We start from the raw sequence: 70,135 nt of genomic DNA on the forward strand, positions 1-70,135 counted from the left end.
AACTCACCTGCCTCACAGGGTTTGTGGGAGGATAAAATGGAGGCGATAACGTTGTGAGCCACTTGGGATCCCCGCTGGGGAGAAAAGTGGGACACACATGAAGTGAATAAATGATACAGAACGCAAAGCTCCAAGTGCCCCGGGCTGGATAGTCCAGGCTAGCCTGGTCTTTAGATCTTGGAAACTGAACAAAGTCAGCAGGAGCTCACAGGAGAGCAGCTCCTGAACCTTTCTGAGGGTTCCCCCTCTTCCTCCCCACCTACCTTTGTGAGTTTCCTGCATTGTGCAGGGGGTTGGGCTAGATATTTGTATGTAGACCTCCAGGACGAGGCGGCAGTCTTGGCATCTGCCCGGAAGCCTCCCGTCAGGAAGAGATGGGAAGCGGACGCCCTAGGCGGCCACCTACCTGGCCTACTCCTACCCACCGGCCATGCCATGGTTGGGTCGTTTTGTAGAAAAATAGGTGGCGGAGCTCATTAGCATATGCTGCCCCCCCCCCCGCAGCCAAAAGGAACCTGATGCAAGAAAGGAGAGCCCTGGGCAAGTGAGACCTGCTTGGGCTGGCTAGAGATCCAGCCAGTCCAAGCAGGCCTCACTCATCTGGGGCTCCCCTGGGCTGTCCACCCCTCCCCCCCTGTCAAAAGGCCTGCAAATCACCCACCACGCAAAATATCATAAGAATTGGAGAAAGGGTGGTGCGGGTTTCCCCAGGGGTTAATGAGGGCTGCTGGGGGTGTGGCAAAGCCGGCTGGCTGGCTGGCTGCCCGCTCTCCTCATCCAGGGATTAGGAGGGGCCTACTATTTAATGGGCTGCTTCCTCCTCCCCTCTCTTGCGTCCTGCATCACAGCTTGCTTTGCCAGGCTTGCTCAATGGCACATTTGCTTGGGAGTTGCCCTTCAATTACTTGGCAGTTCTTTGGTAATGTGTCGTTTCCTGCCAGAAGTGAAGGCCAAAGAGAAGCAATGCCTGCTGCGGTTGGCTGTTGTGGCTGATGGGCAGACTCACCCGGGTGCTTCCAGGCTTGCCACTTTTGGAGGAAAGAGCAGGGAAAGTGGAGGAGCTCTGCCATTTCCCCACATCTGTTGAGATTGGAATGAAAATGGCTTCCAGCCCTGGGTTTTGTTCTACATCCTCTGCCCGCCCCCCGCATAGGGTTGCCAAGTCCAATTCAAAAAATATCCGGGGACTTTGGGGGTGGAGCCAGGAGACTTTGGGGCTGGAGCCAGGAGACATGGGGTGGAGCCAGGAGAAAGGTTGTGACAAGCATAATTGAACTCCAAAGGGAGTTCTGGCCAAAGGGAACACACACCAAATGCCTTCCTTCCTTCCTTTGGACGACTCATTAGCATATTAGGCCACACCCCCTGATACCAAGCCAGCCAGAACTGCGTTCCTGCTCCAAAAAAAGCCCTGGTGTTGTGTTATATTACTTGTATGATTTTTGTTGGGACCTGCGTTGTGAACAACTACATTTTTGTATAGAGCAATATGTAGTTTGGATGTAGTTTGCTTGATGTTTTGCAAGGTTTCTTAATGTTGTAAGCTGCCCAGAGCCTGCTTGTGGGATAGGGTGGGGTATGAATTGAAACATTAAAGTAAATTAAATCAATAATATTGGAGAAAAATAACAAAAGAGAAAAACATAGAATATATATATATTGGGGTGCCGTCCATTTGCTTGAATTGCATGGGCTCTGGCCTTATATATAGTGGAGGGGTAGGGACTAATGACTAACACACAGCCAGAGCCCATACAATATATATGGAATCAAAATGAATTTATTTCATATTTTATTATACATAAGTGCACACGGAAAGTGTATGCTGTATCTTCCCTGACATCAATTCTTGCACAGAAGCCTTTGTATTTGCACTCTTGGGGCAGCCCTCTGTTGACAGGGCTCTGCTTGACCCCCCCCCTCCCCCTGCCTGGATGGGGAGTCTGCAGCACCTGACAGCGGCCTTGCTGGGCTGGGGATGTTCCACGAATGCACTGGGTTCTGCTGCTGGGCAGCACCATTGGCAGTCCAGTGGGTTTAGCTGCTGTAGGGCCCTAGTAGCAAGGCGGACATCCCCCTCACTCCCCAGAGAGAGCTCCTGCCTCAACCACTGCCTCCTTCTGTTGCAGACCTCATCTCAGCAGGCCTTGACAGGCAGGCAGGCCATACACGCTGCTCCATCCAACCTGGGCGACCTTGAGACCCTCCCTCCCCTGGTGAGTGCAAGGACATTAGAAGCAGGAAAGGAGCTAGGGAGGCACTGGGGCCTTTTGATGACCAAGGGGTAAAAAGGTTACTGAAGGACAATAGGGAAATGGCTGAGAATCTGAATGCATTCTTTGCCTCCGTCTTCACTGTGGAAGATGAGAAGTGTTTGCCCACTCCAGAACCACTGGTTTTGGGAAGGATGTTGAAAGACCTGAGTGAGATTGAGGTGACGAGAGAGAAGGTCCTGTGACTGATAGACAATTTAAAAACTGATAAGTCACCAGGCCCAGATGGCAGACATCCAAGAGTTCTGAAAGAACACAAAGGTGAACTTGTGGGGAAAGGAAAGGTTCCCTGTGCAAGCACAGGTCGTTTCCGACTCTGGGGTGACGTCGCATCACAACGTTTTCATGGAAGACTTTTTACGGGGTGGTTTTCCATTGCTTTCCCTAGTCATCTGGACTCCCCCCGCCCCCCCCCCCAGCAAGCTGGGTACTCATTTTACCGACATCGGAAGGCTGGAAGGCTGATCCTGACAAAAATATGTAATCTTTCATTGAAATCTGTTACTTTTCTCAGCTGTCTCTGAGATCCTAAAATATTGTGGTCTTAGGTGGGTTTGTTCCTCACATTCCTCCCTTTCCTTGTGATCTAGTTTCCAGGGAAAGCATAAACTTTGCTCAGTGGTAGAGACCTCATGGGGATTGTTATCGAACGGGGTGTCGCACTCATTTGTTATGGGGGCCGGATCTGACACGAAAGAGAGCTTGTTGGGCCAGGCCATGTCTGGTTGGGCCAAGCTATGTCAGGCTGGGCCACGTGTGGACCTATTTAAGATTAGGTAGCAGAGATATAGATTTTATAAAGAACACAGACAAACACAAATAGATTTTTAAAAAAACTTAACACACGCTTAAAACATTAGCACTCATTGGTCTTAAAGGTGCTTTCTTTGTATTTCTCCCATGGGATCCAGGGAACTGGGCAAAGGAAGCTCTGGGTATTTCCTTCCTTCCCCAGGGGACTGGGTGGGGAAGTCAATAGGAAGAGACGTTTGGCTCAGTAGCTCTGCTGTGCAGTTGAGAGAGCCTGGCAAAACAAGCCATTCCTCCACAAGGGAGGAGCCTCAGCCAATGGAGAAAATAGAGGCTTCGCGCTGTAGCTCCTGTGCAATTGAGGGAGCCTGACAAAGCAAGCTGTAATGCAGAAGGAAGCAAGAGAGAGGGAGAAGGAAGTAGATGACAGCCAGTTGCTCGGGGGCCTGATAGGATTTGGCCCTCAAACTGCATGTTTGACACCCCTGTTTTACAACAACCAGAAGGCTATATTGCTGCTGCTGCTGTACTTTTTTCAGGACTCCTAGCCAATAAGTAGATGGAAACAAAACCTCTCCCACCCCCATCTCCCTGACATTTCAGATAGTGTCACACAGTTTATATTCATAGTATATTATTATTTGCAGGTGCAGAAGAAGCCATGGCATGTCCGGCTGTGGAACACAGTCAAAAAGATCTGCGGCAGAAGAAGATCTAAAGTGGCGCCACTTAAGTGAAGCGAGGGGGATTTTCCCTACCCATGAAATCCCTATATCCTCCCTCCCTCCCACTCTCCCACCACTTCTTCCACCCCACCCCTTCTTCCATCCCACCCTCCTCCCCAGGCTCCCACTCCCCACTCACTTCCTACCGATGAGGGTGAAAAGGAAGATGGAGGTAGGATAGGATGGAGATTGGGAGGGAGAGAGGCAAATAAGGTAGGAGGAGTGAGTTTGCGTGGATAGGACGGGTTGGAGATGAGGAGGGAGGTGGGAAGGAAGAAGGGAGTACAAGGGGAGGTTGGTTGGGAGGGAAGGTTGGGAGGAGACACAGCGCTGGAGCCTCGGTGAACCCCCCGCTGGCAACGGCATGCCACCCCCTGTCCGCCAAGCCCCACACCGCTGGAGGAGGACCGGCGCAGCGGCGTGAAGGGACAGCTGGGGGGCCTCTGGACCAGGCGGGCCTCTGCAGGTGGAGGCCTCCGCTGAGCCATGCTGATGCCCCTGCTGGCTGCTCTCCCCTTGAAGGAGAGAGCAGTTGACGGGGGGCCCTTCTTGTCCTTGGGTCGGAAGCCGGGATCAGAGAAGCCTCCCCCCAACGCCACACCCAATTGTCCTCGCTTCGAAGGGGAGAGCACCAGAGTGGGGCCTCCTCTTCTTGTCGCGAGGGACGCCCAGCTCGGACTAGGCACCCCAGAGACCCGTGTGGTTGCTCTCGCATGGCGAAAGCTGCTGGGCAGGCTGCCAGGGCACCTCATCCAAGCTCGGCTTTCCTCACGACAAGAAGCGGGGGCCCCGCTCGGGCCTCTCCCCTTTGAAGAGAGAGCAGCCGGGTGGGGCATCGGGGCAGCTTCTCCTAGTTCGGCTTCCCTTGTGTGGAAACCGGGCTCGGAGAAGAGGGCACCCCACCCATCTGCTCGCTCGTCCGAGGCGAGAGCAGCTGGGTGGGGCATCAGGCTGGCTTTTCCAAGCCAAGCTTCCCATATGGGAAGGTGGGCTAGGAGAAGCAACACTGATGCCCCGCCTGGCGCCTCTAGCCTCAAAAAGGAGAGAAGATGGGCAGGGCACTCTCTCCTCCCGCTGGCCCCGTTTGCACGGAGAGCTCCTCTTGAAGAACCCTCTGTGCAAACTCCACTCCCTCATGGAAGTCTCCTTTTGAGGAAACCTCCGTGCAATCTCCACTCAAGCATGGAGGGCTCCTTTTGAGGAAACCTTCTTGCAAACTCCACTGCCTCATGGAGGTCTCCTTTTGAGGAAACCTCCGTGCAATCTCCACTCCCTCATGGAGGTCTCCTTTTGAGGAAACCTCCGTGCAATCTCCACTCAAGCATGGAGGGCTCCTGTTGAGGAAACCTTCTTGCAAACTCCACTGCCTCATGGAGGTCTCCTTTTGAGGAAACCTCCGTGCAATCTCCACTCAAGCATGGAGCGCTCCTCTTGAGGAAACCTCTGTGCAAACTCCACTCCCCCATGCAGGGCTCCTCTTGAGGAAACCTCTTTGCAAACTCCACTCCCTCATGGAAGTCTCCTTTTGAGGAAACCTCCATGCAAACTCCACTCAAGGATGGAGGGCTCCTTTTGAGGGAAACTTCTTGCTAACTCCACTCTCTCATGGAGGTCTCCTTTTGAGGAAACCTCCGTGCAATTTCCACTCAAGCATGGAGGGCTCCTTTTGAGGAAACCTCCATGCAAACTCCACTCAAGGATGGAGGGCTCCTTTTGAGGAAACCTTCTTGCTAACTCCACTCCCTCATGGAGGTCTCCTTTTGAGGAAACCTCCGTGCAATTTCCACTCAAGCATGGAGGGCTCCTTTTGAGGAAACCTCCATGCAAACTCCACTCAAGGATGGAGGGCTCCTTTTGAGGAAACCTTCTTGCAAACTCCACTCCCTCATGGAGTTCTCCTTTTGAGGAAACCTCCGTGCAATCTCCACTCCCTCATGGAGGTCTCCTTTTGAGGAAACCTCCGTGCAATCTCCACTCAAGCATGGAGGGCTCCTGTTGAGGAAACCTTCTTGCAAACTCCACTGCCTCATGGAGGTCTCCTTTTGAGGAAACCTCCGTGCAATCTCCACTCAAGCATGGAGCGCTCCTCTTGAGGAAACCTCTGTGCAAACTCCACTCCCCCATGCAGGGCTCCTCTTGAGGAAACCTCTTTGCAAACTCCACTCCCTCATGGAAGTCTCCTTTTGAGGAAACCTCCATGCAAACTCCACTCAAGGATGGAGGGCTCCTTTTGAGGGAAACTTCTTGCTAACTCCACTCCCTCATGGAGTTCTCCTTTTGAGGAAACCTCCGTGCAATCTCCACTCAAGCTTGGAGGGCTCCTTTTGAGGAAACCTCCGTGCAAACTCCACTCACGCATGGAGGGCTTCTCCTGAGGAAACCTCCATGCAAAGCCACCTCCGCTGAGCAGGAGCAGCTCTGGTGGCCCTCCAATGGCTGGGCCGTACAGAGGGAAGGGGGGGGTTGATAGATTGGCCGTGCCCTCCCCCAGGGCCCCCCCCCCGTAGCTACAGGCCTGGATGCCCTGGCTGGCTTCTCTCACCAGAGTGGTGTCCCTTCTTCACCACATGAGGAAGCCCCGCTCGGACAAGGCCCCTGGTCTTGAAGGACCTCGCTCGGGTACTCTGATATTTGAAGCAAGAGTAGGCCTGGCATGTGGGGTTCTGCTGCGCGAGGCAGAATCCCAATGTGCACCCCCCCCAGAAGAAAAGATTTTGTGTGCACCCGTCGTGACGCTGTCACTCAGAGGTGACGTCATTGCGCTGGCACTTGGAGCTTCGCTTCCCCAGCGTCCTCGGAGGATGCTGGGGAAGGGAAGCTCCGCTGTTTCTGGGCTCTGAGGGATTGGGGGAGTTCCTCTGAGCCAAGAAAACATTAACCTGAGGGACAATGCGAGTGGAGAGGGGGCGTTCAAAGCGAGAGCAATCAGGCAGGGCGTTGGGAGGAGGCTTCTCTGATGCAGGCTTCCCACACAAGGAAAAGAAGGCACCCCGTTCGAGTGCTCTCACCTTAACGGCAAGGGCAGCCGAGCAGGGCCTCAGCACTGCTCAGGGAGAACGCCTCTACACTGCGTTGGTGCCGCTCGGCCAGAGCCTGCTCAGCACTCTCTTCCGTCGGCTGCGCGGTTCCTCCTTTCAGCGGTGATGGGGCTGGCAGGACAGGGAATGTGTGGCATGCCGCTGCCAGCGGGGGGTGCCGAGGCCCCAGTGCTGGGTTTTCTCCCAACCTTCCACCGCTTGTACCCCCTTCTTTCATCCTACCCTCCCTCCTCAGCTCTAACCTTGTTCCATCTGCCCAAGCTCACCCCTCCTGCCTTATTCGCCACCCTCCCTTCCAATCTTCCTCCGTCCTGCCTCCATCTTCCCCTCCCTGCGGTAGGAAATGAATCGGGGGTGGGAACTACCCACCCAATCTCACCTCAATTGCTCACCTCCCTCCCAGTCTCCATCCCCTGCTTCCTCCATTTCTACCCCCCAGCCCCTGCCCTCCCCCCCCCCTCGCTCACGGAATTTTTAACAACAATGCAACACAACAACTTTGCGCCCAGCTAGGCCCAAAATTATGCGGGGACCAGGCTGACTTTATCAACAGCTGGTGGAAATAAGACACTTCGGAGTGGAGGGCGGGATATAAATCCAATATCATCTTCTTCTTCTTCAAATACATTGCAAACTTCTGGCAACAGATAAAGCTCCAGATCAAAAAAATTACATCGTAGAGTTACCGGTAGAACCAGACGTCCGCCTCTGTAGCCACTGCTCCTTCTGAGTTCTCAGCCTCACCATGTTGTCGTCGTTCCCTGAGCTCTATTTCAACGTCGACAGTGGCTACCTGGAGGGCCTGGTGCGGGGTTTCAAGGCAGGGGTGCTGAGCCAGTCCGATTACGTCAACCTGATGCAGTGCGAGAGCCTGGAAGATTTGAAGCTCCATCTCCAGAGCACAGACTATGGGAACGTCGTGGGAAACGAAGCCTCCCCTCTCCCCGTGTCCCTCATTGATGACAAGCTGAAGGAGAAGATGGTGGTAGAGTTCCGCCATATGAGAAATCATGCCTATGAACCCCTGGCCAGCTTTTTGGACTTCATCACGTACAGCTACATGATTGACAACGTGATCCTGCTCATCACCAGGACTCTGCACCAGCGCTCCATTGCCCAGTTGGTGCCCAAATGCCACCCCCTGGGAAGCTTCGAGCAGATGGAGGCAGTGAACATTGCCCAGACTCCGGCAGAGCTGTACAATGCCATCCTGGTAGACACACCCCTGGCTGCCTTTTTCCAGGATTGCATCTCAGAGCAAGACCTTGATGAGATGAACATCGAAATTATTCGTAATGCGCTGTACAAGGCCTACCTTGAGTCCTTCTACAAGTTTTGCAAGATCCTGGGAGGCACGACCGCTGATGCCATGTGCCCCATCCTGGAGTTTGAAGCTGACCGGAGGGCCTTCATTCTCACCATCAACTCCTTTGGCACAGAACTCTCCAAGGAGGATCGGGCCAAGCTGTTCCCCCACTGTGGGAAGCTCTATCCAGAGGGCCTGGCTCAGCTGGCCAGAGCGGATGACTACGAGCAAGTCAAAGCAGTAGCCGATTACTACCCAGAATACAAACTTCTGTTTGAAGGAGCAGGCAGCAACCCTGGTGACAAAACAACAGCAACAACAACACGTGTTGTTTTTTTAAAACTCAAAATTTTTTATTTTTTCCAATTTATTTTTTTTGTATTTTTCCAGAGGGCCTGGCTCAGCTGGCCAGAGCAGATGACTACGAGCAAGTCAAAGCAGTAGCCGGGAGGGCGGGGCGACGCGGAGCATGGCGGACGCTTAAGGAATTCCCTCCCGACCACCAGTCCCGCTAACGCGATCCCACTCCCTTCACACTCAACACAAACGCCTGGGCATGGGCAAGAAAGATACCAGGGGACCCGGCAGCAGCTAGAGTCTCCTTAAAAGACCAAAGGACCCTTACCTTCCCGCTGGTAAGCTCGGACGTGTCGGACGCTTCCCCCCGACCCGCAGCGCCACAGTCAATGGCATCAGAGGCCCCCCCCAACCCTGCCGAAAGCCCTCTTTTAACCACTCAAACGTTCCATGAAGTAATGGACCGTTTGGAAGAGACATTGGGCGACAAGATTTCTAAAGCCATTGCCCCTATTCAGTCGGAGTTAAAAAAAACTCAACGAAACCATTTTGGCGGTCTCTCAAACGGCTGACTCTGCGTTTGAAATGGCGTCTAAGGCACACGAAACTGTCGAGGACCTGCAACATTCTAATATATGGCTCCACGAGAAACTTCTGCACCTTGACAAAAAGCAGTAGCCGATTGCTACCCAGAATACAAACTTCTGTTTGAAGGAGCAGGCAGCAACCCTGGTGACAAAACAACAACAACAACAACAACACGTTTTTTTTTTTTAAACTCAAAATTTTTTATTTTTTCCAATATTTCTACAGTTTTCCAAAACAAACATAGCATAGTTTCAAACATCAATACAATATAGACAAATAAAACAACAATTTTCCCGCACTATTAAGGAGAGAAAGAAAGAGGGGAAAAAGAAAGAAAGAAAAAATTCCATTTAACCTGCTACTCCAATACCCACAGCCAAGACTGGAGGCCCTGTCGCAGATAAATCATACTATTTAAAGCAATATAAAGTTTTAATACTTTTTCGGCATTTGATTTTTTTCCGATGAGTTGGCATTTACGTAGTCAAAAAAAAAAATAAACCATCTTTTACTAAAGTTTTCTCCTGCTTTAGGATTGTTGCTAAAAATGAGTTGCGAAGCAATTTTGTCCTGTATAATTATATCCCACACTTTCTGGTACCATAGGGTCAGTGAGGGAAGTCTCGCCGCTTTCCAACATTTTGCTCACAAGGTTTTCCCTGCCAAAATCAAGAGAGAAATAAGTTCCTGTTTCTGTTTGGTGTAATTGTTATCCGGCCAAACGTTAAGCAAGATAGACTCAGGAGTGCGAGGAACGGATTCATTAGTAATGTCTTCAATTTTATTTATCATGGCATTCCAAAAGGACTGTACTTTTGGGCATGACCACCAACAGTGGAAGAAAGATGCAACTTCTCCACACCCTTTCCAGCAGAGCGGAGTGAGGCCTTTTGTCTCATGGCTCAGAGACAGAGGGGTCAGGTACCATCGTGAAGATAGTTTATACTGTTGGAGTTTGAAATTTGTACACCGTGACCTACCCAATGGAGATGACCATACCTTAGACCATTGCTCTTTTGACAATTTAAGAGAGCAATCTTTGCTCCACGCATTTTGTTGAGTTGACTTCTGTGACCAAATCTTTTGATTTAATAAATTATAAATTTTTGAAATCACACCTCTCATAGTCGCGTTTTCATTAAGAATTAATTTTTCAAAAATATTCAATTGGTCTGTAGGTATCATGACAGGAATCACCTTATTTAATGTGTCGTGGAGTTGATGGTATTCATACCAAGGGATATTGGTCTTATATTTGGATTCTAACTGACATCGGGTGAGCAATTTTCCTTTGGAACTGACATCAGCAATTCTTAAGATATTCAGCTGTCTCCAAGTTTTAAAACTCCCTTCAGAAGTTCCCGGAGGAAACCAAGGTTGGCCCAAGAAGGACATAACCGAAGTGGAAGGCTGAACCACAGATGTTCTAAACTTGTCCCATGTTTTCAAAGTACAACCTAAAAAAGGGTTAGTTAACAATTCTTTGCTTCTATCAGCCCTAGAATTCCAGAGGAATTCTCTAAGACGTAAAGGATGGATACTGGCGGATTCAGTTTGAATCCAGGGCAGATGACATTCCTTCCTAGCATAAAGCAAAACATTACGTAGCTGAGCTGCCACATAGTAGCTGTTCATAAGAGAAGCCATGTTGGATCAGGCCAATGGCCCATCCAGTCCAACACTCTGTGTCACACAGTGGCAAAAAATTTTATATATACACACACACTGTGGCTAATAGCCACTGATAGACCTCTGCTCCATATTTTTATCTAAACCCCTCTTGAAGGTGGCTATGCTTGTGGCCGCCACCACTTCCTGTGGCAGTGAATTCCACATGTTAATCACCCTTTGGATGAAGAAGGACTTCCTTTTATCCATTTTAACCTGGCTGCTCAGCAATTTCATCGATTGCCCACGAGTTCTTGTATTGTGAGAAAGGGAGAAAAATACTTCTTTCTCTACTTTCTCCATCCCATGCATTATCTTGTAAACCTCTATCATGTCACCCTGCAGTCGACGTTTCTCCAAGCTAAAGAGTCCCAAGCGTTTCAACCTTTCTTCATAGGGAAAGTGCTCCAGCCCTTTAATCATTCTAGTTGCCCTTCTCTGGACTTTTTCCAATGCTATAATATCCTTTTTGAGGTGCGGTGACCAGAACTGCACACAGTACTCCAAATGAGACCGCACCATCGATTTATACAGGGGCATTATGATACTGGCTGATTTGTTTTCAATTCCCTTCCTAATAATTCCCAGCATGGCGTTGGCCTTTTTTATTGCAAACGCACACTGTCTTGACATTTTCAGTGAGTTATCTACCACGACCCCAAGATCTCTCTCTTGGTCCGTCTCTGCCAGTTCACACCCCATCAACTTGTATTGGTAGCTGGGATTCTTGGCCCCAATGTGCATTACTTTGCACTTGGCCACATTGAACCGCATCTGCCACGTTGACGCCCACTCACCCAGCCTCAACAGATCCCTTTGGAGTTCCTCACAATCCTCTCTGGTTCTCACCACCCTGAACAATTCAGTGTCATACGCAAACTTGGCCACTTCACTGCTCACTTCCAACTCTAAATCATTTATGAACAAGTTAAAGAGCATGGGACTAGGGATGTGCAAAAAAAAAAATTCGGATTGACACGGATTCGGAAGTATACGGGGGGGGGGAATTCAGAATCCCCGTATACTCCTGAATACCGCATTCGGAATAGCCGCATATACGGTAGATGCACGGCTATTACCGAATATACGGCCCTATTATACCCTATGGGCCATTGAAATCAATGGCAAATAGGGTATATTTGAAGCCGCATGGAGGGGAGGGGGTTTGATATAGAGCCCCCAAATTTGCAGGGGACCTGTAGGGGACTCTCCCCTCCAACCCCCCCAAGTCCCAAAAAGATTGGGCCAGGGGATCCCATTCCAGGGGCACCCAAAGAGGGTGCCCCTATTCCATCATTATACCCTATGGGCCATTGAAATCAATGGCAACATAGGGCATAATTAGAGGCTACTGGGGGGCAGGGGGTTTGAGGGAGAGCCCCCAAATTTGCAGGGGACCTGCAGGGGACTCTCCCCTCCAACCCCCCCCAAGTCCCAAAAAGATTGGGCCAGGGGGTCCCTATCTTTGGGCTCCCCAAAAAGCCCATTGCTAACAATGATGGGGGAAGCCCAATTAGCCACTTCCTCACTGTAATTGTCGCGGGAAAAGTGGCTCTGGGGAGCAGGGGGTTTTGAGGAGAGCCCCCCAAACTGCTGTGCAGCTTCAGGGCACTGTCCCACACAAAACCCACAAGGCCAAAAAAAATTGGACCAGGGGGTCCAATTCCTGGGGCACCCAAAGCCAAACCTAACTTCACATCAGAGAATCTCTATAGGACCCAAATGCACTACATCCCTATATCTACTCTATGAACCCTGCAGGGCAGGCCTGGAAGCAATATAAAACCCAGTTGCCAACGTCACTGCCACACCAAACACAATCTGCTCAAGGTCTGCTCTGCAGACCTGGCTGCAGCAAACCCAGATGCCAGCTCTCCAGCCCTGCCCCAAACAACACGGGGAGAGCTGGCCAACCACAACAAACCTGCTGGTTCTGGGTCTCTCACCCAGGTGCCAGCTTCCCTGCCACAGAACACACAATCTACAGATGCCAGCTCTCCAGCCCTGCCCCAAACAACACGGGGAGAGCTAGCCAACCACAACAAACCTGCTGGTTCTGGGTCTCTCACCCAGGTGCCAGCTTCCCTGCCACAGAACACACAATCTACTCTATAAAAACAAGAAAGTGACCCAGCCCACACACACCCTCACCAACCCCCACACCAACCAGAGGCAATTTAAAAAAACCAAAACAAAACCAGCAGAATCACAAAAGGCCAAGTGTTAAAAAAAGTGGCCTTTTCACCAACAAGAAAGCTCAGGCCAAATAAGTCAACAACACCCCCCCCCCCTAAAACCAGAACCAGGAAAAGGGGGACAAAAGTGTCCTTTTAAACAATGGAAATTAGGCCAAACAGCACCCCCCCCCCAAGAACCCAAAGAAAAGAGTAACAGCAGCAGCACAACACAGCAGCAACAAATCAAACACTGAATACTTTTAGAACAGTAAAAAATTAACTTTTAACAATACAGGAACTTTGCCAACCCCTCCCCCCCAAAAAACCCCTTCACCCTAACCCCAAGAAATCCAAGCCACCCAAATCAGGAGAAGTAAAAGGTCACTGCACTTTTAAAAGTCCTCTCACTAAATTAAGATATGGGCAAATTGGCAAAAAAAACCCCACCCCAGGCCCCCTCCCCAAGCAGAAACCCCCAAATAAGCTACCCCACCACCACCACCGCCCAAATCTGGATAAGTAAAGGGACTCTTAAGTCTTAAAAAAAAGTCCTTTTACCAACAATAAATAAAAACAAGAACCCCAAGAGTGTCTTACCTTGTCTTCTCTAGTCCAGGGATTCGGGAAGTCTGGTAAGGCTGAGTGAGAGAGCTGCAGGCAGTAGCTTAAGCCAAGGGCCAGCCAGCCCTTTGCACAGTCTCTCACACACAGCAGCAATGGAGGAGTCAGTCCAGCCAGGAAGGAAGACTCCTTAAAAAGCCCTTCAAAGCATGCATTTGCAATGCATTTTGCAAATGCATGCTTTGGATTGGCTGCTGGGGCTCCTCTTCCCCCTCCCCCCCTCCCTGATCCCAGGGAGAGGCGGGAAGAGGCCGCTAAAGGTGCGAAAGTAGGCAAGCAGCTCCTTTGAAGCTGCAGAAGCTACTTTGCCGCCTTTTGAATTGACAGCCGTATTATGATAGCTATTCGTAAGTATACGGTGAGCCGTATTCGGCTGCCGCATAATAGGCGGCAATGGCATTCGGCTACGGCCAATTCCAAATACAGCCGAATCAGTGTTGAACCGAATGCACATCCCTACATGGGACCCAGTACCGAGCCCTGCGGCACCCCACTGCTTACCGTCCTCCACTGCGAAGACTGCCCATTTATACTCACTCTCTGCTTCCTATTACTCAGCCAGTTTTTGATCCACAAGAGGACCTGTCCTTTTACTCCATGACTCTCAAGCTTTCTAAGGAGCCTTTGATGAGGAACTTTATCAAAAGCTTTCTGGAAGTCAAGGTAAACAACATCTATCGGGTCTCCTTTGTCCACATGTTTGTTTACCCCCTCAAAGAACTGTAACAGGTTAGTGAGGCAAGATCTTCCCTTGCAGAACCCATGCTGAGTCTTCCTCAATAACACGTGTTCATCAATGTGCCTACTCATTCTGTCCTTAATAATGGTTTCTACCAACTTTCCTGGTATTGAAGTCAGACTGACAGGCCTGTAATTTCCCGGATCTCCTCTGGAACCCTTTTTAAAGATGGGGGTGACATTTTCTACCTTCCAGTCCTCAGGAACGGAGGCAGATTTCAATGAAAGATTACAGATTTTTGTTAGAAAATCCACAAGTTCAACTTTGAGTTCTTTCAGAACTCTCGGATGTATGCCATCCGGACCCGGTGACTTATTAGTTTTTAATTTGTCTAACAGTTGTAGGACCTCCTCTTTTGTCACCTCAATCTGACTCAGGTCTTTAAACACCCCTTCCAAAATTAGTGGTTCTGGGGCCGGCAAAAAGTTCTCGTCTTCCACAGTGAAGACGGAGGCAATTCTATGAGCCCCCCAAAAGGTGCCCCTATCCTTCATTATTTCGAATAGAGGGAAGGCATTTAAAAGGTGTGGTCCCTTTAAATGTGGTGGCCAGAATTCCCTCTGGAGTTCAATGATGCTTGTCACAGCCTTGCTCCTGGCTCCATCCCCAAAGTCTCCTGGCTCCACCCCCAAAGTCCCCAGATATTAAGTCAGATTTGGCAACCCTAGTCAGTAGGACCTTCAACACCAACAAACTTTGTGGTAGGAGTATGAGCTTTTGTGAGTTACTGCTCAATATCTGGAGAAGTGAGCAGTGACTCACTATACCTGATCCCCCGTCACAAATTTTGTTAGTCTTTGCGGTGCTACTGGAGTCTGGCTCTTTTTTACCAAAAATGACAGGACATGGATGCCAGCCAGAAAGGCAAAAACGGCCCGCAATTCTGGAAGAGTAATATAAAGGCGTCAGACAGCCTCATGAACTTCTCTCCACTCTAAAGTAACACATAATTTATAACAATGGGTTTCTCAGGAAAACAGCTCCTCTCCTCGAATTAACCTCTTTTGTTCATGCTCACAGGAACACGAACAAGAGGCTAATTCAAGGAGAGGAGCTGTTTTCCCTCCCCATTTGCCCTTGTTAGCATATAGATAACACCTGGAAGGATCTCCCATCCTATACTTTGGGAGTCAGCAATGAATATGAGCACCCATTTCCTGTCAGCTCTGCCCAAGTCTTTGATTTCCCTCCGGGAAAACTCGTCAAGCATCTCTTCAACATTCCAGTAAAAACATGAAGCCATTTATTTCTGGGGCAAACCTTTCATGATGTCTCAGAAACATTTTCCCTAAGGCATTATGACATATGAGTGCCCACCTCCACTGTGTGTGTGTGTATGTGTGTGTTCTTCGTTCCTAAATCACACCCTCACTTGCATGTGGGATTCACCTTGCACATGAGATTCACCTCTCTTCCATGGAACATGGGCCATTTCAGAAGCCTTCTTCATGGACCACGTTTTTTCTTCACGAATGGCAAATATAGGCTCTCCTAAAATCTATTCCCTGCTCATTCCTATTCTTCTTAGTCAGCTTTGCATGTGTGCTTAAAAAGTGCTTTTCTGTGTGTGTTTACTCATTTTGTTTTTCAATAAAACCTTATTGGTTGAACATCTGCCTGGTTTATTTGAGAGGTTTTTTTGAGGGGAAAATCCCCATATACATAGGTAGCGATTTCAATTGCCCCGCTCTCAGACAGCTATCAAGAACTTTGGCTACCAAATGAGAAGGGAGCACTCACTGGAGAAGACCCTGCTGCTGGGAGAGACTGAAAGTAAAAGAAGAAGGGAACGGCAAAGGATGAGATGGTTAGACAGTGTTATCGACTCAACAAACATGAATTTGAGTTAACTTGGGAGGACAGTGGAAGAAAGAAGCGCCTGGTGTAATGTGGTCCATGGGGTCATGGAGAGATGGACTCGACTGTGCGACTGAACAACAACAACACATCTGGATAACAGCTCCTCACTCCCAGACTCAGTATCACTCCATCAGAAGACCTGGTGAATTATCTGTAGGGAGTAAAAATGTTCTAATAGAAGAGGCTGCTGAAGGCGGCCATGAAATCTCCCATGTGCATGATTAACACTCAGAGAGATGTCTGACAGGAAACCTTTAGGATAAGGCCAGATATCATTGCATGAATTGGAGATACCTGGAGGGAATCCCCTACCTGTTCTTTTGCCTGCCTCTGCCTGACTCAGGAGAAAACCTTCAGCCAGGGCCACCGCCTGGGAACTGGTCTCTGGCCTACACCCTCTGACCCAGCACTGCATTTCCTCAGGCAGAAGGGCCAGGAACTGCTCCAGGATCACCAGGTCCACAATCTGCTTTTAGCTGTGCCTCTCTGACTTCAGCCAATGGCTGCAAAGTCCATGGAGCTGGCTGCAAACCTCTCGGGGTCCACTGGACAGTCTGGACTCATGGCAGTGGAACTGCTGGAAGTGTCGGTAATGTACATCTGAGGTCACGGTGTCCATATGCAGGAACTCTGGCACAGCTCTTTCAAAAAAATCAACACCACTTCCAGGGTGGATGGGACCGGGGCTTTTCCTTGCTGCCTTGCCAGTTCCAGGTCCTTCTGGGTCCTGCTCTTCCTTCTCCTTCCCATTCTCTTGGGTCACCTCCATCTGTGAAAAGATGCCTTTATTCGCTTGCCTATGAAAGCAGGCTTCTCCCTGAGGGAATCGAGAGAGAGAGAGAGAGAGAGAGAGGGACAGCAGGGTGTCAAAAGGGAAATACACCACTGAACATCACAACCCTTAAAAGTGAGAATTGCCCTGATGGATCAGAACAGAAGCGCTTGAAGTTTGTAGGCCAGGTTTAAACTCATTTGCTATATTTACAAACCAAGCTATTTTAGATGTGTCCCCTAAGTTCTTTGAGAAAGCTGTGTGTCTCTGTTTAGGTTTTTAAGGATGTTACAAGCTTAGCCTTTTATTACTTTGGCTAATTCTGTCCTGGGGTCTAATTCTTAAGGTGAACCACAAGAACCCCCAGTTGAGGGGAAGGGGCAGGAACGTGTCTGTGGGAAGGAGCAGCTGAGATCAGGAGAGAAAGGCCAACAGGCTTCCGCTGAGATGTGGCTCAAGGATGTGGAGGGCCAGAAACGCTCCCTTTGGGCATCTGTTGTGGGGTAGTGGACTTACTGCTCTGGGGGAGTTCCCCTGTCTTCCACACATGCTCAGCTCTGCCAGGATACTCATCATTAAAGCAAATAAAAAACAAGACACCAGGAGTCTCCAGGGCTTTCTCCTAAGGGGAACCAACCCAGGCAAACAGTATACCTTAGAGCTTCTTACCAGTTCAAGAGGCAGGGCAGATAGAACAACTCTTGCATCCAGAGAAGAATCCCAGTTTTCTCCTGGCCCCATGTTTGAACTCACCCTGACAGGAGGACCATTTTCTAGAGTCCAGCCCAGTTCTAGAGCAGCTTTGGAGGGCTACTAGGCATCTCTCACGAGTGCCCTGCTGGAAAGGGTTGCTGGGGGGAGGCATCTGGGTCTCAGAACGGACGTTTATTACAATGCAGACAGGAGTTTAGTTTCCCATTGTCCCCCCACACCCCTTCTTATGCTCATCTAACTGAAAATGACCAGCCTTTTTGTTTGTTTCAAGATTTAAAAGACCAGCAACAGAACTTAAAAAAAAAATTAACTTAAATTAAAAACCCAAACTGCAGGGTGCAGAACTGGTGCCTAACAGGGTTGCCAACCTCCAGGTGGGGCCTGAAGTTCTCCCACAATTACAGCCGACCTCTAGCAGAGAGAGATCAGTCGAGAAAATGGCTGTCCTGATCGGGGGGGGGGGGGGGGAGGACTCTGTTGTCTTGTTTCCCATCTGGACCTTTTCCAGACTCCACCACCCCCAAAATGTGCAGGGATTTTCCACCCTGGAGTTGCCAACCCTGTGCAAACCCTGGCTGAGAATGAGGATCCCGGACTCCCCACCCCCTCCCGGACCTAAGCAAAGCTGACCCCCCCCATGCCTTACTTCTAAGGAGACCTTCCCGGGATCCTGGGGCTGCACGGCTTCCCCCTGCTGTTTCTTCTCTGCAGCCCTCTCAGTTCTCTTCACCCTTTCAGAAGAGATCCTCCCCCTTCCTTCTCTTCTCCCCCCCCCCCCCCCGCTTGGCTTCTCCAGCAAACGGCTCTCTGCTTTTAACCCTGTCAGTGTTATTCAAGCATTGTGATGTGGTAAAGGAACTCCAGAGCAATGATTTGAAAATCCAAATGCAGAAATATTGTCTTGATCTTCATTAGCTGCAATTCAGCAGTTTCTCTGGTAGAAACTTCCATCTGGGGCCCTGTGAGGTGGGTGGAGCTGAGAGAGCTCTCACAGAAGCTGCCCTTTCTAGGACAACTCTAGCGGAAGCCATGGCTAACCCAAGGCCAGGGCAGGCCCTTTAACTAGAAGAATGGGAAAATAAAATTGCAGACTACATATTGAAACGAACCTGGGGACTATGTGGTAGTCACTCTCTATTTGAGAAACAGATCAGTTCCGAAATCTGAGGAGAGATGGGTTGTGTATTATGTGAGCAGGAGTCAAATTTAGGATCAGAAACAATTCAAAAAGTGTATATAAATGTATCGCAACACAGAAGAAGGATGAGGTTTAAGTTTTAAATGTCACATCTTGACTATAAACGTATAACGGAAGTTAAGCTGACACTTGATGGTTCTTTCCACCGCCATGGCTTTGAAGGCTGGTGGTCTTGTGGCTTTATTCTAATTGAAGAGGCTCCAGGAAATGAATAGTATAGAGGGGATACAAAAAGGGAAAGAGGGATTATATAACATATAACATAATTGTATATATCAAGGATAATTATATATTTCAGAGTGTATAAACGGAAAAAAATATTTCTTCCCGACGTCTTCTTCATTATAATGTGAAGACTTACGGATGGCAACACGTCATGGGAGTTTTCAAGGCAATCCAAATAGGTCTCCTATCCAAATACTTGCCAGATCCAAACTTGCTTACCTTCTGAAATCTGACAAGATCATATTAGCCTGAGAGATCCAGGTCAGGGCCATATCCAGGGTTGCCAAGTCCAATTCAAGAAATATCTGAGGACTTTGGGGGTGGAGCCAGGAGTCTTTGGGGATGGAGTCAGGAGCAAGGTAGTGACAACCAGAATTGAGCTCCAACGGGAGTTGTGGCCATCACATTTAAAGAGACCGCACACCTTTTAAATGCCTTCCCTCCACTGGAAATAATGGAGGATAGGGGCATCTTGTTTTGGGGCTCACAGAACTGGACCTCCTGGTCCAATCTTTTTGAAACTTGGAGGGGGTTTTGAAGAGAGGCTGGACATTTGATGCCTCTACCTCAAAAAACAGCCCCCCCCCAAAAGTCGGGTGGTGGTGGTCAGGGGTGGTGGGAAAGGCTGCCAGTCTGAAGAAAGGCAGGCTGAGCTGAAGGGACCAAGTGGGGTCTGGTTCAGTAGAAGCAGCTTCGTGTCTTCATCTAGGATCGCTTTGGCACGCGTTTGCGCCTCCTTTCTTTGGCCCTGAGCATTTTGAGCACTGGAGACTTGCCAGTTTCCTCTCGATGGCTTTAATTACTGGTGCGAGCAGCCTCCAGCATCCCGGGAAACAGGCGCTTGCCTAGTCCTGGCCCCAGAAGAACAGAGCGCAGGAGAGCAGCTGGAGGCTGCCCCTTGGAGAGCGGCTGGGTTCAAAAGCCCCCCAAACACCAGCTCTCTCCCTTTCCCAATGGAAACCATTACACACACAGACGTGGGAAAGGCACATAACACTAGGTGTTAAAACTTTTTGACTTTTTTATCATACGTATTATATATACAGCAAAAAAGGACAAAACGTAGCACACACACTGTTGCCAACAGGGCTGTTTTTAGCAGGAACGCAAAGGAACACAGTTCCAGCTGGCTTGACATCAGAGGGTGTGGCCTAATATGCAAAAAAGCTCCTGTGTGAAATGATGGTGATGTCAGGGGGTGAGGCCTAATATGTAAATGAGTTTCTGCTGGGCGTTTCCCAGGCCTCAGATTCAGCAGGAGCTCACAGGAGCACAGCTCCTGAAGCTTTCGGAAGGTTCCACCTCCTCCCCATTGAATAGTAGATGCAGCTGGATAACAATCTCTGGATGAGCTCCACCACCTATTTGTCTACAAAACGACCCCTGGCTTTTTCTACAAATAAAGCCCTGGGGGGCCAATAAATCGAATGGTCCAAACAAACCTCCAAGGAGGACTTGTTCTCTGTTGTGTTGTTTCTAGAAGGCTGCTCAGGGGAGTTCCTCTCAGACCCTTCGGACCGATTCTTCTCTGTGCCGCTTGCCATGTCTGGTCCCACCCCCCTTGAGGGCCTGGCTGACCCTGCTTGAGCCAATGGGGGGAGCTGCTGCAGGCAACCGAACTTTGTGCAACTGGCCACCCCCCCCCCTCCCCTAAGCAGCCAGCAGGATTGTGTTGGGAAATACCTGGTGGCTTTGGGGGTGAATCTGGGAGAAGGTGGGGTTTGGGGAGGAGAGGGGCCTCAGCATGCGACAGTGCCCTAGAGTCCACCCTTCCAAGCAGTCATTTTCTCCAGGGGAGCTGATCTCTGCCAGCTGGAGATCAGTTGTCAAAGTGGGAGATCTCCAGACCCCACCTGGAGGCTGGCAACCCTCCCTTTCCGCGATCCGGAGCAGGTCGACCCACAGTCATCTGAGTCAGGGGGGCTTCCTTCCAGGTTTTAGGACTGCAGGCCTGTTCCTCCAAACCAGCCTGCTGGCAGGGGGGTGTCCTGCTGTGAGTCTGCCCAGTGCGACGGGGCTGCTTGCCACCTCCGGCATGGGAAATGCCTGGAAATGTGGCCACAGCTCTCTTCCCTCAGAGATAGGGTTGCCATTCCCCCCCAACACTTCAGGGTCATCAGAAAGCGGGAGAAGAGGAGGGAAATGTCTGCTGGGAACTCTCTTATTCCCTAGGGAGACTTATTCCCACAGGAAAGAATGGAGAATTGATCCGCGGGTATCTAAGGCTCTGGAGGAAATGTTTCTTGAGGTAGAGGCACCAAATTTGCCACGTGGCATCCGGTGCCTCTCCTCAAAAGACCCTCCAAGTTTCAAAAAGATTGGACCGGGGGGTCCAATTCTATGAGCCCCAAAAGATGGTGCCCCCATGCTTCATTATTTCCAAAGCAGGGGAGGCATTTAAAAGGGGTGTGGTCCCTTTAAGCGCGATGGCCAGAGAACTCCCTTTGGAGTTCAGTGATGCCTGTCTCGATCTTGCTCCCGGCTCCGCCCCCAAAGTCTCCTGGCTCCACCCCCAAAGTCTCCCGGCTCCACCCCCAAAGTCCCCAGCTCTTTCTTGACTAGGACTTGGCAACCCAAAGCAGGATGGAAGGCAAAGCGGGAAAGGCTTGGCTTTTGGGGAGGGGTGGCCTCTTGCTCCCCCCCTGCCTCCAGCAGAGCAGCCCCTTCCCCACCCCGGACCCCCGCCTCAGCCCTCCAGCCAGGGAGAGGGAGGGGGGAGACTGAGCCAGACGTCACAAAGCAGCAAGGGCGACGTCACAAGCGACCCCCCAGAGCAGATTGCACAGCTTTTGCTTTCACTCTCTCCCAGTACTTTGCCGGGAGAGGACTTGGAGAATGGAGATGCTCGGAGCAGAGCTTTGTGGCCGGCCGCCGAGCCGTTCCCCATCGAGGCTGGAAGAGCCGAGGGAAAGGGCCCCCAGCCCTTCTCCCTCTAGGTAGGTGGGCCCGGGGCTGCTCCCCTCCTCCGGCCACTCCAGGGCCCAGTCCAGCCAGCTGGGGGAGGGTTGCCAAGTCCAATGGAAGAAGATCAAGGCTGTGACAAGCATCACTGAACTCCAAAGGGAGTTCTGGCCATCACATTTCAAGGGACAGCACACCTTTTCAATGCCTTCCTTCCATAGGAGATAATGAAGGAGAAGGGCACCTTCTTTGGGGGTTTTGAAACTTGGGGGGGTATTTTGGGGAGAGGCACTAGATGCTGTACTGAAAATGTGGTGCCTCTACCTCAAAAAACAGCCCCCCCCCAGAGCCCCAGATACCTGCGGATCAATTCTCCATGAGTTTCTATGGGAATAAATCTCCATAGGGAAGAACAGAGTTCCCAGCAGACACTTCCCTCCCCTCCCCCCGCTTTCTGACGACCCTGAAGCGGGGGGAGGGCCTCCAACCCGGGGGATCCCCTGCCCCCACCTGGGGATTGGCAACCCTAAGCTGGGGCCAGAAACCTGGTCGAGGCACCAAGGGAGAGGAGAGGAGAGGAGAGGAGAGGAGAGGAGAGGAGAGGAAGGCAGTGGGCGTGGGGGGGGGAGCACAGCGAAGGACATTGGTTCTGCTAGAGGCACCTGGGTTTGGGCCAGTGTTCCCTCTAAGCTGAGTTAGTGTGAGCAAGCTCACAGTTTTTAAGCCTCCAGATCACAATTTTTTTGTCTTAGCTCAGGTAAAATAGCGCCAGAGCTGCCGCGTCCACTAGGCAACATTCGAGGGCTGCCTAGGGCGCTGGCTCTTGGGGGGTGCTCTTCGGGGCCCTGCCTCTGCACAGCCCAAGACGCTCCCTGCCAGCACTCCGCACGGCCCTCCCGCCCCCTGCTTCAAAGGGAGCCAGCGAAAAAAAATGTAAAAGAAAAAAGGGGGTGGGGGCCCGCTTTCCGGCTGGGCCGCTGGGAAAGCCAGCGCCGGGCCTGCCCAGAGCAAACTAATTTATGCAGTAGCGAGTCCCAACTTTAATGTCAGTAGCTCACAAAGTAGAATTGTTGCTCATGAGATTCCAAAACTTAGAGGGAACATTGGTTTTCGCCCCCTGTGTTGGCCCGGATGGACCACTGGCCTGATGCAACAAGGGTTCTCGTCTGTTCTTAGGTTTGGGGCCCATGATGTTCTGTCTGGGAGAGCCAGTTTGGTGTAATGGTTAAGTGTGGGGACTCTTACCTGGGAGAACCGGGTTTGATTCCTCGCTCCTCCACTTGCGCCTGCTGGAATGGCCTTGGGTCAGCCATAGCTCTCGAGAGGTTGTCCTTGAAAGGCCCTCTCAGCCCCACCCACCTCACAGGCAGTGTTCCCTCTAAGCTGCAGAGTCTTGTGAGCAAAACCTCAACTTTGTGAGCTACTGGCATGAAAGTTGTGAGCTCCTGCATCAATTAGTGTGCTCTGGGGTCCTCCTTCCTGAGCTAAGACCAAACTGTGTGAGCTGGAGGCTAAACATCTGTGAGCTAGCTCACGCTAACTCGGCTTAGAGGGAACACTGCTCACAGGGTGTCTGTTGTGGGGGAAGGAGATACAGGAGGTTGTAAGCCGCTCTGAGTCTCTGATTTAGGGCGGGGTATAAATCTGCAGTCTTCTTCTTGGTGCTTGTGGGTGGGGTGGCAGAGTGGGAGGGCTTCTGGAGTTCTGGCCCCACTGGTGGACCTCCTGATGGCTTCTGGGCCACTGTGTGACAGGAAGTGTTGGACTGGATGGGCCACTGGCCTGATGCAAGAGGGCTTCTGTTATATTCTTATGTTTGGGGCCAATGATGCTCTGTCTTCTTGGTGTTTGGGGGGGGGGCACAGCGGGAGAGCTGCTGGACTTCCGGCCCTGTTTGAGAGCTGCAAGGATGGAAGGAAAGGTGGAAAGAAAGCAAATAGATGGGGGGGAGGAAGAGGTGGAAAGAAAGCAGCTTTAACTATCAATGCATTCTCCAAGCCATCAGCTGGCTTGGCTTGGAGAAGTGATTTAAAGAGACAGATACCTTCTCCAAGCCAGGCAGTGGGGGCTTCAAGAGCCACACAAAATGGCTGAAAGAGCCACACTTTGGCCACCTCTGCTCTAGTGTTTAAAATAATCCTATTGCAGACTCAGTATTGCTTACAGCAAAAACAGTGGACTATCTTTCAGCAGCTTCGACTTTTAGACGCCAAGGTGGATAGGCTCTTTGCTGGGAGTAAAGATGAGTAAAGTCTGGGGCAGTGATGCTCTGTATTGTGGGTGCTTGGGGGGGGGCACAGTGGGAGGCCTCCTAGCCCCACTGTTGGACCTGCTGATGGCACCTGGGTTTTTTGGCCACTGTGTGGCACAGAGTGTTGGACTGGATGGGCCAATGGCCTGATCCAACAGGGCTTCTCTTACGTTCTTATGTGACACAGAGTGTTAGACTGGATGGGCCAATGGCCTGATCCAACAGGGCTTCTCTTACGTTCTTATGTGACACAGAGTGTTGGACTGGAGGGGCCACTGGCCTGATCCAACAGGGCTTCTCTTACGTTCTTATGTGACACAGAGTGTTAGACTGGATGGGCCAATGGCCTGATCCAACAGGGCTTCTCTTATGTTCTTCTGTGACACAGAGTGTTGCACTGGATGGGCCAATGGCCTGACCCAACATGGCTTCTCTGATGTTCTTATGATGCTTGTACCATTCCTCAAACGAGCCTCCCACGTACTGACTGTAGGAGTGTGAAGAGTCAAGTTCCGCTTTTGCCAGCAACAAGAGGAACTGAGCGCATAGCTACTTTGGCCATCCCATCCAATCGGTTGATGTGTTGCTTGATAATCTCAGCTATTTGCCCTTCTGGCACACCAAGCCTCTCGTCAAAGGCCACCTGACAGAGCTATTTGGGAGGTGCCTCAGGCGACTGGATATACGTTCAGTAATCTACTGACTAGCTCCAGCCACAGCCAGGGCCACTTTGGTGCAGTGGTTAAGTGCATGGACTCTTATCTAGGAGAAGTGGGTTTGATTCCCCACTCCTCCACTTGCACCTGCTGGAATGGCCTTGGGTCAGCCAGAAATCTCGCAGGAGTTGTCCTCGAAAGGGCAGCTTCTGTGAAAGCTCTCTCAGCCCTACCCACCTCACAGGGCGAGGAAGATAAAGAAGATTGTAAGCCGCTCTGAGTCTTTGATTCAGAGAGAAGGGCGGGCTATAAATCTGCAGTCTTTTTCTTCTCCGGGTGCCACGTGGCCTAGGGGCGTCACGAGGTGCCCCCTCTCCTCACGCGCCATGCCCGCTGCCTTCCCAACCTCGCCGAGGCTTCGTAAGCCTCAGTGAAGTCGGGGGTAGGGGGCGTGGCAGCAAGCGGGCTCAGAGCCTGGCTCTGAGTATGCCCGCCGCCTTCCGAACCTTGCCGAGGCTTCCCAAGCCTCAGGAAGCCTCGGCAAAGTGGGTGGGCTCTGAGCGCACCCGCTGTCTTCCGGACTTCCCAAGACTCGGGAAGCCTCGGCGAAGTCTGAGGCCTGGCAGCGAGCCATCCTGACCTTGCTCAGATTTGGGGCGGGGAGCAGGGGTCTGCCTGGGGTGGCAGAACCCCCAGCGCCGGGCCTGGCCAGAGCCAAAGAGTTTCCAGAGTGTTTATTGCACAACAAGGACTGGCTGAAGGTCAGAGGTCTCTCACCAGGCCGTGTATTTAAAGATGCAAGTGTAGCACCCTTGTTGCCTCAGTCTTCCCTTCTGCCCTGCTGGGATCATGCAGTGCCGCTGTCTTCTAGTCCTTAACGCATTAATTTACAAACTGTTCCAGGAGCGAGTTTGTCAAAAAAGATTTCCCTGCACAACGTTCTCCTCTCAGTGAGAATAGTGACAGTAGTGTTATGGGCATTTTAGTACCTTCGCCTGCTGCTCCCTCAGACTTCATGGCGGAACCACAGGTGTTTCCCCCAAGCAGTATCCAAGGAAATTCCGGATTTTGTGCACGTTTGGAACTTGAAGAAGTTAAACTGTCCCCAAGTGGTCATGTCAGAGGCCAGCAGAGCACAACTTCACCTGTCTTCAATTGTGAAGCTTCCGTATATTGCCCTAGAGTTAGATAACAACAACAGTTCACAATCTATGACCCAGGAACCAGATCCAGCTGCTGTGATCTTTTGTTCTGTAGAAACAAGGTTGTCCATTCCAACAATACTGAAACAGTCTTCTATTCTGAATTGCAGGAACAGATCTATTGCAGGAGTGGAATCTCTAGATGAGTATGAAAAGAGGTAGGTAAAGGTCTTCCTCTGTGCAAGCACCAGTCGTTTCCCCCTCTGGGGTGACGTTGTTTTCACAGCAGACTTTTGACAGGGTGGTTTGCCATTGCCTTCCCCAGTCATCTACACTCCCCCCGCCCCTCCCAGCAAACTGGGTCCTCATTTTACCGACCTCGGAAGGATGTAAGGCTGAGTCAACCTGGAGCCACCTACTTGAACCACCTTCTGCTGGGATCAAACCCAGGTTGTGAGCAGAGGGCTCCGACTGCAGTACTGCAGCTTTACCACTCTGCGCCACGGGACTCTGAAGCAGAATTCAGTTACGAGTCCACTCTGAAGCAGAATTCAATGACGAGAACGTTCTGGCACTTAGAAATGAGGCACTGAAATATAAATATCAGCCCAATAAAACAAAACAATTTGACCAACCTGCTGAACATATGAACATATGAAGCTGCCTTCTACTGAATCAGACCCTTGGTCCATCCAAGTGAGTATTGTCTTCTCAGACTGGCAGCGGCTCTCCAGGGTCTCAAGCTGAGGTTTTTCACACCTATTTGCCTGGACTCTTTTTAGTGGGAGATGCCAGGGATTGAACCTGGGACGTTCTGCTTACCAAGCAGATGCTCTACCACTGAGCCACCGTCCCTCCTGTTTTTAACTCTTGGTTTGATAAAGAACGTAGTGAATTAAAGGCACATCCGTCTATTGCAAATTTTGCAATGCTACCTCCCCTCGTATCCCAGAAGAATATCAAATATGCAAACAATTACTTAAATCCCCTTATTAAGATAAAGAGGAATGCCTTTGTCCAAAAACAATGGGAATGACTGTTAACTGCTATATCCTGCAATGACTCAAAACCATTTTCGACACTAGTTAACAGAGCACTTAGACCAGGAATTTCCAGCCCTTCTGTTATTGCTCCCTCTACTTGGTATCCGTATTTTCTTGATCTATTCCAAGAGGAGGCTCCAGGTGCTCTCCATGTGACCAACCTTGTTCCTGACAATATGCCTGAATGGCCTCCTGTGACTCCAGAAGAAGTTGTGGTGGCAGGATTTCTTTTGGGTTGGCTTGGGTCTCGTATGAAATTGGCAACAAGAGTTCTAAGCTCTTCATTCATATTGCTCTCAGTCAAAAGCATAAGTTGAGAATGTAGGTCAGGAGAGTAGACAGAAACTAGGGTAAAGTTGAGAGTCTTTGGAGGACAGGAATTTCCTTATATGGTATTGTGAGGAATTGATAACTTGCCATCTGGAGCTGCGATCTGCAGTGCTGGAATTCATCACATTAGATGAAATAGAGAGAAGTGATACAATTTCCCGGGGAAAGTCTTTAAAAGCCCTGGAGCTGCAGTACAGCTAAAACAGCACTGAGAGAAGACTGACAAAGGGTGAAACCAATGAAAACGTAGGAAATATGGTCTTTTGATCTCTTTGTGAGAAGTTGTGCAGAACTTTGCCGCCCCAGTCTTTTCCTTCTGTTGGCTGTAGCTCCTCCCCCTCCCAGTCCCCTGGGGAAGGAAGGAAAGAGCCTGGACTTCTTTTGCTCAGTTCCCCGGACCCCATGGGAGAAATATAAAGAAAGCATCTTTAAGTCCACTGAGTGCTAATGTTTTTAAGCATGTTTTTAAAAATACATATTTATGTCAGTGTTCCCTGCATCTGCTCCTAGGCAGGCTTCTCCCTCTCCTCTAGGCTGCAAATCAAGACACAAACGACCACTCTGTGGGACTAATGAACTCTTGTTCCTCATCCTTCATTGCAGAGCGGAAGAATTGGCCCAGAACTGCTGGGAAGCAGAAATGGCCATGATCAAAAAATGGCACTACGAGTGCGTGGATCTCTTAAGGTGAGGGATGTGTTGGGCAGCAATATCTGTTCTATTTGATACTAATTTATATGTGGCTTCATCTTGGAGAGACGCATTGGAAAGCAGTTCCCGTTTTCCAGTGACAGATGGAATGTTAACTTCCTCGGGAATACGAAGAGCAGTGTTCCCTCTAAGCGGAGTTAGTGTGAGAGAGCTCACCGTTTTTTAGCCTCCAGCTCACACATTTCTTGTCTTAGCTCAGGGGGGAAAGGCTCAGAGCAAACTAATTCTACACAGCAGCTTGCAGCTTGAATGCCAGTATCTCATGGAGTAGAAGTTTTGCTCAAAAGACTCCACAGCCGAGAGAGAGCTTTGGCTGTCACCACTTGGGCTCTCTCGCGCGAGAATTCTCTCTTGTGTGAAGAGTCTCTTGGCTGAGAGGCTGTTGCTCTCTGACCCTGCGTCATGTCGGAGACGCCTCGAGTCTTCACTCCATGAGCCGATGGCCGGAGCCTCTGACTCTCCCTCGTGCCGGTGGTAGCTAGCCATCAAGACCTGGCAGCTGGCTGAATGCTGTGGATGCCCTTGGGAGTCGTCCTCAGGCCTCAGATGCAGCAGGAGCTCACAGGAGCGCAGCTCCTGAACCTTCCTGAGGCTTCCCCCTCCTCCTCCTCCTCCCACCTACCTTGTCCAATGAGTAGTAGGTGCAGCTCCATCACAGTCCCTGGATTAGGAGAGCGGGCAGCCAGGCAGCCCCCAGGGGCTATGCCACACCCCCAGCAGCCCTCTTTAACCCCTGGAGAAGCCCACGCCACCCTTTCTCCACTTCTGATGTGATTTTGGACAGCGGATGGCTTGCTGGCCTTTTGGCTGGGGCTCTCCTTTCTTGCATCGGGTTGCTTTTGGCTGGGGGGGGGGGCAGCATATGCTAATGAGTGATGCTAATGCGCTCCACCACCTATTTTTCTGCAAAACAAGCCCTGATCGTCGTCCTGCCTGCCTGCTTGAACTTTTGGTAACTATGGTGTGATTTAGTCTGGTGAAGAATAGCCTTTTTCTTTTCTGTCTCCCCCACAAGCCTTGTCTTTGAAATATATGGCACACAAATCTTTCTTAATTTCTGTTGTGACATCTTTGCTCTTGTAAGTCTCAAAGCTAAGTCCAGTGACTTTACTGCTCGACTGCATGCCAGATTGTTACTCTGAAGTTCAGTGGGGCAAGCCTACCTTGCAGGGATGGTTTCACTGTTAATCTCCCGGGAAGGCTTGAAGGTTGACTCTGCCTTCATTGCTGTTGGGATGTATTCTCAGAGTCTGGTGGCAGTGTGCCTTTTGATCTACAGGGAGGGCATAGCTTCCCTCCAGGACTTTGATAGCTTTTGTTTAACCCCCTAAACTGGAACCGGCGGTTTGAAGGGGTGTTTGGACCGGTGTTTCCTCTAAGCTGACTTAGCATGAGCTAGCTCACAGATTTTTAGCGTCCAGCTCATGCATTTTTGTCTTAACTGAGGAAGGATGACCCCAGAGCAAACTAATTTATGCAGCAGCTCACCACTTCAATGCCAGTTGCTCACAAAGTAGAATTTCTGCTCACAAGACTCTGCAGCTTAGAGGGAATATGGGTTTGGACCAGGCGGGTTCCAGGACAGGATGTATTGGCCAGCAATTTTCTCTGCGATATTTGAGATTCATTTACACGCGGCTTCCGTTTCTAAGTCCATCACTTTAGAAGGGTGATATGATTCCCCCAAATCCCTGCTATAATCCCTCTCACCCCCGCAAAGCAAAGCAACCTGCCGAACCGTCGGCTCCCAGCGTGTGAGCAGTGGGTTGGCCGGGTGAGAGCTAATTCCAATGTGTGTTGGATTGTTTCTGTGTTTAATTTAGTAACACTTAGTGGGAAATGGTGAGAGAAGACCCTGTAAGTTATTCTTATGCAGTTGAAGCCCTGCATACCAAGGAGGGCAAGGGAGATGGTGAGGGGTCAGGAGATCAAGTCCTACGAAGAAAGGTTGAAGGAGCTGGGCCTGCTTAGCCTGGAGAGGAGGCGGCCGAGAGGTGATAGGATCACCCTCTTCATCTAGGTGCAGAATTGTTTTCTGTGGCCCCGGAAGGGAGGACCAGAACCAACGTTTGGTTGAAATGAAACCAAAAGAGTTTCCGGCTCAACATGAGGAAGAACTTCCTGACCGTTAGAATTCTGTTGATTCTGTATAAAAGTGATTCTGTCTCTAAGGTGCTCCAGCGTAGACACTGTCACACAGCAGGGATGGCCTTCTGCTGGCTGCCACCACTCTGGTGAGGGTCAGGATGGGAAGGCCTAGCTCCCTTTTTAGCAACACCTTTGACCCATGACCAAGGAGATGTGAGGGCCTAGGCAGTTAAACAGGGACAGTTTGTTTACAGCGCTCAAGCAATAGGCGGGTAATAGAAACTTTTAGTGCAACCATGACCTCTTATGCAGTTGAAGGGTTGCATAAATGTTGCTTCGAAATGACCACTCAGTGGGGCTCATTCAGTTTTCTTCCTCAGATGTCATCCATGTTGTGGAATATCTCCTGATTTCGAGGAGGAAGATCTAAGCGAGGATGATCCCAGGTGAGGATGTGTAGTGGATTTTGGGGTTCAAACAAACTTTGGTTCTGAAGTCTGACTGTAACTGACTTTTCCCCTTGAAGATTTCAGGTAGGCCTCTTGGTTATAAAAACAACTGTCTGTGTCCACAAGGCAAAGTGAGATGGAATGTGGCCTTCTGACGGTGGATGCACCTGTGGGAGATGGTACCAGCCAGTTCTCCCAATTAAGAGATTCCTTCAGCTGAACCTAGTTCTCTGAAGTTGTGGGATTCAAGGCCATTAGATGTCACATGAGTCTTGCGGCTCCAGTTTGGCGTATTGGTTAAGTGCATGAACTCTTATGCAAGAGTACAGATCCAACCTTCTACTTATAACAAAGCTAAAAAAATTGGGTAAAGATCCATGAAGAAATACAGAAGGTATTGAAAGTCAACTTCCTGAAGAATCCAAAAAATATGTTATTAAACATAGTAGATATGTTTTATTGTATGTGGTCATTGGCCATTACAATATAATATTACAGTATAAAAATTTACATTTAAAATCATACTTGAAAAGCAAGTCTTCAAGTTAGAACTGTACACTTCTAAAATTTCATAAATACATCATTGATATATTTAAAACCATAATAGCTGTGCTGGACTATAGAACTCAATGTGGTGCATTAGTAGGAGCCACTTTGGATCTAACTTTTCTAGCTGCAAATGCAAAAAGTGCTACCTTGCATGAAACCGAGGGGTTCCTATCCGATAGTAAAATCAATCAATCAACTTTTCACTGTCATGTAAATTGTGTACTTGGCTTAAAATTCCCGAAAGGAATTTGCTTCTTAGGTCTGAATAGAAAGGGCACACCATTCTATAGTGAAAGAGATCTTCCACAGCAGTTCTGCATACGCATACACATCGTTCCTGTGGTTTATTGGTAAACCTTCCAGACAGCACTTCAGTGGGCATAGTCTGAAAACGGAATGCATAGTACCATCTAATGTACCAAAATTTCATCACGGACTATTTAAATACATGGTTACAGCAAGAGTGCTATTTGCATCAAAATGGAATGCTGAAACATGCCCAGAATTGATTGACTGGAAAAATAAACTGACTGATTATATAACTATGGCAAAGCTAACATCTTACTTGCGTAATAGACCAGAATCTGAATTCCAAGAGAAATGGAATGTATTTTTTGCCTATATCCATCAAAATTAGGCTGTAAAGCTTTAAAGACTTTAAAAAGGAATAAAATGTTAAAGTCCAAAAAGAGTAAAAGACAGAATTGAGTATGGTATGTTCAAAATCTTTATGCTTGCAATGACCTAACATTAGAAACATCAGGAATATCAAAAATGTTAAGAACGTAAATATATTTGATGATGATATTGGATGTATATCCCATCCTTCACTCCGAAGAGTCTCAGAGCGGCTTACAGTCTCCTTTACCTTCTTCCCCCACAACAGACACCCTGTGAGGTGGGTGGGGCTGGAGAGGGCTCTCACAGCAGCTGCCCTTTCAAGGACAACCTCTGCCAGAGCTATGGCTGACCCAAGGCCATGCTAGCAGGTGCAAGTGGAGGAGTGGGGAATCAAACCCGGTTCTCCCAGATAAGAGTCCGCACACTTAACCACTACACCAAACTGGCTCTCCCTGTCAACGGTCATCCGCCTAAACTTGCAGGCCGAGCGGTCCCCTTATTACTTTATGCCGATGACACTACCATCCTCTCTTGTACAAGAGTGGGCCTGCAAAGGTATTTGAATGCCTTTTATGACTACTGTAATTGTAATTCACTTACTATCAATTACACCAAATCTAAAGTAGTTGTCTTTTCAAACTGCTGGCGTCCACAGAGATGGTTTATTGGCAATTCAACAATCGAGCAAACAAAAAATTTTAAATACTTGGGGATCACTTTTAACCACAAGTTAAGCTGGGTTTCACATCGTAACAACACCGTCAACTTGGCTAAATGTTCAGCTGCTCAAATTAAACAGTTTTTCTTTGCAAGGGGCAACCAATTAGTTCCAGCAGCTATTAAAGTGTTCAAAGCCAAAACGCTTGCCCAAATCCTCTATGGTATCCCTATTTGGATCTCAGCTTTTACCAGGAAAGTGGAGGGCATTCAAGCCTCATTCTTTAGACAAATTCTTGGTTTGCCAAAATGTGTGCCCTACTTTGCTCTCTGCTCTGAAGTGGGTCAGTCTTTGGTGGAGACAAAAGCCTGGATTGCAGTGTTTATATTCTGGCTCAAAATTTATTTTAGAACAGATCCCAACAGCCTTCTTGATTGTATGAAAAGAGACCCATATATTTCATCCTGGACAGCAGTGCTTCTGTCTAAACTCAATCAATTGGGGTTAGAGGTAGATGACTTTTCTACCGCTGATGAGTCATATATCTTCAGATGTATTAAACTGAGACTATGGGAATCGGAGGATACGAAATTACGGCCAACTGACCCTTATATTTGCTCTCCAGCTTCCTTAGGTCTTTATGCTTTTTGTGGCAAAATGCCCAATTATCTATCAGACCTAACCACTCCAAGTCATCGCAGGGCATTTATGTTGGCTAGACTAAACGCGTTTCCCTCCAAAGTTTTACAAGGGAGATATCAGCGAGTCCCCTTAGCCGACAGACTTTGCTCCTGTGGAGCAAATACCCCTGACTCAATCCAGCATATATTGCTTGATTGTTCTTTATACCATAACCTCCGTAAAGATTTATTTGGCAAGCTTTCTTTTTCTCCAGATTTGTCTATTCTGCCACCGTTATTATTTATTGAGTGATACTGAGGGGGTAGTTAGTGAGGCTGTGGCAAAATTTCTGGCTGACATCCTTAAATTTAATTCTGACCATGTTTGAATGCATCTGTAAGCTCGGTTTTATCTTGATTTTATCTCCAGTGTTTAAATTTTTATATTCTGTGTATTTTTATCTGAATCTATCATGCCATTAAAGGTTTGGTATGGTAAAGATTATGCATGGGATAGAGAAGTTAGAGAAAGAAGTACTTTTCTCCCTTTCTCACAATACGAGAACTTGTGGACATTCAATGAAATTGTGGAGGAGTCAGTTTAGAACTGATAAAAGGAAGTACTTCTTCACCCAAAGGGTGTCTGTCTGGGGCAAATGATGCTCTGTATTCTTGTTGCTTGAGGGGGGCACAGTGGGAGGGCTTCTAGTGTCCTGGCCCCACTGATGGACCACCTGATGGCACCTGGTTTTTTGACCACAGAGTGTTGGACTGGATGAGCCTTTGGCCTGATCCAACATGACTTCTCTTACGTTCATTTGTTCTTACAGCATGGAAAACCAACAATGTGGTGGAGAGGAAGATGCAAACGAGATCGAGGAAGAGAAGGTGAAAGAGAAAGTTCATTTTTAGGACTTAGCAGTGCTGGGAGCAAGTGCTTAATAGTAGTGGACTCTAATCCACTTCTCCTGCTGCCAAGTGAGCTTGGACCAGTTCTTGTTCTCTCAGAGCTCCCTCAGCCCCATCTATCTCACAAGGTGCCTGATGTGAGGAAGAAAAGGGAGGTGATTGTAAGCTACCTTGAAGCTTTTTAAGGGAGAGAAAAGCAGGGTATAAAAACCAACTCCTCTTCTTCTGTACCGCTAGAAAAGAACAAGAGTCTAATAGCACCATGAAGACTAACAGAAATTGTGGTAGGGTAGGAACTTTTGGGACACTGACTGTGTGGGCCTGGCATGGGATGCAAAGGAGGACATGGCTATTTGGCTGCTGTACTGACCAGCTAACACACCGGCAGATATCGGGCCCGTTGAAGGCTGCCACCAGCTGGCCACTGGAATACTGTAAATTCCTAATCTTGGGGGGCTTCGATATCCAGGCTGATGAGACTACCTCTTCTCAGGTGGGAGACTGGCATAGCCAACTTTCCAAAGCCATTGACAATATCTGCCCCCCCCCCCCCCCAGCACCCTCTCTGTTCCCACGTCAAACTGGCTCCATGGTACACCCCGGAGCTACAGTGGATGAAACTGGAGCTGAGATTGCTTGAGCAAGAGTGGCAGCATCCTCTCGACAAAACTGCAAGTGCATCTTATAGAGACTTTGTGGAAATTTATAAGTGAAAGCCACTAAGAAGGGATTCTATGAGATCCTACAGCAAAGCTTTGGGCCATGGGCTGCGGAGAGGTGGAAATATCACCTACTATATGATATTTATGGTACACACACACACATTTTTTATATTCATTCATATGACTATTCATATTCATATGAAGCTGCCTTATACCGAATTAGACCTTTGGTCCATCAAAGTCAGTATTGTCTTCTCAGACGGGCAGCGGCTCTCCAGGGTCTCAAACTGAGGTTTTTCACACCTATTTGCCTGGACCCTTTTTTGGAGATGCCGGGGATTGAACCTGGGACCTTCTGCTTCCCAAGCAGATGCTCTACCACTGAGCCATTGTCCCTCCCCCTTTCCCACACACCCTTGTAAGCATTCTCTGTCTTAAAATATAGCTTAGGAAATTGGCATAGTTAAAGTTGCTGGAAATATAAAATAACTTAGAGCAGTTACAGTTAGCTGTTTTCTGGCTCCTACAAACATACAAGCATTTAATAATACATCTCACAATACAGAATCTATTAAGTTTAAGATTATTAAATTTATACCCCGCCCTCCCTGCCGAGGCAGGCTCATGGCAGCTTACAACATTATTCCTAATAGCAATAAAAGACTAACGCATTGGCGCCTAAAACCGTTACGGTGACGTCAGTATTTCCTGGATTCCTCCTGCTGTTAGAGGTCTCAGAGGTCAGCTGAAAGCAAGCCAAGAGAATGGGCTGACAGGCCTTGCGGTCCAGCCACCAGTGTTCAATAAGAGATCTATATCCCATATCTGACTGGAGTAGAACTGCTGTTGAAGACTGGGGACTTCTCACATACCTTCCCACCAGCACCCCTAGGGCATTTTGTACCCCTAAGCTCTTGAAAGCCAAGGGAGAAAGAGAAGCAGAGTTAATTATGTAGGGAAACAGGGGCTGGAGCTCATTAGGATAACTCATTTGCATATGTCATACACCCCCTGATATCACCAGAAGTGCATCAGAAGGCAATCTCTACCCCCAAAATCGCCAGGCATTCCCCAGCTTGCTACTGCTTGCCTCTGCCAAGCAACCATATCCTTCTTTTCATTTATTTATACACACACAGACACACACACACACAAAATGAGTGGTGGTGGTGGAAACTGCTGCCATGAAACCTGGTTGGTTACCTGTGGCCAGTCTTACAACTCACCTGCCTCACAGGGTTTGTGGGAGGATAAAATGGAGGCGATAACATTGTGAGCCACTTGGGATCCCCGCTGGGGAGAAAAGTGGGACACACATGAAGTGAATAAATGATACAGAACGCAAAGCTCCAAGTGCCCCGGGCTGGATAGTCCAGGCTAGCCTGGTCTTTAGATCTTGGAAACTGAACAAAGTCAGCAGGAGCTCACAGGAGAGCAGCTCCTGAACCTTTCTGAGGGTTCCCCCTCTTCCTCCCCACCTACCTTTGTGAGTTTCCTGCATTGTGCAGGGGGTTGGGCTAGATATTTGTATGTAGACCTCCAGGACGAGGCGGCAGTCTTGGCATCTGCCCGGAAGCCTCCCGTCAGGAAGAGATGGGAAGCGGACGCCCTAGGCGGCCACCTACCTGGCCTACTCCTACCCACCGGCCATGCCATGGTTGGGTCGTTTTGTAGAAAAATAGGTGGCGGAGCTCATTAGCATATGCTGCCCCCCCCCCCCGCAGCCAAAAGGAACCTGATGCAAGAAAGGAGAGCCCTGGGCAAGTGAGACCTGCTTGGGCTGGCTAGAGATCCAGCCAGTCCAAGCAGGCCTCACTCATCTGGGGCTCCCCTGGGCTGTCCACCCCTCCCCCCCTGTCAAAAGGCCTGCAAATCACCCACCACGCAAAATATCATAAGAATTGGAGAAAGGGTGGTGCGGGTTTCCCCAGGGGTTAATGAGGGCTGCTGGGGGTGTGGCAAAGCCGGCTGGCTGGCTGGCTGCCGGCTCTCCTCATCCAGGGATTAGGAGGGGCCTACTATTTAATGGGCTGCTTCCTCCTCCCCTCTCTTGCGTCCTGCATCACAGCTTGCTTTGCCAGGCTTGCTCAATGGCACATTTGCTTGGGAGTTGCCCTTCAATTACTTGGCAGTTCTTTGGTAATGTGTCGTTTCCTGCCAGAAGTGAAGGCCAAAGAAAAGCAATGCCTGCTGCAGTTGGCTGTTGTGGCTGATGGGCAGACTCACCCGGGTGCTTCCAGGCTTGCCACTTTTGGAGGAAAGAGCAGGGAAAGTGGAGGAGCTTTGCCATTTCCCCACATCTGTTGAGATTTGAATGAAAATGGCTTCCAGCCCTGGGTTTTGTTCTACATCCTCTGCCCGCCCCCCGCATAGGGTTGCCAAGTCCAATTCAAAAAATATCCGGGGACTTTGGGGGTGGAGCCAGGAGACTTTGGGGCTGGAGCCAGGAGACATGGGGTGGAGCCAGGAGAAAGGTTGTGACAAGCATAATTGAACTCCAAAGGGAGTTCTGGCCAAAGGGAACACACACCAAATGCCTTCCTTCCTTCCTTTGGACGACTCATTAGCATATTAGGCCACACCCCCTGATACCAAGCCAGCCAGAACTGCGTTCCTGCTCCAAAAAAAGCCCTGGTGTTGTGTTATATTACTTGTATGATTTTTGTTGGGACCTGCGTTGTGAACAACTACATTTTTGTATAGAGCAATATGTAGTTTGGATGTAGTTTGCTTGATGTTTTGCAAGGTTTCTTAATGTTGTAAGCTGCCCAGAGCCTGCTTGTGGGATAGGGTGGGGTATGAATTGAAACATTAAAGTAAATTAAATCAATAATATTGGAGAAAAATAACAAAAGAGAAAAACATAGAATATATATATATTGGGGTGCCGTCCATTTGCTTGAATTGCATGGGCTCTGGCCTTATATATAGTGGAGGGGTAGGGACTAATGACTAACACACAGCCAGAGCCCATACAATATATATGGAATCAAAATGAATTTATTTCATATTTTATTATACATAAGTCCACACGGAAAGTGTATGCTGTATCTTCCCTGACATCAATTCTTGCACAGAAGCCTTTGTATTTGCACTCTTGGGGCAGCCCTCTGTTGACAGGGCTCTGCTTGAACCCCCCCCCTCCCCCTGCCTGGATGGGGAGTCTGCAGCACCTGACAGCGGCCTTGCTGGGCTGGGGATGTTCCACGAATGCACTGGGTTCTGCTGCTGGGCAGCACCATTGGCAGTCCAGTGGGTTTAGCTGCTGTAGGGCCCTAGTAGCAAGGCGGACATCCCCCTCACTCCCCAGAGAGAGCTCCTGCCTCAACCACTGCCTCCTTCTGTTGCAGACCTCATCTCAGCAGGCCTTGACAGGCAGGCCGGCCATACACGCTGCTCCATCCAACCTGGGCGACCTTGAGACCCTCCCTCCCCTGGTGAGTGCAAGGACATTAGAAGCAGGAAAGGAGCTAGGGAGGCACTGGGGCCTTTTGATGACCAAGGGGTAAAAAGGTTACTGAAGGACAATAGGGAAATGGCTGAGAATCTGAATGCATTCTTTGCCTCCGTCTTCACTGTGGAAGATGAGAAGTGTTTGCCCACTCCAGAACCACTGGTTTTGGGAAGGATGTTGAAAGACCTGAGTGAGATTGAGGTGACGAGAGAGAAGGTCCTGTGACTGATAGACAATTTAAAAACTGATAAGTCACCAGGCCCAGATGGCAGACATCCAAGAGTTCTGAAAGAACACAAAGGTGAACTTGCGGGGAAAGGAAAGCTTCCCTGTGCAAGCACAGGTCGTTTCCGACTCTGGGGTGACGTCGCATCACAACGTTTTCACGGCAGACTTTTTACGGGGTGGTTTGCCATTGCTTTCCCTAGTCATCTAGACTCCCCCCGCCCCCCCCCCAGCAAGCTGGGTACTCATTTTACCGACATCGGAAGGCTGGAAGGCTGATCCTGACAAAAATATGTAATCTTTCATTGAAATCTGTTACTTTTCTCAGCTGTCTCTGAGATCCTAAAATATTGTGGTCTTAGGTGGGTTTGCTCCTCACATTCCTCCCTTTCCTTGTGATCTAGTTTCCAGGGAAAGCATAAACTTTGCTCAGTGGTAGAGACCTCATGGGGATTGTTATCGAACGGGGTGTCGCACTCATTTGTTATGGGGGCCGGATCTGACACGAAAGAGAGCTTGTTGGGCCAGGCCATGTCTGGTTGGGCCAAGCTATGTCAGGCTGGGCCACGTGTGGACCTATTTAAGATTAGGTAGCAGAGATATAGATTTTATAAAGAACACAGACAAACACAAATAGATTTTTAAAACAACTTAAAACACGCTTAAAACATTAGCACTCATTGGTCTTAAAGGTGCTTTCTTTGTATTTCTCCCATGGGATCCAGGGAACTGGGCAAAGGAAGCTCTGGGTATTTCCTTCCTTCCCCAGGGGACTGGGTGGGGAAGTCAATAGGAAGAGACGTTTGGCTCAGTAGCTCTGCTGTGCAGTTGAGAGAGCCTGGCAAAACAAGCCATTCCTCCACAAGGGAGGAGCCTCAGCCAATGGAGAAAATAGAGGCTTCGCGCTGTAGCTCCTGTGCAATTGAGGGAGCCTGGCAAAGCAAGCTGTAATGCAGAAGGAAGCAAGAGAGAGGGAGAAGGAAGTAGATGACAGCCAGTTGCTCGGGGGCCTGATAGGATTTGGCCCTCAAACTGCATGTTTGACACCCCTGTTTTAGAACAACCAGAAGGCTATATTGCTGCTGCTGCTGTACTTTTTTCAGGACTCCTAGCCAATAAGTAGATGGAAACAAAACCTCTCCCACCCCCATCTCCCTGACATTTCTGATAGTGTCACACAGTTTATATTCATAGTATATTATTATTTGCAGGTGCAGAAGAAGCCATGGCATGTCCGGCTGTGGAACACAGTCAAAAAGATCTGCGGCAGAAGAAGATCTAAAGTGGCGCCGCTGCCGTGAAGCGAGGGGGATTTTCCCTACCCATGAAATCCCTATATCCTCCCTCCCTCCCACTCTCCCACCACTTCTTCCATCCCACCCCTTCTTCCATCCCACCCGCCTCCCCAGGCTCCCACTCCCCACTCACTTCCTACCGATGAGGGTGAAAAGGAAGATGGAGGTAGGATAGGATGGAGATTGGGAGGGAGAGAGGCAAATAAGGTAGGAGGAGTGAGTTTGCGTGGATAGGACGGGTTGGAGATGAGGAGGGAGGTGGGAAGGAAGAAGGGAGTACAAGGGGAGGTTGGTTGGGAGGGAAGGTTGGGAGGAGACACAGCGCTGGAGCCTCGGTGAACCCCCCGCTGGCAACGGCATGCCACCCCCTGTCCGCCAAGCCCCACACCGCTGGAGGAGGACCGGCGCAGCGGCGTGAAGGGACAGCTGGGGGGCCTCTGGACCAGGCGGGCCTCTGCAGGTGGAGGCCTCCGCTGAGCCATGCTGATGCCCCTGCTGGCTGCTCTCCCCTTGAAGGAGAGAGCAGTTGACGGGGGGCCCTTCTTGTCCTTGGGTCGGAAGCCGGGATCAGAGAAGCCTCCCCCCAACGCCACACCCAATTGTCCTCGCTTCGAAGGGGAGAGCACCAGAGTGGGGCCTCCTCTTCTTGTCGCGAGGGACGCCCAGCTCGGACTAGGCACCCCAGAGACCCGTGTGGTTGCTCTCGCATGGCAAAAGCTGCTGGGCAGGCTGCCAGGGCACCTCATCCAAGCTCGGCTTTCCTCACGACAAGAAGCGGGGGCCCCGCTCGGGCCTCTCCCCTTTGAAGAGAGAGCAGCCGGGTGGGGCATCGGGGCAGCTTCTCCTAGTTCGGCTTCCCTTGTGTGGAAACCGGGCTCGGAGAAGAGGGCACCCCACCCATCTGCTCGCTCGTCCGAGGCGAGAGCAGCTGGGTGGGGCATCAGGCTGGCTTTTCCAAGCCAAGCTTCCCATATGGGAAGGTGGGCTAGGAGAAGCGACACTGATGCCCCGCCTGGCGCCTCTAGCCTCAAAAAGGAGAGAAGATGGGCAGGGCACTCTCTCCTCCCGCTGGCCCCGTTTGCACGGAGAGCTCCTCTTGAAGAACCCTCTGTGCAAACTCCACTCCCTCATGGAAGTCTCCTTTTGAGGAAACCTCCGTGCAATCTCCACTCAAGCATGGAGGGCTCCTTTTGAGGAAACCTTCTTGCAAACTCCACTGCCTCATGGAGGTCTCCTTTTGAGGAAACCTCCGTGCAATCTCCACTCCCTCATGGAGGTCTCCTTTTGAGGAAACCTCCGTGCAATCTCCACTCAAGCATGGAGGGCTCCTGTTGAGGAAACCTTCTTGCAATCTCCACTCCCTCATGGAGGTCTCCTTTTGAGGAAACCTTCTTGCAATCTCCACTCCCTCATGGAGGTCTCCTTTTGAGGAAACCTTCTTGCAATCTCCACTCCCTCATGGAGGTCTCCTTTTGAGGAAACCTTCTTGCAAACTCCACTCCCTCATGGAGGGCTCCTTTTGAGGAAACCTTCTTGCAATCTCCACTCCCTCATGGAGGTCTCCTTTTGAGGAAACCTTCTTGCAAACTCCACTCCCTCATGGAGTTCTCCTTTTGAGGAAACCTCCGTGCAATCTCCACTCCCTCATGGAGGTCTCCTTTTGAGGAAACCTCCGTGCAATCTCCACTCAAGCATGGAGGGCTCCTGTTGAGGAAACCTTCTTGCAAACTCCACTGCCTCATGGAGGTCTCCTTTTGAGGAAACCTCCGTGCAATCTCCACTCAAGCATGGAGCGCTCCTCTTGAGGAAACCTCTGTGCAAACTCCACTCCCCCATGCAGGGCTCCTCTTGAGGAAACCTCTTTGCAAACTCCACTCCCTCATGGAAGTCTCCTTTTGAGGAAACCTCCATGCAAACTCCACTCAAGGATGGAGGGCTCCTTTTGAGGGAAACTTCTTGCTAACTCCACTCTCTCATGGAGGTCTCCTTTTGAGGAAACCTCCGTGCAATTTCCACTCAAGCATGGAGGGCTCCTTTTGAGGAAACCTCCATGCAAACTCCACTCAAGGATGGAGGGCTCAAGCATGGAGGGCTCAAGCATGGAGGGCTCCTTTTGAGGAAACCTCCATGCAAACTCCACTCAAGGATGGAGGGCTCCTTTTGAGGAAACCTTCTTGCTAACTCCACTCCCTCATGGAGGTCTCCTTTTGAGGAAACCTCCGTGCAATTTCCACTCAAGCATGGAGGGCTCCTTTTGAGGAAACCTCCATGCAAACTCCACTCAAGGATGGAGGGCTCCTTTTGAGGAAACCTTCTTGCAAACTCCACTCCCTCATGGAGTTCTCCTTTTGAGGAAACCTCCGTGCAATCTCCACTCCCTCATGGAGGTCTTCTTTTGAGGAAACCTCCGTGCAAACTCCACTCACGCATGGAGGGCTTCTCTTGAGGAAACCTCCATGCAAAGCCACCTCCGCTGAGCAGGAGCAGCTCTGGTGGCCCTCCAATGGCTGGGCCCTACAGAGGGAAGGGGGGGTTTGATAGATTGGCCGTACCCTCCCCCAGCCCCCCCCCCCGTAGCTACAGGCCTGGATGCCCTGGCTGGCTTCTCTCACCAGAGTGGTGTCCCTTCTTCACCACATGAGAAAGCCCCGCTCGGACAAGGCCCCTGGTCTTGAAGGACCTCGCTCGGGTACTCTGATATTTGAAGCAAGAGTAGGCCTGGCATGTGGGGTTCTGCTGCGCGAGGCAGAATCCCAATGTGCACCCCCCCCCAGAAGAAAAGATTTTGTGTGCACCCGTCGTGACGCTGTCACTCAGAGGTGACGTCATTGCGCTGGCACTTGGAGCTTCGCTTCCCCAGCGTCCTCAGAGGATGCTGGGGAAGGGAAGCTCCGCTGTTTCTGGGCTCTGAGGGATTGGGGGAGTTCCTGTGAGCCCTCAGAGCCAAGAAAAAATTAACCTGAGGGACAATGCGAGTGGAGAGGGGGCGTTCGAAGCGAGAGCAATCAGGCAGGGCGTTGGGAGGAGGCTTCTCTGATGCAGGCTTCCCACACAAGGAAAAGAAGGCACCCCGTTCGAGTGCTCTCACCTTAACGGCAAGGGCAGCCGAGCAGGGCCTCAGCACTGCTCAGGGAGAACGCCTCTACACTGCGTTGGTGCCGCTCGGCCAGAGCCTGCTCAGCACTCTCTTCCGTCTGCTGCGCGGTTCCTCCTTTCAGCGGTGATGGGGCTGGCAGGACAGGGAATGTGTGGCATGCCGCTGCCAGCGGGGGGCGCCGAGGCCCCAGTGCTGGGTTTTCTCCCAACCTTCCACCGCTTGTACCCCCTTCTTTCATCCTACCCTCCCTCCTCAGCTCTAACCTTGTTCCATCTGCCCAAGCTCACCCCTCCTGCCTTATTCGCCACCCTCCCTTCCAATCTCCCTCCGTCCTGCCTCCATCTTCCCCTCCCTGCGGTAGGAAATGAATCGGGGGTGGGAACTACCCACCCAATCTCACCTCAATTGCTCACCTCCCTCCCAGTCTCCATCCCCTGCTTCCTCCATTTCCCCCCCGCCCCTGCCCCTCCCCCCCCCTCGCTCACGGAATTTTTAACAACAATGCAACACAACAACTTTGCGCCCAGCTAGGCCCAAAATTATGCGGGGACCAGGCTGACTTTATCAACAGCTGGTGGAAATAAGACACTTCGGAGTGGAGGGCGGGATATAAATCCAATATCATCTTCTTCTTCTTCAAATACATTGCAAACTTCTGGCAACAGATAAAGCTCCAGATCAAAAAAATTACATCGTAGAGTTACCGGTAGAACCAGACGTCCGCCTCTGTAGCCGCTGCTCCTTCTGAGTTCTCGGCCTCACCATGTTGTCGTCGTTCCCTGAGCTCTATTTCAACGTCGACAGTGGCTACCTGGAGGGCCTGGTGCGGGGTTTCAAGGCAGGGGTGCTGAGCCAGTCCGATTACGTCAACCTGGTGCAGTGCGAGAGCCTGGAAGATTTGAAGCTCCATCTCCGGAGCACAGACTATGGGAACTTCCTGGCAAACGAAGCCTCCCCTCTCACCGTTTCCGTCGTTGATGACAAGCTGAAGGAGAAGATGGTGGTAGAGTTCCGCCATATGAGAAATCATCCTATGAACCCCTGGCCAGCTTTTTGGACTTCATCACGTACAGCTACATGATTGATAACGTGATCCTGCTCATCACCAGGACTCTGCACCAGCGCTCCATTGCCCAGTTGGTGCCCAAGTGCCACCCAAGACGCTAAGGCTCCCGCCGTTACTAATATCTATCTAACAGCAACAGTATTAACAGCAACAACAGCTATACTACAGCGACTGCACTGATACAACTAAGCGAAATTGCAGCAACGAATAAACAACAACTAAGATTAAACAGCCGAACGGACGCCAAACCCTACCTGTGAACAACGGAGGCGGAGGCTGGGCCTGGTGCTGTGGCAGAGGAGAGATGTGACCACGAGCTGCCGTACGGGGAGACCTGGTGAGACTGCGGGAAGTGTGGAGCCGCAGAGGCAGGAGACGGATGACCCGACCCGACGAAACGCCACAGCCGAGTGGTGGGCGTCGGCCGGGGGGCTGGCCTTCTCGCCCCCCTCCTCCTTGCTCCCTCCATTTTCACTCCCACCCCTTCCATCTACAGACACCACCCAGTGCGGCAGACCCAACGGCCTGGATACTCCCCGACAGAGAAGCCCTGTACGGGGCTCAGGGGAGCCCAGGAGTAGGGCGAGCTGCAAGGGATTGGAGACGATGCCAACAGGGGTTGCGCTCCTTGGTTGGAGCTGAGGGGGTGACTGAACAGCTGGGAGGACGCAGGGGAGAGTCTGCCCTCTCTGGGTTGCAGCCTGCGGATATCGTCGAGCCGCTGAGTCATCGAACTGTGGCCCGCCTGTCTAATCATCAACTGCATTGGGACCTGCACTTTATCAGCACTCAGGACCAGCTTATAAGTATGATTTTAAGATCTGTAACCTACAGACAATATCTACCGCCACCCCCTCTACGGAATATTTGGACTTAATTGATTAATTGACTGCAGACCTATTATTAATTGACTGCAGACTTGCAACCTATTGATTAATTGACTGCAGACCACTAATGGAACGTTGAAATTGTTATTAATTAATTTATTTGATTTTTAACCAATTAATTAGTGATTGATTGATTTATAATATATTTATATATATCAGACTATATATATCTATATTTATAACTTTTTAGCACATTAATTAGGAAGGGGTGGGAGGGATTATTTATTAATAGTGCTGGAACGGATTAAATTTATAATATTTTTACTAATTGATTGGAAGGGAGGTTGGGATGGGCTATTGAATTAATTAAGTTGAGATATAAGTAGTGTGTTTAGCAGTCAAGAGTAGGAGGGGTTGGTGGGGGGGGATAAACTGAACGGCAGGCGGAGATAAATTGGGAGGGGGTCACACTGTGAGCTCATTCCAAGCAGGTACAGATGCTTGTCCAGGGGATTCCAGTGCTCCTGGGCAGGGGAAGATACGACGGTGGGAATAGACAGACACGTAAGGGAAGGAGACAGAGACAAAATGGAGCTCGGCCACCTTCTAGTCTACTTCCCATCCCAACGGTGGTAGGTAGTGTGGCCAAGAGGAAATGCTCGTCTCCGTCACTGGTGTTATGCAACGCCAGGTCCATTAACAATAAGACCTCGTCCCTTAGGGAGTTTCTACTCCAACAGGATGTGGACCTGGCTTGCGTGACCGAGACCTGGGTGCGAGATGGAGAGACAGTAGCTCTCTCCCAGATGACCCCCCCAGGTTACTCGGTCTTTCACCAGACACGGAATAACGGGTGGGGGGGAGGGGTGGCGTTGTTCATACGGGAGGGTTACTCCTTTCGGGCTCTCCCGGCCCCAAAGATCGACGGCATCGAATGTGCCGGTCTGACGTGGGATATTGGAGAGGGGTTGGCGATCTGGCTGGTGTACCGTCCGCCTAACGCACCAGCTAGCGCCTTACCATCACTATTGGAGGCAGTGGCGGGCTGGGCGTTGGATACCCGGGGCTTATGGTCCTGGGCGACTTCAATGTCCATGCCGATGACACGGCCTCCACTCAGGCGATGGACCTGGTGTCTCTCCCAGCCTTCAGCGGCACAACAGGTAAAGAGCTTGGGTGTTTTACTAGAGCCTTCACTATCAACGGAGGCCCAGATAACAGCCACTGCCAAGTCAGCATTTTTTCATCTGAGGCGGGCGAGGCAGTTGGCCCCTTTCCTAGAGCGCCGGGACCTAGCAACAGTGATGCATGCGATGGTCACCTCAAGATTGGACTACTGAGACGCCCTCTACATGGGGCTGCCTCTGTGCCAGACCCGGAGATTGCAGCTAGTGCAGAATGCGGCTGCCAGGCTGTTGTTAGGTCTCCCAAGGTGGGAGCATATGTGGGGTGCTGCAGGGAGCTATTCTCTCGGTTACATTATTTAACATTATATGTGCCCCCTTGCCCAGATTGTCCGAGGTTTTGAACTGGTTGTCACCAGTATGCTGATGACACCCAGCTCTATCTGCTAATGGACGGCCGGCCCGCCTCCGTCCCAGGGAATCTGGACCGGGCTTTACAGGCTGTTGCTACGTGGGTTAAGCTGAGTGGGCTGAAGTTGAACCCGGCGAAGACAGAGGTTCTCTGTGTGGGTCGTGGCGCTCTGGGGAAGGAAATATCTCTCCCAGCCTTTGATGGTGCTTGGGTGTTTTACTGGAGCCTCCCAGTAGGTCTCCCAAGGTGGGAGCATATGTGGGGTGCTGCAGGGAGCTATTCTCTCGGTTACATTATTTAACATTAGATGTGCCCCCTTGCCCAGATTGTCCGAGGTTTTGAACTGGTTGTCACCAGTATGCTGATGACACCCAGCTCTATCTGTTGATGGACGGCAGACCGTCTTCCCCCCTGAACAGCTGTCGGAGGCGTTAGACGCTGTGGCTGGGTGGCTACAGCAGAGTCAACTGAAGTTAAATCCAACTAAGATGAAGGTCCTGTACCTGAATCGAGGGGGGGGGGGGTTCGTGCATCCAACTCTCAGCACTGGGCGATGCTGCTTTGGTACCAGCCCAGCAGATGGAGAGTCTGGGAGTGATTCCGGATGCCTCCCTCTCCAACAGCTTTAAATTATATCATTCAGTTGCATTGCATAAAAGAGTCAAGAGAAATACTGCATAAAATACCATAAACAAAAGAAGTTATATCTAAATACGAGTCATCAATATATTTCATTCAGAGATGAGCCCTTCAGGCCACAGATAATTAAAAATGAAGCCAAGCATGATAAGCGCAATTCGAAAGAAGAAAGCAATGTTCTGACATAAAATTTAATGCCGTCGCCCAGATGGATCTAAATTTGTTCCAAACTCTTTGAGTCTGTAAAGTTGTGATGCACAAAGTTGAGATTTTATGGATAATCAATTGATCCCATACTTTATCGTGCCAGACTCTTAAGGAGGGAGGCGAGGGAGATTTCCATACTGAAGCAATGGTGATTCTTGCGGCTGCTATAAGTTTGGTGGTCAACTTTGTGCAAAACTGTTTGAGGAGCGTCATGCCACAGATACACAAAGCTTTGAACAGACCTGGACAGAGAAGATGAGGAAAGGGGCAGGACTGCTGTGGCTAGGGGCTTGAGTGAGACATCCTGGGGCTGAAGTGGACTAAAGGGGAGACCATTTCTGAGCAGGAAAGAGTATGGAGGGTAAAACCACTTATTCCTCAGAGTCAGGGCCCCAATCATTACCCCCGGGAGCTAATTTAATTTTTTTTCTCTAGGTGCAATGAAAGCTTTTTTGGGGCAGGCTTCGTGGCTGCCTCCATCAAGGAATTTGGTACCACAGCTTAAGAACATAAGAGAAGCCATGTTCGATTGGACCAGTGGCCCATCCAGTCCAGCACTCTATCACACAGTGGGCAAAACCCAGGGGCCATCAGGAGGTCCACCAGTGGGGCCAGAACTCCAGGAGTTCTCCCACTATTGCCCTCCCCAGCACCAAGAATACAGAGCACCACTGTCCCAGACATAAGAGAAGCCACGTTGGATCAGGCCAATGGCCCATCCAGTCTAACACTACGTTATACAGTAGCCACAATGCAGGTGCCACCAGGAGGTCCACCAGCAGGGCCAGAACTCCAGGAGTCCTCCCACTGTTGCCCCCCAAACACCAAGAAAACAGAGCATAAGAACAAAGTAGGAGTCGAGTAGCACCTTTAAGAGCAACAAAGTTTTATGAAGAATGTAAGCTTTCGTATGCATGCAGACTTTATCAGACGATGGAATGGGGTACAGTGAGAAGAAGACTGCAGATAGATATTTCACCCTTCTCTCTGAATTAGAGACTCCCAGTGGCTTACAATCTCCTATCTCTTCCTCCCCCACAACAGACGCCCTGTGAGGTGGGTGGGGCTGCGAGAGCTCTCACAGAAGCTGCCCTTTCAAGGACAACTCTTGCGAAAGCCGTGGCTAAGCCAAGGCTAGGGCCGGCCCTTTAACTAGGCCGGTGCGGGGCCCAGGAGGGCGCTGGAATGACCCTCCCACCCTTGCCTCCCTGGCGAGGGAAATACCGGCAAAAGCGGCTCAAGGGAGCCGCGCTCCTGCACTGCAGAGCGCACACAGGGCTGCCTGTCGCTCTGCTGGCTGCGTCAGATGCAGGGACGGAGCTGGGGCAACACCACAGAGCGCCCTGCGGTGAAAGCGCGCAGCTGCTCCCCGCTGCTTTCGGAGGGGGCGAAGCACCCTGCCTAAAGCGCTGTTCTGCCTCAAGCCATGGCTGCCAAAGGCCATTCCAGCAGCTGCATGTGGAGGAGTGGGGAATCAAACCTGGGTCTCCCAGATAAGAGAGCTATGGCTGACCGAAGGCCATTCCAGCAGCTGCAAGTGGAGGAGTGGGGAATCAAACCCGGTTCTCACAGATAAGAGAGCTATGGATGACCCAAGGCCATTCTAGCAGGTGCAAGTGGAGGAGTGGGGAATCAAACCCGGTTCTCCCAGATAAGAGAGCTATGGCTGACCCAAGGCCATTCCAGCAGCTGCAAGTGGAGGAGTGGGGAATCAAACCCGGTTCTCCCAGATAAGAGAGCTCTGGCTGACCCAAAGCCATTCCAGCAGCTGCAAGTGGAGGAGTGGGGAATCAAACCCGGTTCTCCCAGATAAGAGAGCTCTGGCTGACCCAAGGCCATTCCAGCAGGTGCAAGTGGAGGAGTGGGGAATCAAACCCGGTTCTCCCAGATAAGAGAGCTATGGCTGACCCAAGGCCATTCCAGCAGCTGCAAGTGGAGGAGTGGGGAATCAAACCCGGTTCTCCCAGATAAGAGAGCTATGGCTGACCCAAGGCCATTCCAGCAGCTGCAAGTGGAGGAGTGGGGAATCAAACCCGGTTCTCCCAGATAAGAGAGCTATGGCTGACCCAAGGCCATTCCAGCAGCTGCAAGTGGAGGAGTGGGGAATCAAACCCGGTTCTCCCAGATAAGAGAGCTCTGGCTGACCCAAGGCCATTCCAGCAGGTGCAAGTGGAGGAGTGGGGAATCAAACCCGGTTCTCCCAGATAAGAGAGCTATGGCTGACCCAAGGCCATTCCAGCAGCTGCAAGTGGAGGAGTGGGGAATCAAACCCGGTTCTCCCAGATAAGAGAGCTCTGGCTGACCCAAGGCCATTCCAGCAGGTGTAAGTGGAGGAGTGGGGAATCAAACCCGGTTCTCCCAGATAAGAGAGCTATGGCTGACCCAAGGCCATTCCAGCAGGTGTAAGTGGAGGAGTGGGGAATCAAACCCGGTTCTCCCAGATAAGAGAGCTATGGCTGACCCAAGGCCATTCTAGCAGGTGTAAGTGGAGGAGTGGGGAATCAAACCCGGTTCTCCCAGATAAGAGAGCTCTGGCTGACCCAAGGCCATTCTAGCAGGTGCAAGTGGAGGAGTGGGGAATCAAACCCGGTTCTCCCAGATAAGAGAGCTATGGCTGACCCAAGGCCATTCCAGCAGCTGCAAGTGGAGGAGTGGGGAATCAAACCCGGTTCTCCCAGATAAGAGAGCTATGGCTGACCCAAGGCCATTCCAGCAGGTGTAAGTGGAGGAGTGGGGAATCAAACCCGGTTCTCCCAGATAAGAGAGCTATGGCTGACCCAAGGCCATTCCAGCAGGTGTAAGTGGAGGAGTGGGGAATCCAACCTGGTTCTCCCAGATAAGAGAGCTGTGGCTGACCCAAGGCCATTCCAGCAGCTGCAAGTGGAGGAGTGGGGAATCAAACCCGGTTCTCCCAGATAAGAGAGCTATGGCTGACCCAAGGCCATTCTAGCAGCTGCATGTGGAGGAGTGGGGAATCAAACCCGGTTCTCCCAGATAAGAGAGCTATGGCTGACCCAAGGCCATTCCAGCAGCTGCAAGTGGAGGAGTGGGGAATCAAACCCGGTTCTCCCAGATAAGAGAGCTATGGCTGACCCAAGGCCATTCCAGCAGGTGTAAGTGGAGGAGTGGGGAATCAAACCCGGTTCTCCCAGATAAGAGAGCTATGGCTGACCCAAGGCCATTCCAGCAGGTGTAAGTGGAGGAGTGGGGAATCCAACCTGGTTCTCCCAGATAAGAGAGCTGTGGCTGACCCAAGGCCATTCCAGCAGGTGCAAATGGAGGAGTGGGGAATCAAACCCGGTTCTCCCAGATAAGAGAGCTATGGCTGACCCAAGGGCATTCCAGCATCTGCAAGTGGAGGAGTGGGGAATCAAACCCGGTTCTCCCAGATAAGAGAGCTCTGGCTGACCCAAGGCCATTCTAGCAGCTGCATGTGGAGGAGTGGGGAATCAAACCCGGTTCTCCCAGATAAGAGAGCTATGGCTGACCCAAGGCCATTCTAGCAGCTGCATGTGGAGGAGTGGGGAATCAAACCCGGTTCTCCCAGATAAGAGAGCTCTGGCTGACCCAAGGCCATTCTAGCAGCTGCATGTGGAGGAGTGGGGAATCAAACCCGGTTCTCCCAGATAAGAGAGCTATGGCTGACCCAAGGCCATTCCAGCATCTGCAAGTGGAGGAGTGGGGAATCAAACCTGGTTCTCCCAGATAAGAGAGCTATGGCTGACCCAAGGCCATTCCAAAAGCTGCATGTGGAGGAGTGGGGAATCAAACCTGGTTCTCCCAGATAAGAGAGCTTTGGCTGGCCCAAGGCCATTCCAAAAGCTGCATGTGGAGGAGTGGGGAATCAAACCTGGTTCTCCCAGATAAGAGAGCTTTGGCTGGCCCAAGGCCATTCCAGCAGCTGCAAGTGGAGGAGGGGGGAATCAAACCTGGTTCTCCCAGATAAGAGAGCTCTGGCTGACCCAAGGCCATTCCAGCAGCTGCAAGTGGAGGAGTGGAGAATCAAACCCGGTTCTCCCAGATAAGAGAGCTCTGGCTGACCCAAGGCCATTCCAGCAGCTGCAAGTGGAGGAGTGGGGAATCCAACCCAGTTCTCCCAGATAAGAGAGCTCTGGCTGACCCAAGGCCATTCCAGCAGCTGCATGTGGAGGAGGGGGGAATCAAACCCGGTTCTCCCAGATAAGAGTCCGCACGCTTCACCACTGCACCAAACTGGCTCTCTGAGCAGAGCTACCTATAGCTGGTAGGCAGTGGTTTAGAATGCAAAGTGGTACAAAGTTAATATCCAAATGGCAAAATAGTGAAACAAATTGAAAGAACATTTGGTCTGCATAGCATTTGCATGGGAAACCAATAAAACAGTAACATGTCAGAATGGGAGAATGAGGTAATAAGTGTCTCTTAATTATGGTATTGCTAGGAAGTCTGGGTTAAAATGGACGGAAGCCGTGTTGGATCAGGCCAATGGCCCATCCAGTCCGACACTCTGTGTCACACAGTGGCCAAAAGCCAGGGGCCATCAGGAGGTCCACCAGTGAGAAGCCCTCCCTATGCTGCCCCCCAAGCACCAAGAATACAGAGCATCACTTGTCCCAGGCAGAGAGTTCCATCTATCCCTTGTGGCTAATAACCACTGATGAACTTCTGCTCCAGATGTTGATCCGAAGCCCAAGACTTCTTGTCTTGCGAGAAAAATACCTTCTGAAAGGCATTCCCTTTTCCCTGGATCCAGCCGCTTTCCTGGCTTCTTGTAATCATCTAGGAAGGGTTTGGATCAGCACTGAGAGAAGTGGTTCACTCATCCCGAAGCCCTTCTCCTCATCCTTGTGCAAAATCCACAAAACTGCAAGGAGACTATCTTACACTGCAGACCTTTGAAGACCAAACTGCTGGACTGGTAGAATGCCAGTTGGTGCCTGCCAGATGTGATTTCGTCTACCAAAAATGCTCACTACCATCTCACAGCACATTTGAGGTTGCACAGCCCCCCAGGAGGAGGAGGAGTCCCTCCCCTGTCCTCTGCCGCCCCCCCCCGCCCTCCCCCTCGACGAAGGGGCAGCCCTTCCACCCCAGCCCCTCTCGCCCTCTTGCAGCCCGGGGGGGGGGGAGGGAATGCATGGGGGGCATGTCGGGGTCAGTCCCTCTGGACCACGGAAGAGCCGCCACCCTCCCCCCCCCCCGCCTGCCACCTTCTCTCTCTGGGGGGGGGGGCTGCTGCAAGAGGGAGGGGAGAGCCTCTGGCAGGGAGGGGGCAAGAAGCCTTGGAAGGCGGGGGGGGGGGCGCAGAGAAAGGGATGCATCTGACCCTCCTCCGTTTCCAAAGGAGGCCCCTTTTTAAGCCAGCCCCCCGGCAGCAGAGTTACTCCCGAGGAGCCCCACTGCGTTGCACAGGGCCCGGTAGCCCGGCTGGAGCTCTTCCTGGAGGGGGGGGTCGCCTTTCCCCTTCCTCTGCAGCACTTTTGTTCTTCAGCAGCACAGTCGAGTTCGACTCTCTGCGACCCCCTGAACCGCCGGGCCCTCCTGTCTCCCACCCTCCCCCGAAGTCTGCTCGAATTTGTGTTTGTTGCATCGGTAACGCTGCCCAGCCATCTCCTCTTGTGCCGCCCCCTTCTTCTTTGGCCCTCCGTCTTTCCCAGCATCAGAATCCTCTCCAGGGAGGGCTCCCTTCTCATTGGGTGGCCAAAGTATTTGAGCTGCAGCTTCAGCATCTGACCTTCCAGGGAACAGTCTGGGTGGATTTCCCTGAGGACTGACTGACTGGATCTCCTTGCAGCCCAAGGGACTCTCAGGAGTCTTCTCCAGGGAGGGCTCCCTCCTCATTGGGTGGCCAAAGGATTGGAGCTTCAGCTTCAGCCTCTGACCTTCCAGGGAACAGTCTGGGTTGATTTCCCTGAGGACTGACTGACTGGCTCTCCTTGCAGTCCAAGGGACTCTCCAGAGCCTTCTCCAGGGAGTGCTCCCTTCTCCTTGGGTGGCCAAAGGATTGGAGCTGCAGCTTCAGCCTCTGACCTTCCAGGGAACAGTCTGGGTTGATTTCCCTGAGGACTGACTGACTGGATCTCCTTGCAGTCCAAGGGACTCTCCAGAGTCTTCTCCAGGGAGTGCTCCCTTCTCCTTGGGTGGCCAAAGGATTGGAGCTGCAGTTTCAGCATCTGACCTTCCAGGGAACAGTCTGGGTGGATTTCCCTGAGGACTGACTGACTGGATCTCCTTGCAGTCCAAGGGACTCTCCAGAGTCTTCTCCAGGGAGGGCTCCCTTCTCATTGGGTGGCCAAAGGATCTGAGCTGCAGTTTCAGCATCTGACCTTCCAGGGAACAGTCTGGGTTGATCTCCCTGAGGACTGACTGACTGGATCTCCTTGCAGCCCAAGGGACTCTCAGGAGTCTTCTCCAGGGAGGGCTCCCTTCTCATTGGGTGGCCAAAGGATCTGAGCTTCAGCTTCAGCATCTGACCTTCCAGGGAACAGTCTGGGTTGGTTTCCCTGAGGACTGACTGACTGGATCTCCTTGCAGCCCAAGGGACTCTCCAGAGTCTTCTCCAGGGAGGGCTCCCTTCTCATTGGGTGGCCAAAGGATCTGAGCTGCAGTTTCAGCATCTGACCTTCCAGGGAACAGTCTGGGTTGATCTCCCTGAGGACTGACTGACTGGATCTCCTTGCAGCCCAAGGGACTCTCCAGAGTCTTCTCCAGGGAGGGCTCCCTTCTCATTGGGTGGCCAAAGGATCTGAGCTGCAGTTTCAGCATCTGACCTTCCAGGGAACAGTCTGGGTTGATCTCCCTGAGGACTGACTGACTGGATCTCCTTGCAGCCCAAGGGACTCTCAGGAGTCTTCTCCAGCACCGCAGCTCAAGAGCATCTCTTCTTCTGCGCTCGGCCTTCCTTCTGGTCCAGCTCTCACAGCCATGCATGACTCCTGGGAAGACCATCGCTTGGACTGCACGGACTTTGGTTGGCAGCCTGATGTCTCTGCTTTTATTCGACTGCCCAGGTTCGCCACAGCTTTCTGCAGCACAGGAAGGGTTAAAGGAGCCGAGCTGCTGGCTAGAGAGGCCGTGCAATGGGGGGGGGGGGAGGCGCATTTCCTGGGGGTTGGCCGAGGGAGGGGTTTGCATTTGCAGGGCTGCGGAGGGGGCTGCAAAGAAGCAGCTGCAAGAGCTTCCCGGGAGGTCTACTCAGAAGTAAGGCACGGGGGGGGGCAGCCTCGAGATCTTGCAAGGGGGGGAGGGAGGGGGGTTATCTTTTTCAGCCGCGGGGTGGGGGGGTGGCAACTCTGGGGAAGTTGCTGGAAATTGGGCGCGGAGGGAGATTCCGGAAAAGGAGATCTGAAGAGGGAAGAAGGCCACAGAGCCCCCCCCCCCCCCCCATCCCAAGACAGCCATTCTCTCGGTGCAGCTGGACTCCTCCTTTGAGTGCCACAGCTGTGAGCCTGACTACGCACCCGCAGCAGTGCTTTGCAAACTCTGTGCAGGGGGAGAGGAGACACAGCTGTTGCAGCCACGTTGCCCCCCTCCCCTCCTCCCTCCACAGCTCACTTGACAGATTCCATCTCAAATTATAACTCCAGAGATCAGTGTGAGGGCAGGAAGCGGCTGCTTTGGAGGGTGGACTCGATGCCCCCATCCCCTCGCCTCCCCAGGCACCAGCCCCCCCCCCCCAATTGCCAGGAATCTCCTAACCTGGAGTTGGCAACCTTGTGCATTCCGCAGAGTCTCCCACCTCCCCCGGCCCCCCTTCCTCCCAGCAGCCCTGGTGCCCTCACTGGGAGAGGCCTCAGGAAGGGGACTGAGCCCCGTTCCCCAAGCAAACCCCACCCCGGGCACAATCCCAGTCTAGGCCAGCGCCAGAGTAACATTCGCCCTACACCAGCAGGGCACCGGGGTGGCTTTGGGTGGGCAGATCACCTGGCACACTTGGTAGCCCTCAAGAGCTGGGATTGGCTTGTTCCCAAATAGGCTGGACTCTGGGAAAGGGCCCTTCTGTCAGGGGGAGTTGCCCCCCACCCCCACGGAGTTCTTGCCTGACTCTTCAGGGCTGCTATGGAAGAGATGTGCACCAAGGGAAAGGGGTCACCAGTCTCTCGTGTCCTTTGGGGGCTCTGCTTTCCCTTAGGAATTAGGCCCCAGGACAGACGGAGCCAAAGGGATGAGAAGCTCAGCTTGTAAATTCTCTGAAGAGCCCAACCAAGACACTTCACTTCCCCCCAAAACCAAGCTGGCAATATATATAGCAAAATGATATTAAACCTGTTCTACACACCTCCCAAGATGGTGGCGCAGAGCGGTCAGCTGCAGTATTGCAGTCCAAGCTCTTTGCTCACGACCTGAGTTCGATCCTGCTGGAAGCTGGGTTCAGGTAGCCGGCTCCAGGTTGACTCAACCTTCCATCCTTCTGAGGTTGGTAAAATGAGTCCCCAGCTTGCTGGGGGGGGAAGTGTAGATGACTGGGGAAGGCAAGGGCAAACCACCTCGTAAAAAGTCTGCCGTGAAAACGACTCACCCCAGAGTCTGAAACGACTGGTGCTTGCACAGGGGACGACCTTTACCTTACAGACCACAAGAAGCCCTTTTTTTTATTTCCAAAAAGTTTTATTAGTTTCAGAAAAAGATAGGGAAAATAAAAAGCACAATACATTCCGGTGTTATTTTGCATAGGAATGCTTTCAAAAAGCTTAATTCTACAATAATTTCTTTAAATAAATTATTCCCTGTTATTTTGGCTCAACTATACAGAACCCCTTTTTTTCTTATCCACCTGAGTAATTCTAATTTGTCCCCTAAGCATATGAAGGTTTGTGGGTTTTGGTGGTGTATTTCTGTTCTCATTTTTCTTTGTGACATGTTACTGCCTGCCTCTCTCCTTCCCCCAGAGAGAAGCCTCTCCAGAAACAAGGGAATAGACGGCCATCTAACAGCAGTGCTGATCCTGTGAAATTAAAGGGAGTCCACTGTGGCGCAGAGTGGTAAAGCTGCAATACTGCAGTCGGAGCCCTCTGCTCACGACCTGAGTTCGATCCCCGGCGGAAGCTGGGTTCAGGTAGCCGACTCCAGGTCGACTCAGCCTTCCATCCTTCCGAGGTCGGTACTCAGCTTACTGGGGAGAATGTGTAGATCAGGGGTGGGCAACGGTAGCTCTCCAGATGTTTTTTGCCTACGACTTCCATCAGCCCCAGCCATCATGGCCAATGGCTGGGGCTGATGGAAACTGTAGGCAAAAAACATCTGGAGAGCTACCGTTGGCCACCCCTGGTGTAGATGACTGAGGAGGGCAATGGCAAACCACCTCATAAAAAGTCTGCCGTGAAAACCTTGTGAAAGCAACGTCACCCCAGAGTCAGAAATGACTGGTGCTTACACAGGAGACTACTTTTACCTTTTCTTAGTCCCCTGTGCAAGCACCAGTTGTTTCGACTCTGGGGTGACTTCGCATCACGATGTTCCCACGGCAGACTTTTTAATGGGGTGGTTTGCCATTGCCTTAGGGGAGGTATTTGTGAATTTCCTGCATTTAGGTGGTTGGACTAGATGACCCTGACGTCTCTTACAAGTCTATGATTCTATGGATGAAGGCACCTTTCCACAGACGGAGATGACTCAGTGGAAGGGGCAGGAGATGGAAGAGCAGGACCCAGAAGGAGCTGGGACTGGCAAGAGAGCAAGCAAAGGGCCCCTTCCCCTCCAAGCTGGGAGTGGTGCTGAATTCTGGGAAACAGAGATTATAGCTAAGGACACCGTGACCTCAGATGTGCATTGCCAGCGCTTCCGGCAATTCGGCTACCATGAGTCTGATGGGCCCCGAGAGGTTTGCAGCCAGCTCCATGGACTTTGCAGCCAGTGGCTGGAGCCGGAGAGGCACACCAAGAAGCAGATCGTGGACCTGGTGATCCTGGAGCAGTTCCTGACTCTCCTGCCCCAGGAAATGCAGGGCTGGGTCAGAGGATGTGGGCCGGAGACCAGTTCCCAGGCGGTGGCCCTGGCCGAAGGTTTCCTCCTGAGCCAGGCAGAGGAGAAGAGGCAGGCAGGACAGGTGAGGGGATTCCCTCCAGGTGTGTCCAATTCAAGCAACGATATCTGGCCTTCTCCTACACTGTCCCTGAGAGATATTTCTCCAAGCATTAATCATCCAAATGGGAGATTTAACAGCCTCCTAACTTACCTTTCAGGGTGTCTGTTGTGGGGAGAGAAAGGGAAGGAGATTGTAAACTGGTCTGAGACTGCAAGTGAAGGAATCCTTCCTTCCTCCCTCCCTTCCTCAGCCTCTTCTACTAGAGAATTTCTTCTCCCTCTCCCACCAGGTCAGCTGCTGGAAGGGTGCAGAGTCTGGGAGTGGGGCAGGATCCATTCCTTGGTCTTTTTCCATTCCATCTCTTACCCCCCTCCCTCCCTGCTGTTACAGATGTGGGCCACATCTGTGAAGATAGAAGCTGCATTCCCTGAGGCGGAAGGAGCTTCCTTGGAGCAAGGGCAGAAGAGGGCGCAGGCCGTGGAGCGTGCCCAAGGTGCCCTCTCCTGTGGTAAGGGCCTTTTGTGCCTGGGTGTGTTTGGGGCAGCCTGTAAATGGATAGACAGTTCAGATCAGGGGAAATAATTAAATTATTTGATGTCATGTTTCATCTGGCAGAAAACCTGATTCTGAAGTTCGCCATGCCAACAGACACTCTGAAACTCATCCGTATTTCCCTCGAGGCTCCAGACATGCTCACGTCACATGTGGGCCAAATGGGACAGTGACGTGTCACGTGACATCATTCTCCACCCCCCTCCTTTCCCCCCCAGCCTGACTCAGGTTTCCCAGAAGTCTGATATATCCTGGTAGCTTTTATAATCCCCGAGGCTCAGAATTCAGTGAGAAATATTTTAAAATGGGTTGAGTGTACACAGGGTGAGGGGGGGGGGGCGGGTGAAGCAGGGTCCAAACCAGCAACTGGAAAGTCCTGGAAAACACCCTTCTTTCCTCCTTTGTCTCAGGAACAGGCAGTGGAGAGATGCTGTTGAGCCGTCTTCTTTTCAGAGGTGTGGAAACGGCTGCTGCACCTGCAGCCCAGGTAGGGGATCTGAGCAGGGGACAGCCTGGGACCCCCTCCCTTCTTAGAGGGGCTTTTGCTCCTGCAGTTTCTAGCAGGTGAGAGAGGCTCTGGAGGCCACTCCCTCTACCCACCCCCAGCCACACATCCTGCACCTTCCCAGACAATCCCTCCCTTGTGCAGTCTCTGCCTGGTGTGACCTCTGAAGAGGAGGGATCTGCTTTTTCTTCCAGGGCCCCTTTTCCTTGGAGGAGGTGTCCGTGTCTCTCTCTGAGGCTGAGTGGGCCCTGCTGGATCCGGGACAGAGAGCTCTCTACCGGGAAGTCATGCTGGAGAACTATGGGATCGTGGCCTCTCTGGGTAAGGATCTTTCTTGTGTGCCAGAGGTGTGAGTAGCTGTCGTTGTGATGAGGCTTGTGTCAAAACACTGAACAACAAATACACCGTTTTGAGTTCTGTCCTGCTACTTGCCAGTGTTGTGGCCATCACCCGAGCCAGAGAAAGCGTCCTGACTTGAGGCAAAGGTGGGATGAAAGGGATGAAGGGGCCAGATCCTCATTTCTCTGTGGTCTGCCTTTTCAACACTCCTTTCCCCTGGATGATCTGACAGTTTTTGCACAAAGCTCTTGTGTCAGGAGTTGAGCCCCCAGCCCCATTCAGAGACTCAACAGCCAGAGTTCTAAGAGGGGTGATTCGTAGATCTTTTACTGTGTCTCGATAAGCAGGAGGAAAACGCTTGTCTCTCTGTACCAACAAACATCCGTATTCTCTGAATTTTCCTTCACAAAACATAATATTTTATACCTTTCTAATAACAAAGCTGGCACGCTTAACATAAGGTAGAAGGATGATGTTTGGTTCCAAAGTTCTCTCTTCTGAGTATTTTGGGGAGAGGTGGGAGGTTAGTTAAGGTCAGCCTAGCTGGACGAAGCCAAAGGGCCTGCAAAACTGCGCTCTTCCGCCAGGCATTTTTGAATTAAAATCGACAGCAACAGGAAGGTAGAAACTAATCCATCTGGCCCACCTCGAACATCACACAGTGACTGGGGATCTTTTTCTTATAGGACATCCAGCAGAAATACTTGAGCAATAAAATCTAAACACCGATGGAGTTGGAAGTATCCGCCATATTTAATACATTTTAATACATCAATTGGCCTTCACCGATTAAGGGATACTGCTAGTGAAATCTATATTATAGCACCAGTATATTAATTTTTAATGATTTTAGTGATTTTAGAGTTTTAGTAGAATTTTAATTAATGTGTTAATTAGTTATGTTTAAATACCTTGTAAACTAATGTATTGACGATGTTGTTAGCCACCCTGAGCCTGCTTCGGCGGGGAGGGCGGGATACAAATAAAATTGATTGATTGATTGATACATCAATATATCTGATCTATAAGCACTTACTAATTTATCTAATTGTTTTATTTATGATGTACTTGTATTTCTATTTTTAATCTAATAATATTGGTCTTTTGACCTCTTAATGTGAGCCTCCCTGTGCCTGCTTCAGCGAGGAGGGTGGGTCACAAATTGAATGAATGAATGAATGAATGAATGAATGAATGAATGAATGAATGAAGAGCTGTCAGTCCTTTCCTTCTGCAGTCAAATGGATGAATTTGGATGTTACCTTCCCGCCCAGGTGCTAACACTCTCTCTCTCCCATTATTCCAGCAGAGGATGGTCAGAGGAATGAGGAGGGTGAGGAACTTCATCTACAATTGCCAGACAGAGTTAATAATGAAGTCATAAGAGGAAACAACAGGGATAAAAGCACACCTAATAGAAAGAAAGACAGCTGTTTGGTTAAGGAAAGTTATGGAAGAAAACGTAAGATACATTTTCCAAAGCACAATGTAATGAAGACAAGTAAAACCATTCAGTTTGGAAAATACTTCAAATATAGATCACAGTTTCCTGTGAAGCAAAGAATACACAGAGGAGAGAAACCTTCAGAGTGTGGAAAGAAATTCAATCAGAGTAGAAATCTCCAGCAGCATAGAATATGCAAAGATGATAACCGTTTTGAATGCTCTGAGTGTGGAAAGAGATTGAGTAGCAATGGCCATCTTCAAGTCCATCAGAGAACCCACACAGGTGAGAAACCAAATGAATGCTCAGAGTGTGGAAAAAGATTCAGTAGCAATGGCCATCTTCAAGTCCATCAGAGAACCCACACAGGTGAGAAACCAAATGAATGCTCAGAGTGTGGAAAAAGATTCAGTAGCAATGGCCACCTTCAAGAACATCAGAGAACTCACACAGGTGAGAAACCATTTGAATGCTCAGATTGTGGAAAAAGGTTCAGTCGGAGTGGTGGACTTCAACGGCATCAAAGATCTCACACAGGGGAGAAACCTTTTGAGTGCTCAGAGTGTGGAAAGAGATTCAGTCAGAGTGGTGGACTTCAACAGCATCAAAGATCTCACACAGGAGAGAAACCTTTTGAATGCTCAGAGTGTGGAAAGAGATTCAGTCTGAGTTCCAATCTTCAACGGCATCAAAGATCCCACACAGGTGATAAACCGTTTGAATGCTCAGAGTGTGGAAAGAGATTCAGTCAGAGTGGCAGTCTTCAACGGCATCAAAGATCTCACACAGGAGAGAAACCTTTTGAATGCTCAGAATGTGGAAAGAGATTCAGTGAGAGTGGCAGTCTTCACCAACATCAGAGAACCCACAGAGGCGAGAAACTTTTTGAATGTTCAGAGTGTAGGAAGAGATTTGGTACAAGTAGTCATCTTCAAGTGCATCAGAGAATCCACACAGGGGAAAAACCTTTTGAATGCTCAGAGTGTGGGAAGAGATTTAGTCTGAGTGGCACTCTTCAGTATCATCTAAGAACCCACAGAGGGGAGAAACCTTTTGAGTGCTCAGAGTGTGGAAAGAGATTCAGTCAGAGTGGCCATCTTCAAAAACATCAGAGAACCCACACAGGAGAGAAACCATTTGACTGCTCAGAGTGTGGAAAGAGATTCAGTCAGAGTTCCAGTCTTCAGCGGCATCAGAGAATCCACACAGGAGAGAAACCTTTTGAATGCTCAGAGTGTGGTAAGAGATTCAGTATGAGTGGCAGTCTTCAAAAGCATCAGAGAATCCACACAGGGGAGAAACCTTTTGAATGCTCAGTGTGTGGAATGAGATTCAAGCAGAGTGGCCATCTTCAATACCATGAAAGAAGCCACACAGGGGAGAAATGTTTTGAATGCTCAGAATGTGGGAAAAGATTGAGTAGACGTACTCATCTTCAAAGTCATCAAAGAATCCACACAGGGGAGAAACCATTTGAATGCTCAGAATGTGGAAAGAGATTCACTGAGAGAGGCCATCTTCAAAAACATCAGAGGACCCACACAGGGGAGAAACCTTTTGAATGCTCAGAGTGTGGAAGAAGATTCAGTATGAGTTCCAGTCTTCAGCGGCATCAGAGAATCCACACAGGAGAGAAACCTTTTGAATGCTCAGAGTGTGGTAAGAGATTCAGTCAGAGTGGCAGTCTTCAAAAGCATCAGAGAATCCACACAGGGGAGAAACCTTTTGAATGCTCAGTGTGTGGAATGAGATTCAAGCAGAGTGGCCATCTTCAATACCATGAAAGAAGCCACACGGGAGAAATGTTTTGAATGCTCAGAATGTGGGAAAAGATTCAGTAGACGTGCTCATCTTCAAAGTCATCAAAGAATCCACACAGAGGAGAAACCATTTGAATGCTCAGAATGTGGAAAGAGATTCAGTGAGAGTGGCACTCTTCAACAGCATCAGAGAACCCACACAGGTGAGAAACCTTGTGAATGCTCAGCGTGTGGAAAGAGATTCAGTAGCAATGGCCATCTTCAAGAGCATGAAAGAAGCCACACAATGGAGAAACCTTTTGAATGCTCAGAATGTGGAAAGAGATTCAGTCAGACTAGCACTCTTCGACAGCATCAGAGAACCCACACAGGGGAAAAACCATTTGAATGCTTCGAGTGTGGAAAGAGATTCGGTCGGAGTGGCCATCTTCAACGGCATCAAAGAATGCACACAGGGAAGAAACCATTTGAATGCTCAGAGTGTGGAAAGAGTTTCCTTCATACTGGCAATCTTCAAAACCACGAAAGAACCCACACAGGGGAATAACTCTTTGAATGCTGAGTGTGTGGGAAGAGATTCAGTGAGAGGTGGAATTTTCCACTGCATCAATAACCCACATCAGAGAGAAACCATTAGAATGTGAAAAGAGATTCTGTCTAAATTCCAGCTGTTGAAGGATTGTCATTGTTAAGAAGAAGACAATATTGAATTCATATCCCACCCTACACTCTGAATCTCAGAACAGCTTACAATCTCCTTTAACTCCCCCCCCTCAACAAATACCTGTGACGTAGGTGCGACTGAGAGAGCTCTCCCAGGAGCTGCCCTTTCAAGGACAGCTCTGCGAGAGCTACTGCTGACCCAAGGCCATTCCAGCAACTGCCAGTGGAGGAGTGGGGAATTAAACCCGGTTCTCCCAGATAAGAGTGCACGCACTTAACCATTACACCTAACTGGCTCCACAGGTTTAATGTTATTAGTCATTCAGAAATCACATTGCTATCTCCTCTACAGCAAGCATTAGTCAACAGGTACAATATAAGTGTTAAATTGTAGTATGTTCTAGTACAGAGTTTAAGTCTCACATGCAAATATAGTGTATTCTTTGGTGTGTTATATACTGTGTAATTGACATGATATATTGCTCTGTTGCAAATGCTAGAGAGGTTATACATAAAGAAGGCTTGAACACAGAGTCAATAATTTTTTGAAGAGCGGTTTATTTGATCCATGGTGTGTTTTGTTAAAACTTGTACCCTGGTTGCTGTTGTGGTTGTACACAGACGACAGTGACAGGCTCACCCTCAGAACACTTGTGCTGTGTCCACCAGCGAGGTCTATGCCCTGCATGGGACCCTCCCCCAAAGATCAGGGTGTTCTTCTTGGCACCCTCACCCACAGCTCATGCTGGTGCGCAGGGGTGACCTTGCCAGCCTCAGTGTGATCCCAAACCCCACACAAGGCACCCCCCCCCTTCAAAAAACCCCCCAGTACTTCCTTCAACACAACGGTCTGGTTAGCCAATGGCACAGAAATGTGCACTGTCAACAACTTCAGATAGAGTTTGTCCAGTGCCCTCATTCATCTCACAAGTCCCCTAGTGTCCAATGCATGGAGACTTCTTCAAAATATTTCTGTTGCCCCTCCCCACTGCAAGAACATTTTATGGGGCTGGAGCTTGGCCGACCGGCTGCACCGTGTATTGACAGTGGCCGAGGGATTTTAGGGCCGCAGAAGCTGTGGGCCTGACTTGGGTGTTCTTGTCCGTGGCATCTTTGAAGGTTTTCCTGTCCATTCTAGTCTGTTCCAGCCTGCACTCCTATCACCTCTCCTCAGCCCCCAGGATCAATTCTGCATGATGCAGTGTGGAACTCTGATTTTCACGCTCGCACTGGCAATCCAAGTGGAGACATTTCATCCAGAAGCGCTATAGACTAACAGGGCAGTGGGAAGCATCCCAGTGCCTAACAATCTTAAACCCTTCCTCCTTACAGCATTGTCTCATCCACACATTGAGACTCCTAATTTGTGCCTTTCTCTCCAGCCGTGTGCATGGAGCAGGTGGTACTTCTGAGAAGGCTACCTTGGAGGTCCTGGCCTTGAGTCTCCTGCCTAGCAGCCTAAATTTTTCCTCCAGGACCTCACGACTGCATTTCCCCACATCGTTGGTGCCAACATGCACCACAACCACTGGCTCCTCCCCAGCACTGTCTATCAGCCTATCTACTACAGCGTAATGTCCGCTACCATATGGTCAGTACGCGGTTTCGCCACCCAGCTGTCTACTTGCCTAGGGATCGAATCACCAACTACCAAACCCCCCCTCCCTCCCTGCCCAGGGATGGTTCCTTGGCGCGAAAGGATACGCGCTCACCAACTGAAGAAGAGGTCCCTTCTGAGGGTGCCTTCCCCTTGTCCTCAGCACGGTGCCCTGTTCCCTCTCGACCCTCACGCTCTCTGGCAGCAACGGGGCTGCCACGTTCAGAGCGGGGCTCATCTACTACGCCCCCGAGAGTCTTCTCCAAGTGCCTAACTGACTGTCTCTGCTTCTTCAAGTCAGTCACCTCGGCCTCAAGGGTACAAACTTGTTCCCTGAGGACCAGGAGCTCCTTGCATCGAGCACACACCCAAGACTTCTGCCCAGTTACAAGCTAATATATTTCCCCACATACAATACATGAGAAGAGGCACTCTTGACAGTGAGAAGAATGAGGTGAGCCCAAAGTGAACCAACCAATACAGAAGAAGTATTCTTTCTGCCTGGCTCCTTTGAGATACTGGACGACGTTTCAGGCATCAGGGTTTTGTCCCTCTGAGAGGGAGACGGTTGGTAAGAAGAAGACGACATTGGATTGATATCCCGCCATCCACTCGGAATCTCAGAGTCTCAGAGCGGCTCACAATCTCCTTTATCTTCCTCCCCCACAACAGACACCCTGTGAGGTGGGTGGGGCGGAGAGGGCTCTCACAGCAGCTGCCCTTTCAAGGACAACTCCTGCCAAAGCTATGGCTGACCCAATGCCATTCCAGCAGGTGCAAGTGGAGGAGTGGGGAATCAAACCCGGTTCTCCCAGATAAGAGAGCTCTGGCTGACCCAAGGCCATTCCAGCAGGTGCAAGCGGAGGAGTGGGGAATCAAACCCCGTTCTCCCAGATAAGAGAGCTCTGGCTGACCCAAGGCCATTCCAGCAGGTGCAAGCGGAGGAGTGGGGAATCAAACCCGGTTCTCCCAGATAAGAGAGCTCTGGCTGACCCAAGGCCATTCCAGCAGGTGCAAGTGGAGGAGTGGGGAATCAAACCCGGTTCTCCCAGATAAGAGAGCTCTGGCTGACCCAAGGCCATTCCAGCAGGTGCAAGTGGAGGAGTGGGGAATCAAACCCGGTTCTCCCAGATAAGAGAGCTCTGGCTGACCCAAGGCCATTCCAGCAGGTGCAAGTGGAGGAGTGGGGAATCAAACCCGGTTCTCCCAGATAAGAGAGCTCTGGCTGACTCAAGGTCATTCTAGCAGCTGCAAGCAGAGGAGTGGGGGATCAAACCAGGTTCTCCCAGATAAGAGAGCTCTGGCTGACCCAAGGCCATTCCAGCAGGTGCAAGTGGAGGAGTGGGGAATCAAACCCGGTTCTCCCAGATAAGAGAGCTCTGGCTGACCCAAGGCCATTCCAGCAGGTGCAAGTGGAGGAGTGGGGAATCAAACCCGGTTCTCCCAGATAAGAGAGCTCTGGCTGACCCAAGGCCATTCCAGCAGGTGCAAGTGGAGGAGTGGGGAATCAAACCCGGTTCTCCCAGATAAGAGAGCTCTGGCTGACTCAAGGTCATTCTAGCAGCTGCAAGCAGAGGAGTGGGGGATCAAACCAGGTTCTCCCAGATAAGAGAGCTCTGGCTGACCCAAGGCCATTCCAGCAGGTGCAAGTGGAGGAGTGGGGAATCAAACCCGGTTCTCCCAGATAAGAGAGCTCTGGCTGACCCAAGGCCATTCCAGCAGGTGCAAGTGGAGGAGTGGGGAATCAAACCCGGTTCTCCCAGATAAGAGAGCTCTGGCTGACCCAAGGCCATTCCAGCAGGTGCAAGTGGAGGAGTGGGGAATCAAACCCGGTTCTCCCAGATAAGAGAGCTCTGGCTGACTCAAGGTCATTCTAGCAGCTGCAAGCAGAGGAGTGGGGGATCAAACCAGGTTCTCCCAGATAAGAGAGCTCTGGCTGACCCAAGCCCATTCCAGCAGGTGCAAGTGGAGGAGTGGGGAATCAAACCCGGTTCTCCCAGATAAGAGTCCGCACACTTAACCACTGCACCAAATTGGCTCTCCAGTTTTATGGTGTCAGATATCTGTGGGGGTTCAGAGGTCAGGCTCAAACTGTTATCATTGTCATTCCTATTGCTAGCCCGCCTCTCCCAGGGGCTGGAGGTGGATGCAGGTATGATGAACATGTGGACAAAGGAGACCCGATAGATGTTGTTTACCTTGACTTTCAGAAAGCTTTTGATAAAGTTCCTCATCAAAGGCTCCTTAGAAAGCTTGAGAATCATGGAGTAAAAGGACAGGTCCTCTTGTGGATCAAAAACTGGCTGAGTAATAGGAAGCAGAGAGTGAGTATAAATGGGCAGTCTTCGCAGTGGAGGACGGTAAGCAGTGGGGTGCCACAGGGCTCGGTACTGGGTCCCATGCTCTTTAACTTGTTCATAAATGATTTAGAGTTGGGAGTGAGCAGTGAAGTGGCCAAGTTTGCGGATGACACTAAATTGTTCAGGGTGGTGAGAACCAGAGAGGATTGTGAGGAACTCCAAAGGGATCTGTTGAGGCTGGGTGAGTGGGCGTCAACGTGGCAGATGCGGTTCAATGTGGCCAAGTGCAAAGTAATGCACATTGGGGCTAAGAATCCCAGCTACAAATACAAGTTGATGGGGTGTGAACTGGCAGAGACTGATCAAGAGAGATCTTGGGGTAGTGGATGTTATACTGAAAATTTGGTGCCTCTACCTCAAAGAACAGCTCTCCCAGAGCCCCAGATACCCACGGATCAATTCTCCATTATTTTCTATGGGAACAAGTCTCCATACGGAACTTCAGAGTTCCCAGCAGGCATTTCCCTCCCCTCTCCCTGCTTTCTGATGGCCCTGAAGCGGGGGGGGGGCCTCCAAACCGGGGATCCCCTACCCCACCTGGGGATTGGCAACCCTAGTCCAGGGCTGTTTTTGTAGAAAAAGCCCAGGGGGAACTCAGTAGCATATTAGACCACATCCCCTAAAATTAGCATATTAGGCCACACACTCATCTGCATATCAGGCCACACCACCTGGGATCATCAAGCGCAAGCTGAACTGTGACAGTAACTTTTCCAGGCCCTGCAGCAATTCTGGCCGGCCAGCCAGGCCCCAGGGAGGCTGCCACATGGCTCTTTAAGGTCCAGCAATCCCCGAGGGCCACACCAAGTTACCTCGAGGGCCATACAGAGCCTTTGGAATCTGCAAGACTACTAATGCTTGGGGATTTCTGCTGGCTGGGCCTTGGAATTTGCAAGACTACTAATGCTTGGGGATTTCTACTGGCTGGGCTTTGGAATTTGCAAGACTACTAATGCTTGGGGATTTCAGCTAATTCAGTTTTCTTTCTCAGATGTCGTCCATGCTGCGGCATTTTGCCTGATTTCTCCGAAGAAGAAGATGATCTAAATCCTCAGATGTCGTCCATGCTGCGGCATCTTGCCTGATTTCTCCGAAGAAGAAGATCTAAGTCCTCAGATGTCGTCCATGCTGCGGCATCTTGCCTGATTTCTCCGAAGAAGAAGATCTAAGTCCTAGTCCCAGGTGAGGATGTGTAGTGGATTTTTAGGTTCAAACAAACTTTGGTTCTGAAGTCTGACTGTAACTGACTTTTCTCCTTTAAGATTTCAGGTAGGTCTCTTGATTATAAAAACAACTGTCTGTGTTCACAAGGCAAACTGAGATGGATGAGAGGAATGCCTTTGTCCAAAAACAATGGGAATGACTGTTAACTGCTATATCCTGCAATGACTCAAAACCATTTTGGACACTAGTTAACAGAGCACTTGGACCAGGAATTTCCAGCCCTTCTGTTATTGCTCCCTCTACTTGGTATCCGTATTTTCTTGATCTATTCCAAGAGGAGGCTCCAGGTGCTCTCCATGTGACCAACCTTGTTCCTGACAATATGCCTGAATGGCCTCCTATGATTCCAGAAGAAGTTGTGGTGGCAGGATTTCTTTTGGGTTGCCTTGGGTCTCTTATGAAATTGGCAACAAGAGTTCTAAGCTCTTCATTCATATTGCTCTCACCCAAAAGCATAAGTTGTGAATGTAGGTCAGGAGAGTAGACAGAAACTAGGGTAAAGTTGAGAGTCTTTGGAGGACAGGAATTCCCTTATATGGTATTGTGAGGAATTGATAACTTGCCATCTGGAGCTGCGATCTGCAGTGCTGGAATTCATCACATTAGATGAAATAGAGAGAAGTGATACAGTTTTCCGGGGAAAGTCTTTAAAAGCCCTGGAGCCGCAGTACAGTTAAAACAGCACTGAGAGAAGACTGACAAAGGGTTAAACCAATGAAAACGTAGGAAATATGGTCTTTTGCTCTCTTTGTGAGAAGTTGTGCAGAACTTTGCCGCCCCAGTCTTTTCCTTCTGTTGCCTGTAGCTCCTCCCCCTCCCAGTCCCCTGGGGAAGGAAGGAAAGAGCCTGGACTTCTTTTGCTCAGTTCCCCGGACCCCGTGGGAGAAATATAAAGAAGGCATCTTTAAGTCCAATGAGTGCTAATGTTTTTAAAAATACATATTTATGTCAGTGTTCCCTGCATCTGCTCCTAGTAGGGTTGCCAAGTCCCATTTTTAAAATATCTGGGGACTTTGGGGGTGGAGCCAGGAGATACTGGGGTGGAGCTAGGAGGAGGGGGGAAACGGCGCCGGGGAGCGTCGCTGCGCTGCCGTGGCTGCTCCTCCGAGATGGGCTCAGCCTGGGCCCATCTCGGAGGAGCAGCTGCGGGGAGGGAGGGAGGGAGGGGGCGGCAGCAGCGCGGCAGCGTCGCCCGCTCTGGGATGGGGTGCCCGCCGTTTCCCCCCTCCCCCCGCTTCTGTTTTTTGGGGGAGCGGGGGAAGAGGGTGGAAAACCTGGCATCCCCCGCCAGATCGGGAGGGTTGGGAAGGCTAGCTCCTAGGCAGGCTTCTCCCAGGCAGGCTTCTCCCTCTCCTCTAGGCTGCAAATCAAGACACAAACGACCACTCTGTGGGACTAATGAACTCTTGTTCCTCATCGTTCATTGCAGAGCGGAAGACATAGCCAGGAGCAGTTGGGCCGCAGAAATGTCCCAAATTAAAAGCTGGCATTACGAGTGCGTGGACCTCCTGAGGTGAGGGATGTGTTGGGCAGCAATATCTCTGCTATTTGATACTAATTTATATGTGGCTTCATCTTGGAGAGACGCCTTGGAAAGAAGTTCCCGTTTTCCAGGGACAGATGGAATGTTAACTTCCTCGGGAATTGTCAAGCACACTTATTTCTCTAACTTAACTGTTCCTTAGACAAAGTTTTTAAAAATATATATTTATGTCAGAGTTCCCTGCATCTGCTCCTAGGCAGGCTTCTCCCTCTCCTCTAGGCTGCAAATCAAGACACAAATGACCACTCTATGGGACTAATGAACTCTTGTTCCTCATCCTTCATTGCAGAGCGGAAGAAATAAGGAAGGAGAGCTTTAGAAGTGAATTTAATGAACTTCAAAAGTCGTATTTTGAATGCGTGGAGCTTTTAAGGTGAGGGATGTGTTGGGCAGCAATATCTCTGCTATTTGATACTAATTTATATGTGGCTTCATCTTGGAGAGACGCCTTGGAAAGCAGTTCCCGTTTTCCAGGGACAGATGGAATGTGAACTTCCTCGGGAATTGTCAAGCGCACTTATTTCTCTAAATTAACTGTTCCTTAGACAAAGTTTTTAAAAATATATATTTATGTCAGAGTTCCCTGCATCTGCTCCTAGGCAGGCTTCTCCCTGTGCTCTAGGCCCAAATCAAGACACAAACAACCACTCTGTGGCACTAATGAACTCTTGTTCCTCATCTTGGAAGGAACTTCCCAGAATGGAAGTTTCTGGGAATTACCATGAAACAGGATCTAACATGGGGGGCAAATACTTTAGCTCTAGAGAAAAAGGCCCAGCAACGACTATACTACTTAAGACTCTTAAGATCACTACAACTGTCAGGGAGTCTGCTGGTTGCCTTTTATCGTAGTTCCATTGAGAGCATTTTATCTTATTGCCTCTGCGCGTGGTTTGGGAGCTGCACGGAAGCAGAGAGAAGGGTGCTCCAAAGAGTGACGAGAAGAGCACAAAAGATTTGTGGATGTTCTCTCCCCTCATTGGTGGATCTGTATAATATGGGATGTAAAAGGAAGATACAAATGATCCTAAGGGACCCTTCACATCTGGGCCATTTGCTATTTGAGATCTTACCGTCAGGTAGACGATATAGAGTGTTGAAGGCCAGGACAAACAGATTTAAGGACAGTTTCTATCCAAGTACTTCTTCACCCAAAGGGTGATTAACATGTGGAATTCACTGCCACAGGAGGTGGTGGCGTCCACAAGCATAGCCACCTTCAAGAGGGGTTTAGATAAAAATATGGAGCAGAGGTCCA

General features: G+C 50.5%; 3 protein-coding genes and 1 pseudogene across 3 annotated transcripts; all 4 read left to right on the forward strand.

The window, feature by feature from the left end:
* The first annotated feature begins 7,531 nt into the window (after positions 1–7,531).
* LOC132571397 (V-type proton ATPase subunit d 1-like) lies at positions 7,532–33,882 on the forward strand. Its single transcript, XM_060238193.1, has 5 exons — positions 7,532–8,417; positions 21,761–21,887; positions 27,878–27,961; positions 30,454–30,519; positions 33,801–33,882. The coding sequence occupies exons 1-5, from the start codon at positions 7,532–7,534 to the stop codon at positions 33,880–33,882; spliced, it is 1,245 nt and encodes a 414-aa protein (XP_060094176.1).
* Positions 33,883–43,337: 9,455 nt separating this feature from the next.
* Positions 43,338–43,779, forward strand: LOC132571398 (V-type proton ATPase subunit d 1-like; annotated as a pseudogene).
* A 10,207-nt stretch (positions 43,780–53,986) lies between these two features.
* LOC132571399 (zinc finger and SCAN domain-containing protein 21-like) lies at positions 53,987–57,040 on the forward strand (the record flags this gene model as incomplete). The annotated part of the gene is made up of 3 exons (XM_060238195.1): positions 53,987–54,066; positions 55,755–55,962; positions 56,397–57,040. A coding segment is annotated over exon 3 (597 nt), but the record flags the coding sequence as incomplete, so codon positions are not given.
* A 240-nt stretch (positions 57,041–57,280) lies between these two features.
* LOC132571400 (oocyte zinc finger protein XlCOF6-like) lies at positions 57,281–61,541 on the forward strand. Its single transcript, XM_060238196.1, has 5 exons — positions 57,281–57,398; positions 57,853–57,929; positions 58,142–58,268; positions 59,593–60,603; positions 60,688–61,541. Exons 1-5 carry the CDS (start codon positions 57,281–57,283, stop codon positions 61,539–61,541), a joined length of 2,187 nt encoding a protein of 728 aa, XP_060094179.1.
* The last annotated feature ends 8,594 nt before the right edge of the window (positions 61,542–70,135 follow it).

The sequence above is a fragment of the Heteronotia binoei genome, chromosome 5 (genome assembly GCF_032191835.1).
Source record: "Heteronotia binoei isolate CCM8104 ecotype False Entrance Well chromosome 5, APGP_CSIRO_Hbin_v1, whole genome shotgun sequence".
NCBI classification, from domain to species: domain Eukaryota; kingdom Metazoa; phylum Chordata; class Lepidosauria; order Squamata; family Gekkonidae; genus Heteronotia; species Heteronotia binoei.

Coding starts and splice junctions, on each gene's coding strand:
- LOC132571400 (XM_060238196.1), top strand. CDS start 57,281: ATGTGGGCCACATCTGTGAAGATAGAAGCTGCATTCCCTGAGGCGGAA. Junction 57,399..57,852: donor CCAAGGTGCCCTCTCCTGTG/GTAAGGGCCTTT, acceptor CCTTTGTCTCAG/GAACAGGCAGTGGAGAGATG. Junction 57,930..58,141: donor CTGCTGCACCTGCAGCCCAG/GTAGGGGATCTG, acceptor TTTTTCTTCCAG/GGCCCCTTTTCCTTGGAGGA.
- LOC132571397 (XM_060238193.1), top strand. CDS start 7,532: ATGTTGTCGTCGTTCCCTGAGCTCTATTTCAACGTCGACAGTGGCTAC. Junction 8,418..21,760: donor AACAACAGCAACAACAACAC/GTGTTGTTTTTT, acceptor ACTCTCTCCCAG/TACTTTGCCGGGAGAGGACT. Junction 21,888..27,877: donor CCCAGCCCTTCTCCCTCTAG/GTAGGTGGGCCC, acceptor CCTTCATTGCAG/AGCGGAAGAATTGGCCCAGA.